Source organism: Choloepus didactylus, chromosome 4, assembly GCF_015220235.1.
Source record: "Choloepus didactylus isolate mChoDid1 chromosome 4, mChoDid1.pri, whole genome shotgun sequence".
NCBI classification, from domain to species: Eukaryota; Metazoa; Chordata; class Mammalia; order Pilosa; family Megalonychidae; genus Choloepus; species Choloepus didactylus.
This window is the reverse complement of record NC_051310.1, coordinates 13,417,463-13,478,410: the sequence shown is the minus strand read 5'-3', so window position 1 is coordinate 13,478,410 and position 60,948 is coordinate 13,417,463. Positions and strand designations below refer to the sequence as shown.

At 44.3% G+C, this 60,948-nt stretch overlaps 2 protein-coding genes and 1 pseudogene across 5 annotated transcripts; all 3 read right to left on the bottom strand.

The window, feature by feature from the left end:
• Positions 1 to 2,228: 2,228 nt before the first annotated feature.
• On the bottom strand, positions 2,229 to 27,264 carry SERPINA9 (serpin family A member 9). Of its 2 annotated transcripts, XM_037831970.1 has the most exons (6): positions 27,046 to 27,264; positions 26,798 to 26,800; positions 26,634 to 26,742; positions 5,799 to 6,072; positions 3,791 to 3,938; positions 2,229 to 2,432 (listed from the first exon to the last, which is right to left on the bottom strand). In XM_037831970.1, the coding sequence occupies exons 1-6, from the start codon at positions 27,262 to 27,264 to the stop codon at positions 2,229 to 2,231; spliced, it is 957 nt and encodes a 318-aa protein (XP_037687898.1). The 2 variants fall into 2 exon arrangements, with proteins under 2 accessions (XP_037687898.1, XP_037687897.1); XM_037831969.1 differs by having other exon boundaries at positions 26,634 to 27,264.
• LOC119530861 lies at positions 17,155 to 18,392 on the bottom strand (annotated as a pseudogene).
• Positions 27,265 to 38,087: 10,823 nt separating the features above from the next.
• SERPINA12 (serpin family A member 12) lies at positions 38,088 to 56,224 on the bottom strand. Of its 3 annotated transcripts, none has more exons than XM_037835248.1 (5): positions 55,996 to 56,224; positions 50,132 to 50,798; positions 47,754 to 48,024; positions 41,215 to 41,362; positions 38,088 to 38,560 (listed from the first exon to the last, which is right to left on the bottom strand). In XM_037835248.1, exons 2-5 carry the CDS (start codon positions 50,763 to 50,765, stop codon positions 38,327 to 38,329), a joined length of 1,287 nt encoding a protein of 428 aa, XP_037691176.1. In that variant the 5' UTR covers positions 50,766 to 50,798; positions 55,996 to 56,224; the 3' UTR covers positions 38,088 to 38,326. The 3 variants fall into 3 exon arrangements, with proteins under 3 accessions (XP_037691176.1, XP_037691174.1, XP_037691175.1); XM_037835246.1 differs by having other exon boundaries at positions 50,132 to 50,785; XM_037835247.1 differs by having other exon boundaries at positions 50,132 to 50,782.
• Positions 56,225 to 60,948: the final 4,724 nt, after the last annotated feature.

The following is a 60,948-nucleotide window of genomic DNA, read 5'->3' as shown; positions in this document are numbered from 1 at the left end:
CTAGAAACATTGTGCCGGCACCGCTGTCCTTGCTTGAACAGGGTATGGAACAGTGTCCTGGACTTGGGATTCTGAATCTGATTTTTTGTTTTTTGTTTAGATGCTTTTTGTAGGTTTTTTCACCTTGCTGTGATTAGGAGATGGATAAACTTGCCTTTAGAATTTTGTTACTTCTGCCTTGAACTAAACGTTCAGGCACTGTGAAGGGCAGACATCTGCAAGGACATATTGCCAGCCCTCACCACGTGTGCACCCTGTTGCATGGCTGTTCCTGTGCCCGCTGGCTAATAGAAGTCGGAAAGGGCACCTGCATCCCCGAGGCTCACCTTCATTGTCGCATGCCACCTGGGAGTGAGGTTATGGGGGAGCAGGCTGATAGCCCTCCCTCTCACCTGGCTACTGGAGGCTCCCGGTAGCTACGAGAAAGAACTAGTAATTGTGAACAACTGTCGTCTGTAGTTCTCACCTGCAATTTCCTTCCTGCAATTGTAGGATGTCTTGTCAACTCTTTGAACGCCAAGGTGCATGGAACCATGTCTGACCCAGTGTGTTCCTTTGAGGAAATGTGGATTTATTGCTCCATTGTGGTGTTTATGGAGCACCCGAGGGCAGAGCATCATGGATAAAGCAAAGCACAACACGGAACAGGCAGTGTAACAAAGAGGCAAAGTTGGAGACCCCAGTGTCTGGGCTTTGGTCCTGGTTCTCATTCTGTCCGGGTGTTCCTGTGGTCTGTGTTACTTGTTTTCCCTGTTTGAGTGTTTGCTTTCCTATTTGCAAGGGCAGAGGGCATATTAGGTTCTCCTGAAGCTTCTGCCAGCTCTAATTCCTTTCTGTTTTGTTTTTTTCTATGTCAAAGAGTTTGTGAAGGCTGACATGAGATCCTCAGTACATCTGGAGTATTGTGGGGTTCCGGTGCCCCCTGGAAAGGTGTGGGCTGGGAGGAGGGTCTCCACTGGAGGCTGCAAGGGATGTGCTGGGTGATGAAAGCTGAAGTGGGAAGGGGCCAGAATGTCAGGTCTGGCAGGGTGGGGGAGGGAGAACATGGGGAGGCACGGACTTGAGGGCATGGGCTACCTTTGCCCTGGTGCCCCCGAGGCCCTTGTGCAGCATGTGGCTCTCAAGATTCAGAGTAAGGAGCACAAACGAGCAGGAAAGAGGCTGAGCCTCCAGAGGGGTGTGTGTGTGGGCAATGTCAGAGTCAGGAAGGCAGGAGCCCTGCAAGAGCCCAGATGGCAAACCTTCCCAAGGCACCCAGAGAGACCTTTCTAACCCATGAGTGTGGCCTGTCATTTTCCTGCTTGAGAAACTCACCTGGCTTTCTAGTGCTCCCCAGAACATCCAGACTCCTTTCCATGGCCAGCAAGGCCCCGTGTGATCTGACCCCTGTGATGCCCCTCACCTTGCTTCTCCCATCTTCTCTGTAACTCATGAGGTCCCAGCCACACGGGTCCGCCTCCACCTCTCCAATACCTTATCCCGGCTCACAGCCTCTGCACTCACAGCGAGAACCCCTGGCCCTTCCTTGAGCTCTCTCATCCTTTCCACTTCTGTCAAAGCACTCATCCTAGTTTGTAATAACCATGCTCATTGATAGGCTTGGTTTTGTTCCTGCTCTGGTTGTTGTGGTGTCCATCTGTCTGTCTCCCCATCCAGAATGTAAACATTCCCCAACAGACTAGCGACCACACCTGTCTTGTTCACTCTGGCATCCCTGGTCCCTAGCACACATTAGGTGTTCAGTAAGTGCTGTTGAATGAATGATTGAGTGATTTCATGCAGACTTCAACATGTCTGTAATGACAATTAGCAGATAAACCATTTCCAAATTAGGACCCTGGAGGCATGTGGTGGCATTAATGCCTGCTTCTTATATGAGCCACTGAATTCTCATTTTAGATTTATTAACTTTATTACTGTGATTTTTCAGTAAAGATGCCAGACCTATGTGTTACCATCCTCAGGAGCTCCAAGAAATGGAAACATACCAACCCAATGATATTCCATGAAGCTATTTGCCTGGGAGAATTTGTGGGGAAAAGCACCGGCTGGGGCCCAGCATCAGGTTGTGTCCCATGGGCTTTGGATTGTGGGTGGGGTCTCTGTTGACTGTGATGGTCGCACACAGGTGGAGCCATGTCCTCATGCCACACCAAAAGCATCGTGCAACGTGGTTTGCTATTTCCTGTGCATCATCAACATGCAATTGGCCAACAGGTTATTTCTTCCTATGATTTAGTGGGGTTTGCAACTTTCCCTACGAAGAGAATGTTCTGGGTGACTTTGTCCACAATCAGCAGCACGAAGGGCTCATGGAAGCGGATGACGGTGTGAGCAGGGCCCTCCTTCGCCCGGAGCTCAAGCTTGGTTTCGGTGGCGGCTGCGGCCTCTGAGCCCAGCTCGCCGACCTCCAGCACAGCCTTGCGGGTGGCCTGCCACGGGAACAACGCGCATCAGCGGCCCCCTCAGAGGCACCTTCACTTAACTGAGTTTGGATGTTCTGCCCGGGAATGTGACACCCCACTGAGAGGCTTTAGGATTATCATACCTGTTGCCTGGCTTCGGATTTGCACAATAAATTGCTGTGGTTACCGGCCAATTGGCCTTTAAGCATGGAGTTGAACGGCTGCAAGTACAGACTAGATAGACCTGCAGTTAATCCCAACTCTGCCACTTATTGTCGGAAAAGTTACTTAGATGCCATGGACTTCAGTTTCCAAATCAGTAAAAGGATGATGATAATAGTGTATATCCCACAGGTTAATTAGTGAATAAAAGGAGACTTGCAGCAATGGAAATTGCTACTATTGTGGCACAGAAGACATGGTTTAGCTATCACAATTAGATTCCCTCTTTGTCTTCTAGATTCTGTACCCCTAAGCTTCGGGGAGGGGGTGTATAAACTCCCTGAGAGTGCAACCATTATTGTTTGTAGGTGCACACAAGCATTTCTCTTGGGAAAAGATGCATTTCATCCATCCTTTTCCAGTGGGCCCTCTCTGCATCCCTTCCCTGGAGACTGATGTGATGGTTCCTTTCAGTGGCCCCAGGACCACTTCTGACCATTACAATCTGCTGTTGAAAAGGTAGAAGCGCAATGTGGACAAGGGCCAGGCAGGTAACCCCAATGAGAGGAAGAGTCCTCTGTAAGAACTTGGGGAGTAAGAGGTGGGCATGGAGGGGAAAGTGGCTAGTGTATTCTGGCTATAAGGGGTGTACACTGCCCAGCCCTAGCCAGCCACTGCTGTGTAGGCGTTTGGGCACAATGTTGCCAAGTGGGAATTGGGCTCTTTGATTTTTTTCCAGAATATCAGTAATCTGGATTTTTAGGTCCAATATTCTAATTTTTAAAAGTTGGCTCTTTGTGTTTGTTTTAAATTGTATAGAGTACAACACATCTACTGTACACAAATGGTGCACGGCTGCCACATTATGACCTCTGCTGGAGGACCTGACCTTCAGGGAGGAAGGAAGTGAGGTCAAGTGCTTGATGTGCCCTGCTCATTTGTATGCAATGAGGGCTGCCTGATAAGGAGAGGCTGATATTCAAAAAACTGTAGTTGGCCTTGGGGACATGTGTTTGGAGAGGGATAAAAGGTAGATGTAAGATGGCCATACAGTCACAGGTCTAGCAGTCATGAGATTCAGCTGTAATCTGGCACAGAAAAGACACTTCATCTCTCTGGGCCTCTGTTTTCCTTATCAATGACATGAGCGTGCTCAATTAGCCAATCTCTACAAACCCGTCTAACTTGGGCCTTCTAGCAAACAGTCTCATCGACTGACTCACTTTGGAAACCTTCAGGAATTGTGCCTTTGTAATTCCAGAAAAATCTGCATTGTTGTCAAAGGCATCCTGGATGCCCATCTCTGGGAGGATGGCTTCCAGGTCATAAGAGGCAGAGATGGAAAATTTTGGAATGAACACCTCTACCCACCTGTGGAGAAGGGAAAAGGAAAAAGTGAAGTCACAAACCGGTGGCGTGTCCAACTTTGCCTCCAGATGGCCTTCCAGGTGACACTGTTCTCCTCCCAGGCAGGGCAGATTATTGCTGAAGAGGTCAGTTCATCCCAGTGAACAACCCGGATTGTTTTGGAAGTTACGCTCTCAGCTGAGAAAGTCAGGTGCTGAAGCAATACAAGATGATGAATAGGCCCCCAAATGAAATAGGGTTCGGAGCCAAGAGGGCAGCCCAGAGAGGGAGCCTACGGTGGAGGTCAATGGAGACATGGGCAGAGATGGAGACTCACTGGCCACACCCAGTCCAGAGTTCCTCCTGTCAGCTCTTTCTGAGACAAGCTCTGCTAAGACCCTAGAGCAGCAAAGTCCAATGGAACTGTCTGCATTGTTGAAAATACTCTATATCTGTGCTCTCCAACATGGTAGCCAATGTGGCTACTGTGCGTTGGAAATGTGGTTAGTGTGAATAAGTAAACAAATTTTTAATTTTATTGAATTTTCACTTATTTAAATTTAAATAACCACCTATGGCTTGCACGGCACAGTCCTAGATATGACACAAATTTCTTGCCTTCCTGGAACAGCCCACATTTACTGAGCATTTTCCATGTGTCAGACATTGTCCCCAACATATTCATTAGCATCATCCCCATTTTAAAGACAGTAAAGCTTAGTTCTCATGCTTTCCCAAGGTCATGTACTTAGCGAGTCACAGCAATGAAAGCACAAACATATTAGATGGATGCTTTCAGTCTTCATCTGGCCCCATGTCTTGTGATTTCTAACATCGTTGACAGCTCTCTCCTCCCCGTTCCTGGGTCCAGCCCTGGCCTGGCTCCCCATCTTCTCCTGACCCCCTCTGCTCCTCTAGGCTCCCAAGCTGCTTCCTCTTCCTCCACGCAGCCTGGCTGCAGTTTGAGAAGAGAAGAAGCCTTTGCAACACCTGCAGCATCCCTTGATCCCCTGCCTTTGCATTTTCCATCACTGTTTCCTTTACTGAAAGTGCCTTTCTCCAGCCTCTATGTGTTCATATTTTACTCAAGTATGTAAGTCATAGTTGTGGCTCAAATGCCATCCCCCTAAAGCCTGCCTCCAAGCCTAACTGAGAGTGATCTCTCTGCTCAGAAGAAACTCAGCACTTTGCCTGTCCTCCTCTGGGACAGTATTCCCTGATCCTGTCTGCTCTCTTTTTCCAGACTATGAGCTCCTGGTTGTGATGCCAATGACGCCAAAAAATATTGCTAAGAAATCAAACATTTGGCTTTGATGACCCTTTTTATCTTATGGTTAAGATTCTTTTGAAAAAAATCATAATAATTATAGAACAAATAAAATATTACTATTATTTAACATTTACTGAGCACTTGCTATCTCCCAGGCATTCTTCTAAGTACTTTAAAAATAGTAACTTGTTTTATCTTTTCAACAACCTGTGTGTTCAGCATTATTTTCATCCCCATTTTATAGGTGAGTGTCTTTGCTTTTTTTTTTGTTTGTTTTTATGCAGTGAGTCCATGGGATTCAGTTTAAGACTGGCTGCCAGAGCTAGTGCTTCTAGCACATGAATATAGAGTGAAATAGTAGCTACATGAATTTGGGAAATTCTCCTTCCCTCTCAGAGCCTCAATTTCTTCATATGGTAAATGAAGTGGAGGTGGCAACACTCCCCAGATGATTGTGAAGATCAAGTGAGAACATGTATATGCATTGCCAAGATCACAGTTGATGCACAATTCACTGGAGTGATTATTCAACATCTGTTACCATGACCTTTCCCCTTTCCCTGGATGTACACTGTCATCTGTCTCAGACCCAGCAAATCAGAGCAGATGCCCACCTCTTCTGGAGCGAGCAGCTCCACTTCCTCAGTGTCCTGGCTGACAGGGCCTCTTCCAGCTGCCTCATCTTTCCATGGCCAGGTAGGATAAAGAAGGCCAGGGCATTTCCACTGTAGTCCATCTGCAGCACAGAGCAGTTCAGCTCTGAATCCAGCCCAAAAGCAAGCTGCTCCATTTGGTGCATCATGGGGACCTGTACAGTGACACTCTTGTCCACCAGGAATGAAGAGCTTTTATTTGTCTCTGCTGGGTCAAAGGGCTTCTCCCACTTGGCTAGCACAAAAGGGAAGACAGGTATTTATATTAAAATGCAATTAATGAGGTGATATCAGCAAAAATGGTGAAGTAAGGACCTTTGAAATTTCTGTACTACATGCAAGCAATGAGAAAAAATGGCAAAAATGGCCAGAATCAACTTTTCATAACTCTGGAAATTAAATAAAGGCTTGTAGAAATCTGGGAAGTGTTTATTTTAAAAATTGGCTGAATCTTGGTAAGAACAGCAAGTTTTCGTGGCATTTTAACTTTACCTAGTCCATACCCCATTCTCCAGCTCTGTGGCAATCTGTGAGATGGATAACAGATAGGACAAATCATAGACTAAATTAAAAGCTTAAAATGAAAACCTGAGGAATGAGATATTCATAGGTGCTTTGAAAATGCCCAACATATTCCTGGGACACTAGAAGGCCATGTGCATGTGTAAGGCTGTGCACATGCTTGACAAACATGTGAGAAGGCTCTAAGCTTTGACCACTGTCTGACACTGAGGCTTGGCACACACAGCAAATAAAGGCTAAAGCAGCATTCTAAACTGCTTAGCTAAAGGCTTGCTCCATCATGCACACAGATACCTTCAGCAAATTGGGAGATGTATTGCTCCAATCATTTAAGATCTCACAGCCCAAACAAAGCTGACTAGTTTAGCTGCCCTAGTAGAGATTCAGTAGCCACAAACAACGAAGTACAGACTTTAAAGAATTAGTTCAGAGAAGTCACTAAACAACAACACCTACAGCAATATCAAGAGCAACAACCCCTCAGAGAGGTAGAAGAATATAATTTCCAGAGTTGCAATAATAGTAGGAGACTTCAACACACCATTCTTTTCAATAGAACAACTAAAGAGAGGATCAATAAGGACATAGAGAATCTAAATAATATGATAAATGAACTAGATCTAACATATATGTATAGAGCATTGCACCCCCAAACAGCAGCATATACACTGTCTTCAAGGGCTTTTGGAACATTCTCAAGATAGACCACATGCTGGGGCACAAAACAGGTCTTAATAAATTTAAAAAGTCTGAATTTATACAAAGCACTTTCTCTGATCCTAGTGAAAGAAGCTGTAAATCAATAACCGGAGAACCAGAAACTACACAAATATATGGAAGTTAAACAACATGCTCTTAAACAATCAATGGGTCAAAAGAGAAATCAATAAATATCTGAAGATAAATGAAAATGAGAACACAATATATCAAAACCTACGGGATTCAGTGAAGGCAGTGTTGAGATGGAAACTTATAGCCCTGAGTGCCTATATTAAAAAGGAAGAAAGAGCTAAAACCAAAGATCTAACTGAGCAACTGGAGAAACTAGAGAAAGAACAGCAAACTAATCCCAAAGTAAGCAGAAGGAAAGAAATATCAAAGATTAGAGTGGAAATAAATGAAATGGAGAACAAAGGAACAATAGAGATAATCACTGGAACTGAAAGTTCGTTCTTTGAGAAGCTCAATAAAATTGACAAACCCTTAGCTAGGCTGACAAAGACAAAAAGAGAGAAGATGCAAATAAAATCAGAAGCAAGAAGGGGGTCAATACCACAGAGGAAATAAAAAAGTTCATAAGGGTATACTATGAACAACTGTATGCCAAAAAACTAGACAACTTAGATGAAATGGACAATTCCCTAGAAACACACAAACAAACCACACTGACTCAAGAAGAAATAGAAGACCTCAAAAAACAAATCACAAGTAAAGAGAATGAATCAGTCATCAAAATATTCCCACAAAGAAAAGTCCAGGTCCAGATGGCCTCACAGGAGAATTTTACCAAGCATTCCAAGAAGAATTAATACCAATCCTGTTCAAACTCTTCCAAAAAGTCAAGGAAGAGGGAACACTACCTAACTCATTCTATGAAGTCAACATCACCCTAATACCAAAGCCTGCTGAAGATACTATGAGAAAAGAAAACTATAGACCAATCTCTCAAATGACCATAGACAACAAAAATCCTGCACAAAATACTTGCAAATTGAATCCAACAGCACATTAAAAGAATTACACACCATGACCAAGTGGTTTTATTCCAGGTATGACAGGGTGGTTTAACACAAAAAAATCAATTAATGTAATACACCACATGAACAAATCAAAAGAGAAAAACCACATGATCTTCCTGATTGATGCAGAAAAGGTTTTTGACAGAATCCAGCATCCTCTCTTGATAAAAACACTTCAAAAGGCAGGAATCAAAGGAACTTTCTCAACATGATAAAGGTCATATATGAAAAAACCACAGCTAACATCGTACTCAATGATGAGAGATTGAAAGCTTTCCCTTTTAGATTGGGAACAAGACAAGGATGCCCACTGTCACCACTGCTGTTCAACATTGTGCCAGAATTTCTAGCTAAAGAAATTAGGCAAGAAAAAGGAATTAAAGGCATCCAAATAGGAAAAGAAGAAGTAAAGAAGTAAAACTTTTGCTATTTACAGATAACACGGTCCTATATTTAGAAAATCCAGAGAAATTATGACAAAGCTTCTTGAGCTAATTGGAAGTTCAGCAAAGTGGTGGGATACAAGATCAACATGCAAAAATAGTAGGGTTTCTACACACTCGTAATATGCTACCTGAGGAGGTAATCAAGAAAAAAATTCCATTTACAATAGCAACTAAAATAATTAAATACCAATGAATAAACATAATGAAGGATGTAAAGGATTTGTACACAGACAACTACAAAACACTGCTAAAAGAAATCAAAGAAGACCTAAATAAATGGAAAGACATCCCATGTTCATGAATTGGAAGACTAAATGTCACTAAGATGACAATTCTACCCAAATTCATTGACAGATTTAATGCAATACCAATCAAATTTCCAACAGCCTACTTTGCCAAAATAGAAAAGCTGATTATCAAATTTATTTGGAAGGGTAAGGGGCCTCGAATAGCCAAAAACATGTTGCAAAGGAAGAATGAAGTGGGAAGACTCATGCTTTCTGACTTAAAGCATATTATAAAGCCACAGTGGTCAAAATAGCATGGTACTGGCATAATAATAGACATATCAATCAATGGAATCAAATTGAGAGTTCAGAAATAGACCCTCAGATCTATGGTCAATTGATTTTTGATAAGGCTCACAAATCCACTCAACAAAATAATCTCTTCAACAAATGCTGTTGGGAAAACCGGATATCCACATCCAATAGAATGAAAAAGAACTCCTATCTCACACCCTACACAAAAATTAATTCAAAATGGATCAGACTTATATATAAGAACCATTCCATAAAATGCCTAGAAGAAAATATAGGAAAACATGTTCAATATCTAGTGATAGGAGGCAGTTTTCTATCACCCAATTTATGAAAGAAAAAAAATAGATAAATGGGACCTCCTAAAAAGTGAATACGTCTGCACTTCAAAGGACTTTGTCAAAAGGGTGAAAAAGCAGTTAGCTCGTTGAGAGAAAATATTTGGAAACCACTTATCTGATAATGGTTTAATAATCAAATACATAAAGAAACAACTCAACAATAAAAAGACAAACAGCCCAATTAAAAAGCGGGCAAAAGACATGAATAAACATTTTTCCAAAGAAGAAATTCAAATGACTAAAAAGCACATGAAAAGATGCTCAGCTTCACTAGCTATTAGGGAAATGCAAATCAAAACCAAAATGTGATGTCATTTCACACCTACTAGAATGGCCGCTATTAAACAAACATAAAACCACAAGTGTTAGAGAGGATGTGGAGAAATAGGCACACTTATTCACTGCTGGTGGGACTATAAAATGGTACAGCTGCTGTGGAAGACAGTCTGGTGTTTCCTCAGAAAGCTAAGTATAGTGTTGCCTTTTGATCCAGTAATTCCACTACTTGGTATATACCCAAAAGATCTGAAAGCAGGTATGTAAAGAGACATTTGCTCACCAGTGTTCATAGTGACACTATTCACAATTGCCAAAAGATGGAAATGACCCAAGTGTCCATCAATAGATGGATGGATAAACAAAATGTGTATATACATACAATGGAATATTATTCAGCAGTAAGGAGTGAAGTTCTGAAGCACATGGCAACATGGATGAACCTTGAAAACATTATGTTGAGTGAAATAAGTCCACAAAAGGACAAATATTGTATGATCTCACTGATATGAACTAATTATAATATAAAAACTCATAGACATAAAATATAGAATATAGGTTACCAGGGGATAGAATGAGGCTGGAGAATGAGGAGTGGTTGGTTAATATTTGCAGAATGTTTAACTAGGTTGAACTTAAACATTTGGAAACAGATAGAGGTGACAGTAGCACATTATTGTGAGTACAATAGTGTCAAATTGTGAGTAAATGTGGTTGAAAGGGATAGTTTAGAGTCATGTGTGTCACTACAAGGAAAGCAAAAGGTGAAAACATGGGAATGTATAATACAGTGAATCTTCTGGTGGGCAATAACTGTGATTAACAGTAAAACATTTAAAAGTTATGAACTAGAACAAACATTGGCACTATTACAAAGAGTTAATAATACAGGGGTATTTGGGAGAAAATATACCATTGCAAACTATGAACTACAATTAACAGTAATGTCTTAATAATCTCTCAAGAGTAACAAATGTACATCAATACTAGGGATCAACAATAGGGAGGATAAGGGATATGGAATACTTTTGGTTTTCTTTTATATTTTCATTTCTTCTCCTTTTTCTTCTTCTTCTTACTATTGGAGTAATGAAAATGTTCTAAAATTGATTGTGGTGAGTATCGCACAACTATGTGATCATACTGGGAGCCATTCATTGTATACTTCGGATGTATTGTATGGTGTGTGAATATATCTCAATAAAATTGCATAGAAATGTTAGGGAAAAGCCAAGCAAATACAAAAACAGTAGCAAAAAGTTGAAAGGGGAGGCATTAGCACCAATTCCATAGCAATAAAGATAATTAAAAGAGGATACTAGAAATAACAGTATGCCAACAAATTGAAGACCTAATTGAAATGAATGAATTCCACTATGAACTACCTACACAGATGCAAGAAGAAATAGAAGATCTCAACAAATCAATAACAAGTAAAGATACAGAATCAGTTATCAAAAAACTTCCAACAAAGAAAATTCCAGGACCAGATGGATTCACTCATGAATTTTACCAAATATTCCAGGAACTAATCCCAAACCTGCTCAATTATTCCAAAAAATTGAAGAGGAGTGAACAATTCTTAACTCATTTTATGATGCCAACTTCACCCTAATACCAAAGCCAGATAAAGATACTACAAGAAAAAAAAAATTACAGACCAATATCCCTCATGAATATAGATACAAAAATCTTAAATAAAATACTAGCAAATCAAATGCAACAGCATATTAAAACACTTATACACCATGATCAAGTTGAGATTTAAACCCAGTATGCAAGGGTGGTTCAACATAAGAAAATCTGATAATGTAATACACCATATTAATAGAATGAAGGGGGAATAAAACCACATGATCTTAAACTGATTCATAAAAGGCATTTTACAAAATTCAGCACCCTTCTTTAGAAAAATTTAGAAAACTAGAAATAGAAGGAAATTTCTTAAACATGATACGGGCATATATGAAAACCTCACAGCTAACATCATACTCAATGGGGAAAGACTGAAAGCTTTCCCTCTAATTTCAGGAGCAAGAAAAGAATGCCCACTATCACCAACATTATAAAACATTGTACTGGAAGTTCTAGCCAGAGCAAGTAGGCAAGAAAAAGAAATAAAAGGCATCCAAATTGGAAAGGAAGAAGAAAAACTTTCTCTCTTTGCAGATGACATGATCCTGTATATAGAAAATCCTGAAAAATCCACAACAATGCTACTAGAGCTAATAAATTCAGACCAACATGGAAAAATCTGCAGTGTTTCTATATATGAGTAATGAACAGTGTGAAGAGGAATTAAAGAAAAAATTCCATTTACAATAGTAACTAAAAGAATCAAATATTTAGGAAGAAATTTAAGCAAGGTTGTAAAGGATTTATACAGGGAAAACTACAAACATTGCTAAAAGAAATCAAATAGTTAAGGACATTCTATGCTCATGGATTGGAATACTAAATGTCAAGACCTCAAATCTATCCAAAGCAATTTACAGATACAATGCAATCCCAATCAAAATTTCAACAGCCTTCTTTGCAGAAATGGAAAAGCCAATCAGTAAATCATACAGAAGTTTTAGGGGTCCCAAACAGCCAAAACTATTTCGAAAATGAATGAGGTTGGATAACTCACACTTCCCTAGTTTAATGCTTATTGCAAAGTGTACTGGTTTGTGTATATTATGTCTGCCAGAAAAAGCTATGTTCTTTGATGTAATCTTGTGTGGGCAGACATATCAGTGTTAATTAGATTGTAATTCTTTGAGTGTTTCCATGGAGATTCTCCCCGCCCAACTGTGGGTGATGACTCTGATTGGATAATTTCCATGGAGGTATTAACCCACCTATTCAGAGTGGGTCTAAATTAAATCACTGGAGCCATATAAATGAGCTGACGAACACAAGGAACTCAGTGCAGCTGAGAGTGACATTTTGAAGAGGAGCTACAGCCAAGAGAGACACTTTGAAGAATGCATGGAAGCTGAGAAAGGAGCTGAAGCTTACAGAGACATTTTGGAGATGGCCTTTGAAAGCAGACTTTTGCTCCGGAGAAACTAAAGAGGACAAATGCCCCAAGAGCAACAAAGAGTGACATTTTTGAGGGACTTCAGCCTAGAGAGGAAAATCCTGGGAGAAAGCCATTTTGAAACCCGAACTTTGGAGCAGATGCCAGCCATGTGCCTTCCCAGGTAACAGGTATTTTCTGGACATCATTGGCCACCCTCCAGTGAAGGTACCCAATTGTTGATGCCTTACCATGGACACTTTATGGCCTTAAGACTGTAACTGTGTAACCAAATAAACCCCCTTTTATAAAAGCCAATCCATTTCTGGTGTTTTGCATTCTGGCAGCATTGGCAAACTAGAACACAAGGCTACAGTAATAAAAACACAGTAGTACTGGGACAAGGACAGACCAAAGGTATCAAATGGAGAGTTCAGAAACAAACCCTCACATCCATTTACAGTTGATTTTGACAAAGGAACCAAATTCACTCAACTGGAATAGAATAGTCTCTTCAACAAATGGTACTGGGGAAACTGTATGTATGCAAAAGAATGAACATGGACCCTTACCTCACGTCACAGACAAAAATTCACTTAGAATGAATCAAGGACCTAAATATAAGAGCCTAAACTATGAAATTCCTAGAAGAAAATGTAGGGAAGCATCTCCAAGACCTTGTGCTAGGCAATCGTTTCTTAAAAAGCAACAACAACACAAGGAAAAATAGATAAATGGGACTTCATCAAAATTAAAAACTTTCGTGAGTCAAAGAAGTTCATCATGAAAGTAAATATACAACCTACAGAATGGGAGAAAATATTTGGAAACCACATATCTGATTAGGGTTTAATATCCAGAATATATAAAGAACTCCTCCAATTCAACACCAAAAAGAAACAACTCTGTTAAAAATGGGCAAAAGACTTGAATAGGCATTTCTCCAATGAAGATATATAAATGCCCAAAAAGCACATGAATAGATGCTGAACGTCATTAGCCATTAGGGAAATGGAAATCAAAATCACAATGAGAAGCCGTGTTGGAAAGGATGTGGAGAAATTGGAATGCTAGTGCATTGTTGGTAGGAATGTAAAATGTTGCAGCAGTTGTGGGAAACATTTTAGTGGTTCCTCAGAAATTTAAGTATAGAATTATTATATGATCCACTAATCCCACTTCTAAGTATATACCCCAAATAACTGAAAGCAGGACTCAAACAGATAGTTGCACACTGATGTTCATAGCAGCATTATTCCCAACTGCAGAAGATGGAAGCAATCCAAGTATCCATCAACATATACCATGGAATATTATTCAGCATGTTTTGATGCATGCTAAAACATTGAGGAATTTTGGACACACTGAGTGAAATATGCCAGGCACAAAAGCACAACTATTGCCTGAGCTCACTGATGTGAAATAATCAGAATAAGCAAATACCAAATACATAGAGTCAGAAACTAGGTCCCAGGTTACTAGGACCTGGGATGGGGGTAGGGAATAGTTTGTTAATGCTTTATTGGTATAAAGTGCCTCTGTTTAGGGTGATATAAAAGCTTTGGTGATGGACGGTAGTGATGGAAGCACAACACCGTGAATGTAATTAACATCATCCAATTATATATTTCAATATGATTAAAGAGGCAAATTTTAGGTTTTATATATCGCTAGAATAAAAATTTTAAAAAATATACTACTCTACAACATAAACAGTTAACCTTAATGTAAACTGTGGACTATATTTAATAGCATAATTATGATAATAATTATGATAATATTGTTTCATCAATTGTAGCAAAGGTTTTACACTAATGGGAAATGTTGATATATACTGTGTGCGTGAGGGGATATATGGGAACTCTTCTTTTTCTGCATGATTTTTCTTTAAACCTACAATTTCTCCAATAAAAATTTAAATAAAAATGCTAAAAAATGCAGAAACATTTTTTTTAAATTCCCAAAGAAACAAAAATTGAAAGAGGTTGTTGCTGGCAGTCCTATCATATGTGAAATAATTAAGGGATAGTAACTCAAATTCATATGAAGAAACAAGGAACACCAGTAAAGGAAACTACATAGTTAAATATGAAAGACAGTTTAAATTATTTTTGTTTATAACTTTTTCTTCTGATTTGAAACACATCTGTACTGTTAAAGTATTAATGATAAATACGTTTTCATGGGCACACAATGTATGAAGATGTAATTGGTGACAATAACATCATAAATGGGGAAAAGGGAATGGAGCTATTCAGAAGAAAAGTTTTTGTATGCTATTGAAATTAAGCTGGTGTAACCCAAACTAGATCAATATAAACTAAAACATTAATTGCAATTTTCATAGCAACCATGAAGCAAATCACTAAAACATATACTAAAAGAAACAACAATGGAAGTAATATACATAAAAAATAGGACAAAAGAAGATGATAAGGAATCAAGGAATAAAAAAAGACATAAGAGAACAAATAGCAAAATGGAAAACCTAAATTCTACCTTAGTAATTACAGGCAATAACGCACGTTATTGCACTTTGCTTTATTGCACTTTGTGGATATTGCATTTTTTACAAATTGGAGGTTTGTGGCTACCTCGTATTGGGCTCATTTATCAGTGCAATTTTTTCAACAACGTGCTCACTTTGTGTCTCTGTGTCGCATTTTGGTAATTCTTGCAATATTTCAAACTTTTTCATTATTATAATTATCATCCTTATTGTATCTCTGATGATGATGGTCAGAAGTGATCAACATTGAGGCAACACTCTCCACCAGCATGATGGCTAGCATTTTCTAGCATTAAGGTATTTTTTTCATTTTTATAAAAGTATGTTTTATTTTAAGACAAATCTGTAAAAGTAGAAATCACATACAAAAATACAGATTACTCTGACACCCTTGCAAAATAGCTTATGACTGGACTTGAGTTTGGAAGTAGTATACATTTGAGGGCATCTGGAAAGCACAATCCAACTGGATCTTATCACCAGCCCTTTGTCACTAATCTGCAAACAATAATTTTGAGTAGTATTTAGCACTTTGTAACTACTAATAAATTGAAACATAATCATTTCCTGTACAATACTACTCCAAAATATTTTCTGTAGATCTGAGCAGACAAGGATGCTTCATAGTATTGTTTCTAACATCTGAAAAATATGATTAAAATAAAAAGACCAGTTAATGTAATAGAAACGATGGGTTTTGGTTTTACTGTTTCATTTTGAACACACTGGGAGATCATTGATTTAAATAAGAAACTATTTTTAAAAAGTCTAATGTAACGTTTTTGCTGCTATGTACCAGTGTTTTTAAAAAGCACTGATGTGATCAGAAGGTTCAACACCTGAGTCTTAACTTTTATATAGAGCCAAGTAGTGCTTTCTGCTCAGAAACTACATGGACCATATCCTGCTTCTAGTGTGTATTTCTGATTGAAAGGAAGCTGCAGTTTCTCCTAGGGAACTTTAGGTCCAGTAACCTTATAAAATGGGTAGTTTCAAACAATTGTTGTGGAACATCAATAAAAAAGGCAATTTAAAATACTTGATTCCAGACTAATATAAAAATAACCTTAAAAACCTCAGCCATAAACTAATGCTTCAGTTCAGCGTTTTATCAAAACTAGGGACTGATTGGTTAATATCACCTTCCTAAAACAAAGTAAGCCATTTTAAAAGCTAAAGAACCCATGTTAGCATAATTTGATCATAAAAGTTAGAAAACCACAATTACATTGCCTCAACTAACTTAGAATTCTGGGAACACAGTACCTTATGCAAAGGAAAGGATACTGCAAATTAATCTGTCATTTGAGAAAACTGCCTCTTGAGACTTCAAATTCTGCATGAATTCTATGTCTGGGGTTTTGTTTGTTTGTTTTAAGGTTTTTAATATGAAATACACAGGGATATAGGTTGTCGTGGACCTAATTTCAAATCTAAAGTCAAACTGAAAATGCATATTTTCCTTTCTTTTTCCTCAAAACTGCCTCAAATGTTACTACACTACAAGTCTCTCTGTCCAGCTCATAATACAAATAGCTTATTGTTCTGCCAATCTATGCCTTATAAAGCAATACTGAAAAATTAAATAGAAAAAAGTTAAGTTAGCATACAGGTTATGAAAACTTTATCAGTCAAGATTTATAACTTGGCTCTAAATAGACTTAATAAGAACATACTTGGAAGAGGTGGTTCAAACTTTGCTCTTAAAAGGAGCCTTGAAATTACAGGCTCACTTTCCTAAAATTTCAAAAGGGCCTCTATCTTAAGTTCTTAAGGAAATGGAAATGGCAGTGTCAAAGCTTTATAGTCATTCCCCAAACAAACAACACTTCATAGTTTTCTCTCTCAGGTGGTCCTCTAATGTCCATACACTTGTAGAATGAAAGCAAAAGGAAACCTAGAAGGAAAAGAGTTGAGGGCTCCAGCAATTGGGCTTCATGCCTATTTTCTCTGATCCACACAAAAGAAAAGACACCATCCTGCAAAAATTATTTCATAAACAACTGGGCTGTGTAGTGTCGGTTGACATTTGATGCCCCATATCTCCTGATTCTTTTTGTTGTCAGTAGTTGGCCTGGCAATGGTGGTGAAATGAGAACAATTAGTCTGTAGATGAAGAAGGGCTTTCTTTAACAGTTGAAGGGTACCGTCTGGTACAATTCCAAAACCTTCTAGCATTTTCAGTGTGGGAATTTCTCCAAGTTCAAGTAAAGTTTCAGGCATGATGTAATAGCATCGACTGAGTGATAGGTGTTGGAGGTAGTTGAGCTGGTGAAATTCCTGAAAGCAGTCATTCTTTAGCATGACACTATCACTTAAGTCCAGGGGGACAAGATGGGGGCATCTTCTAACTAAGGTGGAGATATCTGATCTCTGTAGATTCTTTCCGTAGCTACTAAGATTCAGCTGGTGATGGTCTCTGATACATGTGCCATGGCAATTTGTACATGTTTTTCAGTGAAGTCATAACACGAAGAAAGGTTCAGCTCATCCCATCTGGAACAGCTGCTTAGCAGAGCCATCAGGGCAGATTCAGTGAATCCAGAACACCCACAGTGGTTTATTGTACTAAATTTGAGTTCTGCATGAGATTATTGACAATGGGATCCGATCGCTGTAGGCTTTCCAGGCTTAGATTCTGCAACTTGGAGCACTGAGATAGAACGCCATGGAGAGTAGTCAGATCTATTACAGACCTCGACAAGTCCATTTGCTGTACAGGAAAAGTGCTGAAATGCTCAACTAATAGTTGGTGGATAAATGATCCTGGGCAGCAGAAGGCAATTACTCCTGGAGACAGCAACCATCCAATCACATCAGGGTGCAGATTTTTACCTGTGAGGTCTAATGTCTGCCACAGAGATTCATCAAATGCTAGGCTATACCATCTCTTACACACACCAGAGATTTTTAGGAGTTCAGGGAGGCATAAACAGGAAAAGATCCCCAAGAGCAGCTCATCTGGAAGGGTGTCCCATGAAACACCTGGAAAGCTTTCTTTCTCGATTTAGCTTGGGCCTGCGGACGATCACAAAATCTTTGTCATTCCCTTTGCTCTTCTTGCTAGAATCCTATCCCCACATCAAGCAGGCAGAAAAGTTGCTACTCTGATTGGGAATCTCCTGGAGGTATTTCCTCTGCATGGCATCCAAAGATTTGGAAGTTTTAAATGCGTGCATTAATTGCAGAGCTGTGGGCTCCGGGATTCCCTCTTTGGCTCACGGCCGCCCCGGCCCCAGCAGCAAGACGCACGAACTCTAGCAACACTGCATCCCAGCCACGCGCTCAAGGCACTTCTGCCCGCTCTCCTCCGCTGTCATGCTGTACGGCCCCACTGCCTGCTGGGAATTGTAGTTCCCATGCTCTCCCTAAGGTATTTTTAAATTAAGGTATGTATATTAGCTTTTTAGACAAACTGGTATTGCACACTTATGTGTACAATATAGTGTACATATAACTTTTATATGCACTGGGAAACAAAAAAATTCACGTGGCTCACTTTATTGTGATATTTGCTTTATTGCAGTGGTCCTGAACTGAATTCATGGGATCTCTAAAGTATGCCTGTACATTAAATGTAAATGAATTAAAATCTCCAATCAAAAGACAGAGATTGGCAAAATGGATAAAAAAATCACTACCCAACTACATTATACCTCCAATAGATACATTTTAGATTCAAGATACAATTAGTGTCTTTGTCTAATCTGCTTTCACAAATACCACAAACTGTTTTGACATAGTGGGAATTTACTAACTCACAGTTTTGAAGCTAAAGAAGTCCAAATCAATATATCAGTAAAGCCTGCTTCTTCTCCAAAATCTATACTATTCTGGTGCTGGCTTCTAGCAATCCTCAGGGCTTTGGCTTGTATTTCTGCCTCCCATCACTAGTAATTTCCTCTCCTTTCTCACTTCTGTGACTTCTGGGTTTTCTTTATAAAACATCCAAACTGGATCAAGAACCACCCTGATTCAGTTGAGCCACACATTATATAAAAATAACATCTTCAAGAGGTCTCTTTACAAAGGTTTCACACCTATAGAGGCATGTAATAAGATTAAGAACATGTGATTGTTGGGGGTACATAATTCAACTACCACAAATAGGTTAAAATAAAATGGTGGGAGAAGATATGCCATTTAAAAAGTAACCAAATGAGAGCTGGTGTGGCTGTATTACTATTAGATAAAATAATCTTTAAGACAAAAATTATTAATAGATGCAATGAAAGACATTTCATAAGATAAAAGGGTCAATCCATCAAGATAGAATGTTTATGAATATATATGAACCCAAAACATGCCCAAAATCATGAAGCAAAAACTGAAAGAATTATAGGAAGAAATCAAGAATTTAACAGTAATAGTTGGTGACTTCAATACCCCACTTTTAATACTAGATAGAACAACTAGGCAGGAATCAACAAGAAAGTAAAAGATTTGAACAACACTATAAACTGATATCTAACAGACATGTATAGAATACTCTTCCCAACAATAGCAGAATACACATTCTTCTCAAGTTCACATGGAACATTCTCTAGAATAGACCATATTTTAGGCCATAAAACAAGTCTCAATAAGTTTAAAAGTATTGAAATCAGAGAACATGGGTTCTTTGGCCACAATTGAATGAAATTAGAAATCAATAGCAGAAGAAAATTTGGAAAATTCAAAAATGTGTGGAAATTAAACACACTCCTAAATAACAAGTGGGTCAAAGGAGATATCACAAAGAAAATTAGAAAATTCTTTGAAATGAATGAAAATGAAAACACAACATACAATAACTTATGTGGTGCAGATAAAGCATTGCTCAGATGAAAATTTATAGCTATAAATGCCTACATTAAAAAATAAGAAAGATCTCAAATCAGTAACCAAACTTTCCAACTTCAGAAACAAAAAAAAAAGAAAGGAAAGCTAGACCCAAGGTGAGAAGAAGAAAGAACATAATAAAGATTAGAGAGCAAATAAATGACATTGAGAATAGAAAATAATAGAGAAAATCAACAAAAAGTTGGTTATTTGAAAAGAGCAGTAAACTGACCAACCCTTATCTTGACTAACCAAGGAAAAATGGAGACCTAAATTACCAAAATCAGGGATGAAAGAAGGTTTGTTTCGATTGACTTGACAGAAATAAAAGGGATTATTAAGGAATGCAATGACCAATTAATTATTGCCAAAAATTAGATAACCTAGGTGAAATGGGCAAATTCACAAAAAGACACAAACTGCCAAAACTGACTGAAGAAGAAATGGAAAATCTGAAGAGACGTATGAAAAGTAAAGGACTTTAGTAAGAAGCAAACTTCCCACAAAGAAAGGCCTAGTCCCTGCTGACTTTACCGGTGAAATCTACCAATCATTTAAAGATGAATTAATATCTATCTGTCACAAACTTTTGCAAAACGAAGAGGAGAGAGCACGCCCCAGCTCACTCTGTGAGGCTAGTATTCCTCTGATTCCAGAACCAGAGACATCATAAGCAAATAAAACTACAGAACAATATTCCTTATGAAATATAGTTGCAAAACTCCTCAACAAAATGCTAGCATACTGAATCCATCAGCATATGAAAAAGATTATACACCATGACCTCCTCTATGTGAGGAATGCAAAGTTGTTTCAACATACAGAAATCAATCTATGTAACACACCATATTAATAGAATAAAGGACAAAAACTACATATCTCAATTGACACAGAAACAGCATTTGACAAAATCCAATATCCTTTCATGATGAAAACACTTAACAAACTGGCTGTAGAAAGGAACTTCCTCAACCTGATAAAGGCATGCATTGACAGATGCACAGTGAGCATTATACTTAACAGTGAAAGACTGAAAGCTTTTCTTCTAAGATCAGGAATAAGACACGGATGCTCACTCACAACTTCTATTCAGCATTGCCCTGGAAGTTCTAGCCAGAACAATTAGGCAAGAAAAAAACAAAACAAAACAAAACAAAAGAAAAGAAAAGAAAAGAAAAGAAACAAAGGGGGCATATATTTAGAAAGGAAGAAGTAAATCTATCTATTTGCAAAAGACATGATCTTATATGTAGAAAATGCTAAGAAATACACATATACACACACAAATTAATAGATGTAATAAACAAGTTCAGCAAGCTAAAAGGATACAAGATTCATACACAAAAATCAGTTGTATTTCTTTTCATGAGCAACGCCCATCCAAAGAGGAAATTAAGAAAAAATTTCATCTATAATAGCATTGAGAAGAATAAAATACTTAGGAATAAATTTTATAAAATAAGTGCAATATCTGTACACTGGAATCTACAAACATTATTGAAAGAAATTAAAGAAGACTTAACTAAATGGAAAGACCTCCCATGTTCATAGAGCAGAAAACCTAGTATTGTTAAGATGGTAAAATGCCCCAAATTGATCTACAGGTTCAATGCAATCCCTATCAAAATTCCCATTGGCTTTTTGCAGAAATGGGCAAGTTGATCCTAAAACTTATATGGGAATGAAAAGGAGACTAGCCAAATAAATCTTTGAAAAAGAACAATATTGGTGGACTCAAAACTTACTACAAAGCTATAGTAATCAAGACAGTGTGATATTGGCATAAGAGTAAACACATGACTCAGTGGAATAAAATTGGAATACTGATATATGTCACATCATGACAATGCAGAATTAAACCTATACGATTGATTTTTGACAAGGGTGCCAAGGGAATTCAAAGGGGAAAGAATAGCCTTTTTAACAAATGGTGCTGGGACAACTGCATATCAAAATGCAAAAGAATGCATTTGGAACCCTGTCTTATACCATACACAAGATTCAACTAAAAAAGGCTCAAATGTAAGAGTGAAAACCATCAAAACTCTTAGAACATATAGGTATAAATATTCATGACCTAAGATTGGGAAGCAATTTCTTAGATATGACACCTTAAAGCACAAGCAACCAAAGAAAAAATAGGTAAAGTGGACTTCATCAAAACTAAAAATTTTTGTGCTTCAAAATTCACAAGAAACTGAAAAGACAATACACAAAATGAGAGAAAATGTTTGCAAATCATATTTCTAAGAGTCTAGTATCCAGAATAAATAAAGAACTCTTTCAAATCAACAATATAAATATGTAGCCCAATTAAAATGGGAGCAAAGGATTTAAATAGACTTTTTTCCAAATAAGATACACAAATGGCCAGTAAGTACATAAAAAGACATTCAACATCATTAGTCATTAGGGAAATACTAATCAAAAATGCAGAGATACTGCATCACGACCACTAGGATGGCTTAATCAAAAAGAAGGACAAGAATAAGTGTTAGTAAGAATGTGGAGAAATTCAAACCCTGATACATTTCTGGCAAGAATGTAAAATGTGCATGCAGCCACTGTGGAAAACAGTTTTTCAGTTACTCAAAGTATTAAACTTATAGTTACCATCTGGCCCAGCAATTTCACTCCTAGGTATACCCGAGAGAATTGGGGGAAAAACAAAAAACAAAAAACAAAAAACTTGTACCCATATGTTCATAGCAACATTATTCATAGCAGACAAAATATGGAAATAACCCAAATGTCGATCAACTGTTGAATGTATAAACAAAATTCAGTATAGCCATACAACAGAATCTTATTCAGCCATAAAAAGTAATGAAGTACTGATACAAGCTACAACATGGGACGAATCTTAAAAACATTATGTTAAGTGAAAGAAGCCAGACACAAAAGGCCACAGAATATATGATTCCATTTATAATAAAGGTCTAGAATAGGCATATCTATAAAGACAGAAAATCTCCATAGGGAGTAAGAATGAGGAGTGACTGCTAATGGGTATGGGGCTTCTTTTGTGGGTGATGAAAATGTTCTGAAATTCATAGTGGTTTTGGTTGCACAACCTCATGAATATACTAAAACACCACAGAATCACATACTTTAAAATAGCAAATTTATAGCATATGAATTAAATGTCAATAAAAATAGAATTAAGTTAAATGTGACAACAAGTAGGAAGTGCAGGAAATGTAGTAGGGGCTCATGTCTCTGTCTTTTCTCCTCTCCCTTTCCAGTAGGGATGGATGGATGGATGGATGGATGGATGGATGGATGGATAAATGGGTGGAGAGCTAGATGGAGAGATGAATGGGTGGATGGAGGCTTGATGGATAGATGACTAGGTCAATGGATGCTTGGATGGATGAACTGGTAGGTAGATATATATATAATGGGTGGATGGATGGATTGATGATACAATAGCATCATTGTAATTCTGCATGGAGAGTCCAAGCACTTAATCTGCAAGCACAAAACCCCAGCAAGTTGACTTTATCATCTATCCATCCACTTACCACAGACACTGGCACATATCAGGCAGTAGATCAAAACATGGCAGACTTTTAAAGCAATACATTCAGGATCTCAGAACAAGTAAGAAGCAGAGGTGGACTACAAGCCTAGGACTACCCAACTTCAAAATTGTTGCTATTCTGCTGTGACATGGATAGCTAGGGGATGTAAATGACTGTTACACGGCCCACTCTGCACTTTCTCACCTATGTAAGTGGGCTTGTCCTTGGATTTCCCTTGTAAACTGGGCTGTCAGAGAGCTCTGTGTCCCTCCTGTAAACCTTTGATATGCATGGGGTGGTGTGGCAGCTGCAGTGGCAAGAAACAAGGTCCTTAGTATCATACTTAATGGTGAAAGATTTAAAGCTTTCCTCCTAAGATCAAAAACAAGACAAGGATGCCCACTTTCACCACTGCTATTCAATGTTGTACTATAGCTATAGTCAGAGAAATTAGGCAAGAAAAATAAATAAACTGTATCCAAATGGAAAAGGAAGAAGTAAAACTATCTCTATTTGCAGATGACATGATTTTATATATTGAAAATTCAAAGGAAGCTGCAAGAAAACTATTAGAGCTATTAAAATCAGCAGGGCATAAAATCAACACACAAAAATCAATTGTGTTCCCGTACACTAGCATTCAACAACCTAAAGAGGAAATTAAGAAAACAAACCCATTGACAAAGCATAGAAAAGAATAAAATGTCTAGGAATAAACTTAACTAAGGATATAAAAGACTTGTACTCTGAAAACTTAAATAATTAAAGAAAGCCTAAATAAAAGGCAAAACTTCCCATGTTCATAGACTTGAATACTTAACATGGTTAATATGTCAATATTATTCAAAGTGATATACAGATTCAATGCAATTCCTATCAACATTCTGTAGCCTTTTTTGCAGAAACAGAAAAATCAATCTTCAATTTCATATGGAACTGCATGGGGCCCTAAGGAGCCAAAATAAGTTTGAAAAAGAACAGTGTTGGAGGACACACACTTCCCTATTTCAAATTGTACTACAAAGCTACAGTGATAAAAACAGTGTGGTACTGACCATAAAGATAAACAAATAGACCAAGGGAACAGAACTGAAAATACAGAATTAGATCCACACAACTATGGCTAATTGATTTTTGAAAAGGGTGCTAAGTACCTGAAGTGGGGAAAGAATACTCTCCTCAGCAAATGACACTCAGAAAACTGCGAAAGAATGAAGTTAGACCCCTATGTCACAATCAAAATGGATCAAGGACTTTAAAAAGAGCTAAAACATAAAACTCTTAGAGGATAACATAGGGGCAAATCTTCATGACTTGGAATCTGGCAACGGATACTAAGATAAGGCACCAAAAATGCAAGCAACAAAGGAAACAATTTGACTTCATCAAAATTAAAAACTTTTGTGCATCAAACAAAATTATCAAGAAAATGAAAAGACAACCTACTGAATGAGCAAAAAATAGTTGCAAACCATATATTGGATAAGATATTTACATAATGGATAAGAATATAAAGGAATTTTACAATGCAACAACAAAACACAAACAACTTAACTGAAAAATTGGTAAGGGACTTGAATAAACATTTCTCCAGAGAAGATATACAGATGGTAAAGAAGCATATGAAAAGATGTTCAACATCATTAGCTATTAGAGAAATGCTAATCAAGACCACAATGAGATAACACTTCATACCCACAAGAATGGCAATTATTAAAAACATGGAAAGTAACAAGTATTAGAAAGGATGCGGAGAAATTCAAACTCTAGTGCATTGTTGGCGGGAATGTAAAGTGGTGCAGCCACTGTGGACAACAGCTTGGCAGTTTCTCAAAAAGTTAAATATAGAATTACCATATGGCCAGGCAATTCCACTTCTAGGTATATACCCAAAGAAAGTGAAAATGAGGTCACAAAGAGATACTTGTACACCAAGGTTTATAACAGCATTATTCGCAATAACCGAAAGGTGGAAACAACCCAAGTAATGAACACTGGACAATGAATGGATAAACAAAATGCGGTGTATACACAATGGAATATTATTCATCCATAAGAAAGAATGAAGTTATGAGATATGCTGCAATATGGAAGAATCTTGTAAATATTACACTCAGTGAAATAAGGAAGGCCCACAAGAACAACTACTGTATGCTAGCACTATAAAAGATGACTAGAAAAAGCAAATTCACAGAATAAAAAGTAGATTAGAGGTTACCATGTAATGGGGGGTGAGGAGTGCGGGTGGAGTATTTAGTAAAAATTTAAAAAAATTAGTAAAAAATAGAAAAAAATTAAAAACATCAAAAATCTTAGCTCTTTCATGAGGAAGTTTTATCTTAAATAACCAAGGACATAATGAAGCATAGAAAATTAATCTGGTAAAACACAGAATCTTTTCTACCTAGTCAGAAATTCACAGAACAATCCTTCAAATTGCAGATGGAAAAAAAAAAGATGTAAAGGAAAATCTGCTGCAGACATTTAAAAAAAAAGCTGAACTTGAAATATAGTGGAGGAACTACATTCATGACTAGCATAAATAGCGGTATGGGTGAAAGCAGCTGCAGTGCTCATGGACAGATAGGTTGCTGAGCTACTGAACTCAGCAACTGATACGCTTATGGGGGGTGGGCAGTTGTAGGGGGAGGGATGGGAGGGTGGCAATAATTCTGTCTTTGTTCTTCATAGAGAATTGCCTTGTGATGCAGGCTTGGGAGATAATTTAATTTAGGCTATTTCTATATGGAGCTGACATTTCATGGTCATGATTCATTCTTTGGGGTTTGCAAGTCTGGAAAAAGAAGGAAAGAAGAGAGAAGGGAAGGCAGGGAGGGAGGGAGGAAGGAAGGAAGGAGACTAGGGGCTACTTTCTCCCATGGTAATTTCCAGATTTTTCCCATCAGCTGCTCATGGAGCACAATGTCAGCCCCTCAGGACAGAACCAGGCTATCCAAGTAGAGCTGAGAGAGCCCCCATCGACACTGATCAAGGGAAGCTTGGACAGGGAATGTGAGACATCAAAAGAGGGAGAGAGCTTTAGTTAAAATCGAAACCAACCTCTCGGCGCCTTACCTTTAAAGAAAATGTGGTTCACCAGGACCATGGCCGTCAGCGGATCCAGGTGTCGGACCAAGTCCACGACCTTCCCCTTGGTCACCTTCTCCACGTAGGCGCTGACTCTCTTCCGGGCAGCCGAGGGGCTGGAGAGATCCGCAGGGAAGACTCTGGAGGCGTACAGCCTCTGGACGCTGTCCAGGAACTCGGCCAGCAGCCGCAGTTCCTTTCGGATGAAGAGGGCGCTCCCCACCTTCAAGTCCAGGTCCCCGCGGGGGGCGCTCAGGGAGTGGACCAGCTGCTGGAAGGCTCCGTGGACGGCGGACTCGGGGGTCCCCGCGAGGGCGAGCCCCAGGCCCTGGAGGAGCTGCGCCTTGGTGGCTGAGCGGGCCCCGAGGGAGAGCATGGCTAGGGCGGAGGAGATGCTCACAGGGGAGAAGACGACGTTCTGACCTGGGGTCTTCAAAACCAGCCTCCGGAACAGGCGGAAGGCGAAGTCGGTGTTGCTGGAGGAAACCTGGGAGCTGGGGGTGGCCTTTGTGGGGGAAGGGCAGATAGTTCCTCTGTTAGGGGTACTCGGCAGGGATGCACAGTAAATTGGAGCACAGAGGCCAACAACTAAGACAACTAGATACAAAGACGATGCCATTTCAGAAAAAGCCTGCAAGAGAGGGGAGAACCATGGAGAGGAGTAAGCTGAGAGTCCAGTCTCTGACTCAGAGACCCTTCAACAGTCGGTGCCATCAGCAACAAATGCGGACAAATAGGACAGTTGACAGACTTGGGGTATCTCAGTTGGTCCTCAACATAGCCTCATCATATAGGTATTATTGTTGTCCTTGTTTTATCCATGAGTATCTGGAGACCCCAGAGAGGTTGTGTAACTTACCCCAGGTCACACAGCTACACTGTGTTTGCCTGGGATTCAAATTCAGGTCTCAATTTCAAATCCCATGCTCTTTGCCATTTCTGCCTCCCAGGGCTATTATTAAGAAGCAAGAAAGAGAAACCAGATTGCAAAGTCCCATCTCAGCAGCCAGATGGGACTGCTGGCCCCTCGGGGATACTGCCAAACATCTTTGTCCTTTTTGTCTGGTTCTGATTGTTTTCTTGCCGCAGCAGCTCGTTCCCAGCCACAGGCTTTACTGGTGTGTCCATGTTCCTCAAAAAGTGCCTCAGAAAGTGGAAACCCAGAGCTCAAGGCTGTCCTGGGATGTGGTCCTCCAGGTGCCCCAAGCACTGGCGGCTAAGCTCCTAACGGGCTGCTAGCCCCGGCCACAGCCACCCGCTCCCTCCTCAGGCTCACCCAGAAAGGCTTTTGTCACCAAGGGGATTTTCAGACCAAATGACCAGAGAGCAGTGGGAAACGCCCGTGGTTTTGAAGTCGGAAAGGCGTGGGCTTTCCATCCAACCCTGACGTTCACGATGGGCAAGCTTTAAACCTCTCTGGGCTTCAGTTTTGTTGTTGGTGTTTTTTCCTCAACTGTAAAATGGGGATAATTATCTGTACTTTATAAAGTTGCTCAGGAGATTGAGGACCATGAGGCACACAGATCGTGTGGTCTAGGACCTAGTACACAGTAGGTCCTTGTATTAGGGTTCTCTGGGGAAACAGAACCAACAGGAGATATCTGTAAATATGAGATTTTATAAAAGTGTCTCATGCAACTGTGGGGATGCACGAGTCCAAATCCCATAGGGAAGGTAGCGAACTGGCAACTCTGATGAAGGTGTTCAGCAAACTCCCCAGGCGATGCTGGTGAACTGAAGAAGTGAAGGTTCTCCCTCTTCTCCCTAAAAAGTCTTCAGCTGATTGGATTAAATCCAGCTGATTGCATTCTCTCATTGTGGAGGACAAACCCTTTGTTGATGTAATCAGTCACAGATGCAGTCAATTGACTGATGATTTAATAAACCAGCCTTCTGGTTTATTAACCAGCTACAAATGTCCTTGCAGTAATGGTTAGGCCAGTGCTTGCTTGACCATAAAACTGGGCACCATCACCTGGCCAAGCTGACACATGAACCTAACCATCACAGTGCTCAATAAATTACTTCAATTGTAATTATTATTACTATTACTGTTATTATTATTCTTATCATTTAATTCAATGAGAATTCAATTTGGGTCAGTTCCCTCAAGTGATGTTTGGAGATCTCCCCACCTCTGCTGACAGTGCCCCTAACCGTCCAGTTCCTGAACTGCTTCACATCATCAGGAAAACATCAGTGGCTTCAACGTACATTTATGTACGAGCCCCGACCTGATGGGTTGCCACTGAGCTACAATAGTAAATGGCATCTGATTCCCACCCTGTGGGAGCGTACTGTGTAGTAGGAAGATGAATGAATCTAATACAAGGTGGGGTAGGATCCGTGCTGAGGCAGAAGGAAAAGGAAAGTGGGGTGAGTCGTCCAGTGGATCGAGTCTGTTTGAAGGCTTCTTTTCAACACACCCTTCCCAGTTTTATAATCTCTTTTCTACAGTCTGGCTGCCCCGTCACTCAATTACCTCTTTCACAAGCCCAGTGTCCTGATGACCACCTTGTCCTTCATCAAGTTCCATTTTCCAGTCATTTATACTATGTTGTGAATGATTGCCACCCACTCTTTTCCCAGGCATACCTGCATTAAGTTTTACTTCTGCTAGAAGTGTTTTTCCCACCAGTTTCACCCATTTTCCCCCTAATTAATTCCCATTGATTAGTTCCTAGCTCGTGTTACTTCCTCAAGGATGCTTCCTCTGACCACCAAGATCAGGAAAATTCCTCCCATCAAATGTTTTTAAAATACCATTAACCTCTTAGTAGAATCTTTATTGTCACAATTTCACATTTGTGTGGCTAAAAATTTCAAGAATCAGGGACTTCGTCTATCTTTTTTTCCCCTGTATATCCACTGTTTGGTCAATACTAAGGTTTCAGCGAGTGTTTATTGGATGAATGAATAAATGAATGAATGAAAATAAAATTAAATGAACAGTTTACATCTGGATGTGATATTGACCAGAAATGAACAAAAGGAATTCTTTTGGGATAATGGAAAGTTTGGTATTTTAATCAAGGTGAGAATTACACAGGTGTGTGCATATGTAAAAATTTATTGAGTTGACTTATACACTGGCCAAGACAAAGTAACTGAAACTGGACTTGTCCTTCTGCTGTAAACAGTTGGAAAACTGGACAAAATTTATGAACCATCTCAGAAATTGGACAACAGGCAGAGAAAGGAAACAAATGTGGTAAGCCTGATGACTATCCCAATTTTCTGCCTAAAAGCACCTTAAGATCACAGAGAGGGAAAGCCAAGGAGAGCATGGTGGGCTTGCTGAGTTGAGGAGATGGAGATCAGGGTTTGGGAAGACCACGGCAGCTATGATTTGTGGCAATCTTCAGAAATATGCATGGAGTTCCTCTTAAGCCTTTGGCTAAATGCTAAGGTCTGCATGCATAGTGTGACATTCCACAGGGTCTTAAAAAAAAACAAACAAAAAAACTACTAGGAAAAATTCTAAGCAGAACAATTTCCAGAACTCACACAGGGTGGGGAGATGTTCAAGTTCTGACCAGAGTGGTGAAACCTTACTAAACCCCTGGGACATTCATCATAGACCCCAGAAAGGACACATCTGCATTAAGGCTAAACTATCTCTGGTTTGCACTGTAGACCCACCCTAACAAAGTTTATAAACATGCCTCAATAGAATCAAGAAGATCTTCAAGTAACTTAATTTCCTGCCAGTGCAGTGTAAAGGATGACAACAAAATACAGAAAACAATAAAAATTTGTTGATCCAGCATCAATAAAAAATTACAGACACTAAAAAATAAGAAATGTGACCCATGTCCAGAAGAAAACTCAGGCAAAAGAACCAGACACAGATGTGACTGAGATGATGGAATTAGCAGAGAGGGCCTTAAAAGCCACTATTTTAAGTAATCTCAAGAATGTAAAGAAAAGCATTGATATAATGTGAGAAAACTCAAAACTAAAAAAAAATAATAATAATAAAATTGAGCTTCTAGAGATGCAAAATTCAATATCTGTACTGAAAAATTCACTGGCTAGGCTTAAGGGCAAATTAAACCCTACAGATAAAGCAAAAACACAAACGATGAACTTAAAACATAACAATAGGAACTATCCAAAGAGAGCAAGCTGGAAAATAAAACCAACCAAGGCTCAGTGACCTGTGGACATCAAGTGGTCTAACATATGTATAATTGAAACCCAAGGGGTGTGAGGATTCTAGGGGAGTGCTGAGAACAGAAGAGAAGTTTTGAGGAAATAATGGCCAAAAAGACTTATGCATTTAATGTAAATTATATCTGAATTTAAAAGACCAAAATGAAATGAAATGAATGCAGCTGTGTCATTTCTTTCCTTGCCCTGTATGACCTCCCTACTCTCCCAGCCTCGCAAGCTCCCTCCCATCCTGCCAGTTCCAGCTCAAAAGCACCTACTCCCAAGTATTTTCCATGGATCCCACAGGAAGTCTGTCCCTTTTGTTGCAAACACCTGGAGCAAACCACAGCAGTTTACATCATGTGTGTCTGTCTCCCTGATAAAACAGTCCACACCTTGTATTGTCTCCTCTGGGGACAGGGCCTGTGGTCAGTGAATGATGAGGTGAGAGGGAGAAGAAGAATTGAGATGGAGAAGGAAGACGGAGGGCAGTGGAAGGAACGGTGGGAAACCCTTAGGGGCAGGCCCCCTTGGCTCACCCACATCCCAGTGCTTTGTAAAATCTGCAGTTGGTGAAACATGGGGAGGAAGCCTGAAGGAGTGTGGGGTTTCCCAACCTTGGTTAATTGTCAGAAGAATCAAGGTGCTCATTAAAAGACTAATTCCCAGACTCCACCCAGAACTACTGAAGCCGACTTTCCAGGGAAAGACGAGAAGAGAGTTGGGTTGTCCCTCCCTTCATGCTCCTGCCCTTGCCCCAGAGAGAAGCTCTCCAAGACTACCTCCAGCTCTGAGCTCCTCAATCCCTGGGTGTCAGACTCCCAGAAAGCAAAGGCCTGTTTCTCCTCGAATTCATAAATCAATGAAATGGGCAGTGACAAAGCAAGGGCTGATCCCCATGGGCCTATCCATGGTCCCAGGAAGAAGGAGGCTTGTCCCAAGTCCACTCTCCTCCATGAAGCGTTTCCTGCTGTGTAGGGTCTGTCTTTCCCTGCTGTAGGGTCTGTCTTTCCCTGCTATAGTGTCTCTCACCTACCACAAACATCATTGTATTTATGTCCCATTTCTGGTTTCTGGAGATCTTCCTAGCACTCTTACAATCTGACTACATCTTTATACTTTTCTCTTTTAATATTTATTTTTGAATTTTACCTGTTATTGCTGTTAATGATGGAGCTGAGTGGCTGCCTCACAGCTGGACTTGCGGCGCTATCTTAGCCTGAAGCCACTCTTCGAATTGTCAAGAAGCCTCTCCGGAGAGTCTAAACAATCCCCACTGTGGACATGCATACCTGTTTCATGCAGGAAGAGCTTCCCAGAGCTCCCTGCAACCTCTTTTCTGCAACTTCACTCATTCCTTAGCCTGCCTGGTGTGCCCACCTGGCTCCCCTGGAAACCGAGTCAAGCCGAGAGTGAAGGTGGGGAAGGGGAGGTAGTCGTGGGTAGGTCCCAGGCCCTGAGGAGTTTTGTTTGGTGGTCCGCTGGTTTCAGCTTGGTTTTTAGCAAAGGATCATTATTTCAGCATCACAGGACACACAGCCTTCCCACCCCAGAAGGGCTCCTCAGCCCGGAGGCCCCTTCCCCCTGCCTGGGGCTCCAGGAATCTGTTATTTCTTCACCAACATCACACCAAAGGAAGCAACAACTGAAAGGTCACCTTCTACCTGCACCAGAAGGACAAGCAGCTTTCACCTAAGCCCACCTGGAGAATTCCCTCCCCACCCTGGATGCCTTTTTAAAAAAATGGTAAAATGGACCACCTTTTTTTTTTCTTTCTTAACACTTAGAGGACTATTGTTGAACTTTACCTAATTCACAAACAGATGTAGAATATAGTATTTATATATAAGTGATAATATGAGTAAGTAACATTAGTTTAAAAAAAAAGAAAGTTTTATTCTCTATATTTCTTTACCTTTTACGGAATAATAGAAGAATTAACATTTTTTTTAAAAAAAGGTGCTAAGTAGGCTCACCTGCATAATGTCATTTAATCCCTCCCCAAATACCCTGCAAGATGGATGCTATGATCCCCACTTCCTATAGGGGAAAAACTAAGGTGTGGAGCAGTTAAGTGGCTTGTCTAATGTCACAAAACAAGCACAAGGCAGGGCTGGGATTTGAACCTCCACTTGGCTCCCGCCCCTCCCACCAGCCTCCGGCTGCTTGCAGCCCCCGCCACAGCCCTTAGCAGGAAAGGCCACTAAATGCAACCTGATATCCTGGATTAGATCCTGAAACAAAAAAAAAGATATTAGTGACACACTTGGTGAAAAACCAAACAGTCTGTTAAGTTAATAGTAATGTACCAACATCAGTTCCCTAGTCAGGACAAATGTGCTGTGGTTATGTGAGATTTTAACATTAGGGGACTGGGTCCAGGACACGCGGGAACGCTCAGTAGTCTCTTTGCAAGCCTTTCGTAAATCCAAAATTATTCCAAAATTAAAAAAAAAAATTTATTAAATAAAAAAAGAGAGAGAGAAAAAGGAAGAAAAAGAGAGAGGAGAGAAGGAGAGGAAAAGAGAGATGGAAACAGAGCTAGAGAGAAAGAAGGAGAAAAGGGAGGGAGAGAGGGACAAAGTCCAGGCAGGTGTATAATCCAGGCCTGTGACTCCAGGGACCTGGGGGACGTCCCCTGTGAGCTCGCAGACCTCACACAGGCGGTTTCTGCCCACGCCATGGAATCACACGGTGACAATGTCCCTCTGTTTTTCCTTCTCTTTCCATCATCCTCATCTCCTCAAGGAGAAAGTCACACTCAGCTTGGTGCCAGCGCGTCTTTCCCGTCGCTGTGTCCTCTCTAACTTTCCTTTTTAACCAAGGTAGAGCCGCCTCAGCTCTGAGCCACCGGCAGGCAACAGCTTTGGAGGAATTTAATCACCGAATTGTATTATTGTGTGTATTTTTACAGTTACTCTCTGTGGCAAGTGATACTGGTTTGTCTATGCATGACTGGGATATTAATTTTTCTGTTTAAATAAATTTGTGTTCTTTTAAATGTGAATTGATTTAAAGAACAATATTGAGGAACTAATAGTACAAAAGAGGTAAGGATTCGGCCATGATTGTGAAGGTGGTTTGCGAATGAGTGAAATCTGGGAATCGCGTGCTAACAGAATGCAAACTTCCCAGAGAGAAAGAAGGACCTCTCTGCCTTGCTCTCACCCTCACGTTGCAAGACTTGAGCACCCATGTGGACGCCCTCCTGGCTGAGGCCTGAACAGGACACAGAGACATGGAGGAAGCCGGCCACGGGACCCTAAGCCAGGCTGGAGCAGGGCCCCCATCTGTCCTGTTCACCCCAACTTCCCCACAGGCCTGGCTCACTGCCTGGAACATAGTAGAAAGGCAATAAATATTTGTTAAATACGTGATTGCATAAAAGAATGAATATCTGGGTTGCACTTGGGATCCAGCTCTATCGTTTTCCATACGAGTGTCAATGTATTGTCCGAGATGGAAGGGCCGTCTGAGATCACCCAGGGCAACCCCCTCCCTGCACCAACAGGAAACCAAGGCCCAGCAGAGGAAGGTATTTGCCCAAGACACACAGTCAGCATCTGGCAAAACCAGAACCGGGAACTGGGACTTCCTGCCGGTGTTTATCTGTGCCAGCACATCAGCATGTCTCCTCTAGGTGCCCACGTGAATGACCTCAGCCTGGGCAGGGTGCTGCAGGCTCTGCTGGGTGGACACACGTCCAGGCTCCTGCATCCAGCCTGTGCTCTAAGAGGCTAAGAAGCCGTCTGCTCAGATGCCATAGGGAAGGTCGGGCTGGATCATCCCGAAGGTGCCTTTCTAGCCTGGGATTCTGACCTGGGGCACTTAGCTTTCTTGTTTGGGGGTCACCCCTCTCCCAGTCATCAAGTGACCCTATACATGGGCATTTCCTGGGACATAAAGGTCCAGGAGGATGACTGGGCCACAAAGAAGGTGGGGAGTTGAACCATAAAAATCTCTTCTCCCAGCAATGGGTGTCACCTTCTTAATGAGGCCAAACCTTGACCACATCCCCCCACACCACCACTGGCACCCTACCACCAGTGTGCCCATCATCCTTACCCACCCAACTTAATGTTCTTATTTATTTATTACACCAGCCCCTCTCTGCTTGCATAACCTCCACAAGGGCAGGGATCTTTGTGTGTTTTGTTCACATGTATCTTAAGGCCCCAGAATGTTCTTGCACAAAGTGTGCAGTCAGTAAACACCTGTTGGATGGATGGATGGATGGATGGATAAATGTAAACCAAAATATTCAGGGGACTTGCTTGTACTCCTATCTCTGTGGCATTCTAGCTATGGGGCCTTAGGGAAGTAGTGTGGTCCTCCTGAGCCTCAGTTTCCTCATTAGTAGAGTGGAACGGCCACACCACCTTGAAGGGCTGGGGGTAAGGGGTTGGTGAAAACATCCTGTGCAGTGCCAGGCTCATGTCAGGCACGTAATACATGTGGGTTACATCAAGTCAAAATCCATGCATTCATTCATTCACGTGGCCAGTCAGTCCACAAACACGTGGCCCGAGAAGGCTATTAGAGGGAGTAGGAGTTAACCTTTCCTGGAAGGATGAGTCCCACTCTTAGAGGAAGAGGTGGGAGTGGGAGAGAATGGGAAGGAGACCATCTCGGCAGGTGGAGTGGCATGAGCAAATGCCTGGAAGTGGGAATGCAGACGACGTGTTCCACACATACTTGCCGAGGAGGCCCACCAGACTAAGGCAAGGGGCCTTTCTTCCCAGAGGAGAGGGGAGCCAGGGGGCTGGCCGTGGCTGGAATGAGAATGACTGCTGTGGCAGTCTTTCTGTTCAGCAAGTGCATGCTGAGAACATTCCCTGTGACATGCACTGTCCTGGGCACTGGGGACCCAGGTGCACCTGGCCTGCAGTCACAGGGACACATGCAGCACCTGCAATAGCTCAGTTAAAGACCAGCATTCCCCCTGGGGCCCACGAGGCTCCAACCTACCTCTCTGGCCTCCCTACCCACCCCCTCCTGCCTTATATTTTGCTCTGGCAGCACTAAGCTCATATCAGCTCCTCATCCCTGCCACCCCCACCCCAACCAACCTCAGGGCCTTTGCACCTGCTGTTCTCTTTGCTTGGTAGAGTCTCCCTCTGCTCCCATCCCAACCTCTTCTCTATTTTTTTTTCAAACTAGAATTTATTTCTGTAGTGAAGAATGAAAATATGGTAGTGAAAGTACGAAATCATACAGAAAAATATTTAAGATGTGCAACAGTCATTTTCAGAGGAAAGTTAGTTAAAAGGAAGATGAATAAAGCACCAGACCATATGCTCAATTTGTATTTGAAAGACCAACCAGTATTTTATATACTGCTAACTACATGGGGAAAAACACACCTTCATGTAGTTTTAACATTCAGTCCAAACCCAGGTGGGCTCCCCAACATTCAGAGGAAGGAAGTCCCCAGACTGGGTCAGACTCTCAGAGCACCCCGTGTCATCCTCACCATTCTCAATGAAGTTGTGCCCATCCATTTATGTGCATTCCATTTCCCCACTAGACAGTAACTCCCTGAAGGCAGGGGCCCGGCCTGTTTGTATCAGTACACAGGCCAGGCACGGATGCCCTGTAAATCTTTGAACTATTGATTGCAGCCTGTATGGCGGTTGAGGGGTGCGGGAGTGGCAGAGGAATTCAGACCCCATTAGCCATCTCAACACAAGGAGTGAAGTGCTTTTTGGAGGACTGCTCAGAAGATGCTGGAAAGATAGGGAACAACTGAAAAGAAGGTCATGCAGGACTTGGCATTAAAGGATGAGTAGGAGCTCGGTAGGCAGTAGGGGAGAATTCCGATCAGAGGGTACCCCATAGACAAAAGCCTGGAGTACAGCTTTGTGGAAGGCAGCTGGCCATCTCACAGGTGGAGTGAAGGGTGATGGATGATGGTGACTCTGTTGAATGCCTACTATGTGCCAGGCACAGAGTCTACGCAAGTTCCTGTACATCTCAGAACCCCTCGGTTCCAAGATAGATATTATTACTGTCTTAATGAACGAGGAGTAAGTTGACATGCCCCAGACACCCAGCTGTTAAGTGGCTTACCTGACTGTGCCATGTCCCCCAGTGTTATACGTTGCAGACCTGAGATGACTACTAAGGGTTTCCGGAGCCCTCTGGTATCTTCCCATGCACCTCCTTTCAGGCTGTGCAGGGGAAATGTTGATCTCCAGCCTTTTGCCCGCATCTGTGCCCCTGGACTTAGGAGCTGACTCAGGCCCATCTGCCCCTCCCTGTCAGAGAGTTGCCCCTCTAGCCCTGGACTTCCTGCTGTCGGCACTTGCAGCGGTAAACCAGCACCATCACTCCCCAGTCTCCCTTCCCCAGGCCCTGGGCACCCCCAGGCAGAGGCTGGGTCTCTAAGCCCCTGCAGGTGCCCAGCACAGAGAAGGCGCTTCCTGAATACACCTGCACCGAAGCGGACCGTGCTCCCTGATCAGGTGCTCCCGGCTTTCTTACTGGGGGAGGGAAGAGCTGGGGACACCAGCTCACTGTGAACCCCACCCCTCCTGCCCCAAACCAGAAGACACAGTGTGGCGCGTGCTGCCTCTGGCTCAGCATGAGGCCAAGGGAAGTCACTGCACCTCTCTGAGCCTGTGTCTGGTCTCACCGACCGCAGGGCAGCTGTGACCTGAACTGCTAGGCGCACACAGTGAGTGACGGTTGGTGCCAGCGCAGGCTTCTTCCTGTCAAGCCCGTCAGGGTTCCCTCCTCTCAAACACATGCAGGAGGCGAGGGACCTGCCTGCCGGCAATGAGAATCCCCAAGCTCAGAGCCCGAGGGGCCCCTGTGAGCACTTGGTGCCCCCTAGTGGTCATGGACAGACCCTGCAGGGCCGTGTTTCCTGAGCACCGTTCACCAGTCAGCCGACCTGGCTAGCGGATTCAAACTGCCGGCCCCGACTTTGACAACAAGATGGGGGAGCCCCAGGATCCCCTCTTTATGCCTGAAACAGTGACTCTGGAGTCAGCCAAACCCGGCTTTGAATCCTAGCCGCTGCTCCAGGCTGTATTCGGCCAATGCTGCCCAAGGGGCTGGAGCAGTCCCCCACCTGATTCGCTGTCCACCAGGGTGCCTGGCTGAGCCCATGGCTCCCACCTGGACTCTTTGGGGAGGACAACTGTGACCAAAGACTCAAGGTCAAGAGCTCACCAAAGCTTTGTGCTTGCTGCCTCACAAGCCCAGAGACACTCTCTTGGTCCCAAACCCCAGGCACTTGCCTCGGCTCACAGCTTCCCCAAATTATCCACCAATAGCCAGTAGTTTGGGGTGGTGAATTTATTGGAAAAACCCTCTGTCTGCCAAGAGGAAGAGGAAAACACCGTCAAGTGGGTGAGGGGTGGGGCACATAATGATGACATTCAAATGGGCAGGGAGAGATTAAAGCCCAAGAGCCAACAATGCCACTTGTGTGGATCAAGTCCCTGGTAGAGAATGATGACGTGGGGTTAGAGAGAAGATCCCCAAGGCCTCAATCCCAGGGAGATGAAACGTTTTCAGCCTCAGGCCATAGCTGGGGTCTGCAGCAAGCTGGAATTTCCCCCATTAGTTTCAGTAGGGTCGTTAATCCTTCCCAAGAAGATCATGGAAACTGTGGTCTCCTCATAAATTATAACGAAAAAGACACTGTTTATCTTGACATTTGTCGGTGTCTCCATGGGCATGGTCTCCATCCCAGAGCTCGCAGCAGCCTCTGAGCCCCTCTCATCTATTTTCAGTCCAGCCTTATGGATCGCCTGGGGGGAAATGGGGAGGAGAGAGGAGGGCATCAGTGCTTGCTAAGACCCTCAGAGGCTGACAAGAGGCCCAGAGAGGGAGAGGCCTTAGCCAAAGGCACCCAGCACAGAAGCCACTGGGCTGGTGTCAATCACCCACCTGGGGCTCCAGGCTTTTCTGCTACCCCCTAGGAGGGTCCCACCCAGGATCTGCAAGCAGATGTAGTGTGATGGAAAGTACAACACAGGTGGGGCACCAGTTACAGGGGGAGATGGAGTGGGGTTCGCTATCTTCTCTGCGAATTACAGGGGAGAGTCGACTGCAATCAATGGCACCTGAGCTAGATGGACGGGCAGCTGTGGCATCCCCAACCCGAGGCTCCTCTCATCGGTCTGGTGGCTGGTCAAGAGGAAGCCAGATTCTGGGTTCGCTGTTGGAGACGACTTGTACCCCAGACCCTCCCCAGTAGCCTCAACATCTGGGCCCAGGCCATTGAGACCGGGACATTTATGTACCTCTGTGAAATACATTTCATTCTCTTGGGCACAATTCTAACAATTTTACTTACAGAAAACAGGGTGATATCCCATGTTGATCTTTAGAATCGTAGCTATCAGCACACCTTACTGCAGAAAAAAAGTGAGCCTCCAGAAAAGGGGTGGCTGGCATTGGGTGTTTATGAGGAGTTCGTGGGAGGAAAACTTAAAAGTGAAAATATTCTATTCACTCTCCTCCTGCACATTGGAAAATATATCATTAATCCATTTTAGCTGTGAAAGGGGGCTTGTCCAGTAAAGTCGGAGAACTGCAGCTGTGGCTTGCTTTATTTTCTCTCATTTTACAGAGGAAGGAAGGATCCTGGGGAGGGACACATGTGCCCCAGGATCTGTTCTGTCTGGGCCTTGAGTTTCTACTCTGTGTAAGAATGAGGGCTCCACATCCCCAGCCTGCAGGAAGCCTGAGAGCCTGATGGGGAGCCTGGAATTCTTCAGAGTGGTCTCCCACAGAGCTGCTGGGGCAGTTTTATTACACTTCAAATTCCATGGGGTTTTGCACAACAAGAAAGCCTGGCCAAGGAAGGAAGACGAGGGTGCGGGGGGTGGTGACGAGGACATGGATGCCAAGGCACAGGAAGAGACTGCTTTACAACAGCACATCAGAGTTTGTAAAATATTTCCACATCCATTTCCTTACCTGGTGCTCACAGGAGCCCTGAGATGGATAGTCAAATACCCCCATTTTCTGGATTAAAAATATGGGCTCAGAGAGGTGAAGTGGTCCATGGTCCCCAGCCAGGAAGGCTGAGCCAGGTGATGTCCTAGCCCAGCTGGGGGGTGCAGTTAGGTAACCCTATGCTTAGAGGGCCAGAGGGCAGCGACTTCTAGAAGGTCCTGATCCTGATCACCCCTGTCCCATATGATGCCGCACTTCAGCCCTTTAGCAGTCACAGGGATGGGATCCAGGAGGGCAACCCAGGGCTCAGCATCCTGCTCCAGGCACTGTCCTGGCAACCCCACAGGGTGTTCAACCTTCTAGCACCCTGTGGAGGCCAAGGGATCTGGATCTGAGTCCCAGATTTACCACTTAAATACCAGTACACCCCCTCCCCGAGTCTCCCACCCATCACTCAGCAGGAGGTGCTTGGGATGATTCAATGAACGATAATTACCCAATGGCTGACACTGTGCCAAATGAATAGTAATTTCTAGCCTTGGAAGAGCTCATCCCACACACATCCTTTGGAAATCCCCCCAGGCCATGTCCTCCTGACTCTGAGCTCTCCCCACAAGGCAGGTGCAGGGACCCTCCTGGGGCTTCTATGGAGCTGCCTTTGCTATAGAGAAATAGCTGTGTGTGTCTTCCCCAAGGGCAAGCACCCTTTCTCCTTGTCCCTGGGAAAGGGTCTGTCTCACACAAGGTACCTAATCCTAGCTGGTTGAACGATGAATGAACCCCCTTGCATTGGAAATACTTCTCAGAGCATCTGTCGCCTCTGGCATTTGGGTTCTCGCCCATTCACCCATTGACACACATTCAACACACTTGTCCTATGTACCTGCTAGGTGCCACTCTCAGAGCACCCCTTGCTCAAACACCTTTCATGGCTCCCCTGTATCCACTGATTCAGAATATTCTGCACAGCTCAGCACCTGGGACCCCTCACAGATTGGCTGAGCCTTTCCCTGCTCCTACTTGGCATCAGCCAGCCCCCACCACCCACCACTGATCTGGTTGCCTGCCGCCCAGCCCTTGGCCATGCTGTTCTGTTGCTGGAAGACCCTCCCAATTCCCATCTCTGCCTGTTGAAATCTCTCCTTACTTCAAGGCATGGTAGGGTACCCTTTTAACCCAAAAGTAAGTTTGCCAGATAAAATGTGGGATGTCCATTAAATTTGAATTTCAGATAAACAAGGAATTTTTTTTTTTTTTTTTTTTTTTAGTGTAAGTACATCCTATGCAGTTTGGGGGATATACTTACACTAAAAAATATTATTCCCTATTTATCTGAAATTCAAATTCAATTGGGCCTTCTGTATTTCATCTGCTAAACTGGACAACCCTGACCATAAGATCCTCTCTGTTTGCTCCAGACAGGCAGATGCTCCCCCTCCCTGTAGACCACCGTGATGGCTCCTCAGCTGAAGGGGCCAGTGTCCAGGCTAGGCAGGCTTACCTCGCCCACTTTCAGATTGCGGTCAGGGGAAATCCTGGTGAGATCTCCATAGTCCTCAAAGACTTTGGTCATCCCCATTTGGGACAGTGTCTTCTTCAGGTCGTAGGTACCGGCAATGGACAACTTGGGCAGGGACACATCTACAACCCTGGGGAGTTGAAAGCGACAAAGGTGAGTGGTAGAATCCTTCCGGTTTCCAGGGCAGGCCCCAAGGATGGAGGGTCAAGGCGACCTTTGTCCTCCCATCCCCAAGGGTCTCAGATCTTCCCTCTCTATCCACAGAATGGAGCCTGGGACCCTAGGACCTTGGTTTCAAGAAACCTTATGTTCCCCCAACTATCACACCCAGGGCCCCCTTCCACAGGAGACCTTCTCAAGTCCACACCATCCCAGGGCCCCTCAGCTTTAGCCGCCGAGGAGCTCCTTTGTAGCCTCAGCCACACACAAGCCCCGAGAGCCGATGCTGGCACCAGCAGGCCGGGCACTAGAGGCAGCAGCACCCCCAGATCTGGAGCGTGCAGAACTGAGTCCAAATTCCCTTCACCTGCCTCTCATGAGTCCTGTGAGTTGGAGCAAAATTATTTCACCTCTTTAAGCCACTGGTCCGAAAAGGATGATGATAATCATTGCTAAAGCAAATGCATGTAGGATGCACATCAGAAAGTCAGAGATCAGCGAATCAGTCAGCAAATAGAGAAAATCTGCACATCTTCTTGCACATGCTGCATGGGTGGGACCCTGCCCGGAGCCTGGGACACCCACAGGTCCTGAGTGTCCTGCTGCTTGTTCACCAGTTCCTCTCTCTCCTGCATCAACCATGAGTGGTATCTGCTTGACCAGTCTCAGAAGAAGACCACATGTGGTATTAACCCCAACCTAGAAGCAAAACTTTAACTTGTCCCTCGGCCCTGAGTCACCACCCCTCCAACTTCCAGCCCACTTTTTTCTCTATTTTACAGCAAAAGCTGTCTTTACCAGCCATCTCCCCTTCCTCCCATTGCCATTGGCCTCAGCTTTGCTCGATCCAGCAGGGAAAAACTCAGTGGTCAGCTCTTGACGGGGATCCCTTTCTCCATCTTGAAGCTTCCCATGCAGGTCCACTCCCTCGAGACCCCCCCATCCTTCACCGGCCACTCCTTATCTTGCCTCCTGCCAGTTCCTCCTCATCTCCAGGCTGGCATTGCTGTGGTCTCCAGGACCACCTGGTCCTCTTGTCTTTTCTAGTTTTACTCCCTCCCTCAGGGATTCTGTTCACTCAGATATACACCATCTCTACCCCAGAGGAACAGGGGACAGTAAATAAGGCAACTGCTTTAAGATGTTTGGCTACAAAGGGGAACAAAGAAATGTAGGGGGAAGTGTGGGTCAAGAGATTGTTTCTTGATGGGAGAAAAAAAAGCATCTTTGTATCTGATAGAAATGATTCAGTAGAGAGCAGAACGTCTACAGAAGTAGGAAAGAAAGCAAGAATGCCTCCGGGGAGGTCCCTGGGCACCAAGAGCAGACGATGCAGTGCACAAGTGGGGAGTGTTGCGGGACTTGAACCCCCATAAGACCTGTTCAAATCCCAACTCCTGGTCCTGTGCATGTGAACTTATTTGTAAATAGGATCCTTGAAGATGTTACAGTTACTATGAGGCCCAACCAGACTAGGCTGTGTCCTAATCCAATATGACTGGTGTCCTGTAAGCAGAAGGAATTTGGAAATGAGACAGAGAAAGAGATGGCCACGCAATGGAGGTGGGGATTGACTCAGGTCACAAGCCAAAGAACATCACCGATTGCCGGCCACTGCCAGAGCCTACAGACTTCAGAGGGAGGCCTGCTGACAACTCGCTTCAGACTTCTTAGCCCCTGCAACTGCGAGATGAGTGATTTCTGTTGTTTAAGCCAACTGGCCTGTGGTACTTGGTTACAGCAGCCCTGGGAAACAAAGACAGGGCGAGTGGCTTTGGTTCACACGGATCACGTGGGTCCGATGCCGGAAGGGGATACACAGAGCAGTGGATGTGTCCTCAGAGAAGCAGGAAGCATGCTGAGCAGTAGGGCGGGGTCAGAGGAAGCTGCTATGAAGGGGGGAGAGTGGTGGGCCATCATGGTCCCTTGGGGTCGAGCTATGAGTTCATGGGGAGACCCCTGAGAGGCTGTGTGCTTTCCGCCCGCTGTGTGTAGCTGCCTGGGGGCAGGGGACTAATAGTTAGAAAGCTGGAGATGTCTCTACACGGTTGGTAAATAGGCATCTCAAGCTCAACGCGTCCAAAACCAAGCTCCCCTGTCAGCTGGCTCCCAGGCCAGCCTCACTCCTGCCAGCCCCTGGCCAAGTCAGGTCCCTTCGCCCCAGCACAGGTTCACCCCTGTCCATGCCACTGATCACCTGCTGGGATCTCAGGGGGCTTTGCTTTGAGCTCAGGCAAGTAAGGAAGCATATCTGCATCTCAGCCAGCCTAGCACAGGGGTCTGCAAACTTTCTGTGAAGGATCAGATGGCAAATAATTTAGGCTTTCTGGGCCCCATGGTCTCAACAGCTGTCACAACTCAGCTCAATTCTGCTGCTGTCTGTAGCACAAAACAGCCGCAGGCGACATGTAAACAGATGGGCATGTTTGTGTTTCAATAAAACTTTATAAATAAGTTGGATCTGAAACGTGAATTTCATGTAACGTTCATGTGTCACAAGATACCATTCCTCTTTTGATTTTTTTTTCCTAACCATTTAAAACTGTGAAAACTTTTCTTAGCTGGCAGGCCATACAAAAACAGGCAGCTGGTCCAATTTGACCCACAGGCAACTTCCAGCCTAAAGAAGTGGTTTGCAAACATTTTTGGCAAGAGAATATTCTCCCAAATGTCATCTTAGACAGAGTCCCCCAAATATGTGAATGTGTGATGCAGTCCCTAATATGTTACCAGATCCTAGAAATTTTTTAACAGAAAAACTGGTATTTCAAAGCCACCAGCAGTTTGCAACTCTGCAGGATGGAGCTTTCAATTTGCCTGAGGGAAAACTGAGTTTTCTCTGGGGAAATCCCTGCAGCAGACCTCTAATTAAGCAAACACAAAGCCAAGTGTCTGCCTGTGCGTGAGGCTTTGCACAGCTTACGCTCCAGGTGAACTCCAGTGTCTTTTCCGTAAGTGCCTATAGACTTGGCTGCTGCTCTTGGGGAAGAGGTTGTTTCTCTGCAGCCTCTCCTAGGTCTTCCGATCTGGTGAAGTTGGCAGAGAGAACACACAGGAAGACCCCACCCCATCCCCCCTCACCTGAGAGGACCCAGGAAGTGCTCTGGGCTAAGTTCCCTCCTCTGCACATCCAGACACTTGGCCCCAGTCTGAGCTCAGAATGCAGAAACGGCGGCCTGCCCTGCTCTAATGAAATGGAATTTTGCTCCTGGGAACCACGGCAAGCCCACTGCCCTAGAGAGTGTCTGGAATTTCCTGTAAGGGAGGCGGTCACTTCCACGGTCAGTCATCCTGAGGCAGGAGGTGGCCGGTGGTGCGAGGAGCAGGTCTGTCTATGATCTTCCTGGGGGCGTGGGCTGGCCTCAGGCCTGCAGACGGGGGGAGCAGGGCTACTGAAGAGTCTGGGGGGCGGGGGTGTCCACCGAGGCAGACCAGGAACGGGACGAGGGGGTGGCACCCAGGAAGAGGTCCCGAGAGCAGCCAGATTCCAGAAGAAGCCTCTTCTCTGTGCTGTGGGCTGTGCTGGGCTCCGTGAGGGACTTGTTTCCATTATCCCCCAAACACCGTGATGACACCTGCAAAGCCACATGTGCCTATCATCTTATCAGCAACTGAATTACCTTATAAAACTAGTTTTTATTCCTATTACATTCTTGACATATATATAGTAGAACAGTCCAATCTTAAATGAACTGTAACTCGGAAATATGCTGACCCTCGATGTAGCCAGAAGGCAAACACTTAAAACAGAAAAAAGTCTCTCTGAAACATAGTCTGTAACTTTTGATGTTTGCTAACTATAGAAGCAAATGCCTGTAACTACTGAAAGGCCCAAGACTGCCACCCAGATGCCTGGATGTTTCAATCATAATGCCTTATTAAATAGATAGATAGACTTTATTTGTAAATGTGAGTTTCCTGAAAAATATAACACTTCTTAAAAACTTGTAACTGGCTCCGCCGGCCAACTCAGCAAACACTTGTCTTAGTGTCTGTTGACGTTTGAAACAAATACTTACAACAAATATTTGTACAAATACTTGTAACCCAGACACCTGAATGTTTGGATAGTGACATCTTATGTTGAAATTCATGGCTGACTCTCCCAAGACTTCCTGTCTCAATTTATAACTGGACAACAAGACCCTCTGATCTTAGTTTACAGCCCCGAAGCCAGGTATCCCTGCACGTAACCCCCTAATAATTATTAAACTGACATGTGTCAGCCCAGAATTAACCACAGTGCTCTTTACCCTAAGCCTGCCTGTCTTTGTTTGAATACTCTAAAACCATCTACGTTTCTGCAGTTTGGGGAAACAGGTCTTTGGTGTGAACCACCTGCTCTCTTTGGACTGCACACCACAATTAAGGCTCTTTCTCTCTTTGAAATCCCAGTGGCTCAGAATTGGTTATTGAGCACATTGGGCGGCAAATCTAAGTCCGTGCAGTTATCAGTGTTGCCTGCGCTGGAAGGCACAAGGGGTCCATCCCACACTCGGGACCAAAGGGAAGCCAGGGAGATGGCACGAGGTCCCCAGGAGCACCTGTGAGCTCCGCACAGGGGCTGCAGAGCTGAGCTCGGTAAGGGGGTCACCAGGAACTTGGAGCCCTGGGAGAGCACCAGAAATAACCCAGGGAGAGGGTGGGGGACACACTGAGGATACTGAGCTCCAGCAAGACACCTGGTAGGGATTCAAGCCACTAGAATACGAAAACAAAAGGAAATGTGATTTTATGGAGCCAAAGACTCCTGAAGCTGGGACTTCCAGACGCAGTGGGGGTGGCAGGCCCGGAGTCCCTCCCACGTTCCACCTTCCCACCACGGCCACACTTCTCCACCCACTAGAGAGACCCCAAGGCACCTCTGTGAACTGGAAAACTCCATAAAGTGCAGGCTGAAACCCACCTGTGCCTCTGGGGGCTCCATGTGAAGCCCATACCCCCTAACCCCAAGGGATGAGCCGCCGTCTTGGATTTCCCCTGAGAGGGGGTCAGGTGTGCAGGAAGCCTGGCTTCCCAAAAGCCTGCAAGTGCCCGGACCCTGCCTCCTCGCCCAGTGGGAAGGAGAAGGAGGCAGGAGCTGGCACGTGCCCTGCGGGGGGTAATCCTGGGCCGAGGCACCTTGAATCCTTGGGGAGGCCTGTGGGGTCGGCAAGGCTGTGACCAGCTCATCAATGAGAAAACCCATCTTGGCTAGGGATGGAACCCAGAACCCTCTGCTTCCAGGGGCCAGACTCCATCATCAGTTGCAGGAAGGGTGGGGGGTGCTGGGCAGAGCAAGCTCCTCCAGTCCTTTCCACAGCCGGAAGGCACAGCCCCCACACACACCAGGTTACTTTACCTGTCACGTTCAGAGCCAGAAGACCCCTTCTGGGAGCTTCCAGCTAACTCTACAAATAGGATTTGTTCTGTGATTCCTCCAGGAAGACCCAGCATCAGTTCAGTTACTGGGCGGGGAGCCCAGCTCAGCCTAGTCTCTGCCCTCCCCAAACCCTCCCTGGCACCTGGCAGCACACCCAGCATTGGACAGGTTCTTGGTGAAGGTATTTAGGATGGAGATGGAGGGAGGGGGCAGGTGGAATAGATAATGGGAAGAGCCTGTGTGGGGAGGTCCTGTGGACCCCCTCTCTGCCCAAGTGGACCCTGCCCTTTCTGCCATGAGCCCCCATGCTCCACCTGCGGTAGACCCCCAGCTCGGCCCAGCAGCTTTCAATCTGACGCCCATGCTGACACCAAGTCCCCAGGACTTAACTTTCACAGCAGCCTTCAGTGCCCCCACCCCCCGCCCCAAATCCACCCATAGGCAGATATCCAAGAGGTATTCTATAGTCATTATGTTAAATCTGTCCTAATTTTATGTTTTAGAAGAAAAATATTTACTTGCTCTGTACTTCAATTATTAGTAGTAGAAATTCTTTGGGACCCACCTCCCTGATTTTGTTGTGATATTGCAGTTGAAAACACCATTCTATTCACAACTCTCTTTGGAACCCCAAGTGTCTGTCCTCGCAGTTTCCTTTTGCCTTGGAGCCCATTGCTACTCTCCCTTCCGTACAGACTGCTATTTGGCCTTGAAGACTTAGAGCAAAGGCCACCTCCTCCAGGAAGCCCTCCCAGACCACCACCCTCCAGTCAAGGTTTTTGCCCAATTCACTGGGCTCCACCAGTTTTTATACATCTCCCTGTTTTCCTATGATTTGTTTGCCTGTCCACTTCCCCACAATATGTAAGTTCATTCTAGAGCCTAGGGTAGGACTCAGTCACAGGGTAACAGTTTGACAAATCTGTGATGGAAGAAGTAAGGAGATTGGGAAGGAAGGGCAGAAGAAGGAAGATGCCGGATGTACGAGGCATCACTTTACCTCCACTTGGCTAGTCTCCTCCATCTGACCACCGTGTCCATCTGCATGGCCTGCTCCACCTGCTTCAGCTTGCCCTTGTCGGGGAGGATGAAGAGGGCTGTCAGGTTCCCGTGGTAGGGCATTTCCAGGACAGTGCAGGAGAGCTGGTCGTCGTGGCCCATTTTGTACATGCCCCCGTGGAACATCATGGGCACCTTCACGGACTTGTTTTGGCTTAGCATGAAATCGCCCTCTTTGGTTAATTTTGGATCAAACTCCCGTAGCCACCTGGCTTAGGATGGAAACAAGACAGAGTGACCATGAGTGGCATGAGGGAAAAGAGGGACTGGGTCCCGCTGTGCACACGCATCAGGGAAAGGGATTGGCAACTCTGGGAGTTGGAGGCAGGTCCCAGGAGACCCTGCCTGCACGCCAGGCCCTGAAGACTTGTGGGAGACATGCTGCGGCAGGCTCGGGACTGATAATCAGTTCTCAAAGAAGCCAGGACTTGGGCTGCAAGCTGAGCGGGGAGCCGCAGGCTGCCCTAAACTCGGGTGTTCCCCCGGGGCTGAGAAGCACATGGCTCCTGGGCGGGGTGTGCAGCTGAGAGCAGTAAACGTCCAAATCTAGTGTTTGGGCTTCTTTACTTCAAGGTGAAGATGCCTTGACCCCATCTTTCCCTGAGGATGCTCTTTGCTGCAAGAAATGGGTAGAAGAGACCTGACTTTCATCAAGTTGTCACCGTCCTTCTGGGCATGTAGGCGCTCCGGGGGATCCCAGATTCCCCTTTACCCCCTCTGATTTGGGCAGACTGAGGGGTCAGGCTGCCATTATCACTCCTGTGTCACTCTAGAGCTGTCTGCCTCCCTGTGGATTTGGGGACACCTGAACTTGCAGGCTCAGGACTCTACACTGACTTCTCAGCGTGATCTTGCTTGGCCTGAGGCATGTTGGCCCAGGATTCCCACCTGTGTAGGCCAACTTTTGTGTGTGGTTGTGTGAGTGTGTGGTAGCCAAGATTGTGTTGTGTGTATGTGGTATGCATGTGAGTGTGTGGTTGTCCAAGTGTGTGTTATGTGTGTGTGGTTTGTGTGTGAGTGTGGTGTGTGTGGTGTTCAAGTGTGTGTGGTGTGTGTGGTACATGTACGAGTGTGTGGTATATGAGTGTGTGGTGTCCAAGATTGTGTTGTGTGTGTATGGTATGCATGTGAGTGTGTGGTTGTGTGTGCGGTGTCAAAGTGTGCATTATGTGTGTGTGGTATGTGTATATGGGTGGTGTGTGTTTGTACTATTCAAGTATGTGTTGTGTGTGTGTGGTACGTGTATGAGTGGTGTGTGTGTCATGTGCAAGTGTATGTTGTGTGTGTGGTCTGTGTATATGTGTGGTGTGTGGATACTGTTCAAGTGTGTGTTGTGTGTGTGTGGTATGTTTATGAGTGTGTTGTGTGTGGTGTTCAAGTGTGTGTGGTGTGTGGTGTCTAAGTGTGTGTTGTGTGTGTGTGGTATGTGTATGTGTGTGGTGTGTGTGTGTAGTGTTCAAGTGTGTGTGGTGTGTGTGTGTGTGTTCGGTGTCCAAGTGTGCATTGTGTGTGTGTGGTATGTGTATGAGTGTGTTGTGTGTGTGGTGTGTGTGTTCTGTGTCCAAGTGTGCATTGTGTGTGTGTGGTATGTGTATATGTGTGATGTGTGTGTGTGGTATGTGTACAAGTGTGTGTTGTGTGTGTGTTGTGTGTGAGGTATTCAAGTGTGTGTGGTGTGTGTGATATGTGTGAGGGTGTGTGGCACGTTCAAGTGTGTGTGTGGCGTGTGTGTGTGTGATGCTGTGGAGGGCGAAGCTTGGATTTGGGACACACTTACATCTTATTTTCCATCTCTCAAACTCAGGTTTGGGGAATCTACCAAGTCTGCTGAGAAGACCAAGTCTCCCGACTAAATCATCGTCACCACATCATCACCATCTCCATCACCATCCCAGGGAGCTACTTGGCATGGTGGAAAGCGCACAGCCCTAGAGCCAAGAGAAGTGGGCTCTGGTCCTGACTCGGCTGTATAACTCTGAGTAAGCCACCTCATCTCTCTCTGAGTCTCACCTTTCTCATCTAAGAAGGATAAGAATATCACCCCAACCTCTGCAACCCATGGTGTGTTAGGATAATCGGTAACAATGAAAATGCACACATGGAGAATAATTTAGACTTCACAAAGATCATTTCGTGTTGAGTCTTAATACCCGCCCTGTGAGCTATGTATCATGATACTCAATTTACAGATAGGAAAAGTGGGGCTGAGAGATTGATTGCATATGAGCTCAAGGTCACAGAGCAGGCAAGTGGCCAAGGCAGGTTTTTGATCCAAGTCTGTTGGTCATCCTCCCCATGACCACATGCCCCAAGCCTTACCTCGTAGGAAAATATAATTTAAAAGAAGCATCACAGTGCCGGGACTTATATTCCTGACCAGGTTGTTAACTTTCCCCTGGGTTTTCCGACTGACGTAGTCATTGATCTGCTTCTCAGCATTTGCCAAGTTCTGGAAATTGGTGGGGACAGCATCTGCATTGTACAGGCTCTTGAGATCTGTTAGAAACTTCTGCCGTGGCCGCAGCCTCTGGTCGATGAACATGGCATTTCCAAGAGTCAGCTGTTGGTCCCGGAAACTCTGTTTCAGCTTGCGGATGAGGTAATGGAAGCCTGCGTGCACATCCTTCTCCAACAGCTTCTTGATGTTGAGAGCCTGTCTGATCTCATCAAGGGTGGAGTCCTGGGCCCCCAGACACAGCATGGAGAAGATCGTGGAGACACTCAAGGGGGAGAAGATGATGTTCTTGCCGGGGCTGCTGGAGGCCAACTTCTTGAACAGCTTGAGGCCAAATTCTGTGTTCAGTTTTGCAAGTTCCTGGGCCACCTGCCTTCCTTTCCATGCTTGGGCTTGTCTCACAGCCACGTGATGCTTTGGAGAGAGGCTGGGCTGCAGAAGACCTTTCACGGTTGGGAGGCTGAGCAGAAGCAGGCCCAGGCCCAGCGTGGGGTTCATTTTCTTTGGGGATTATCCTGCTGAGAAGTAGACCTGATGTTAGCAGAAAAAAGAGGCTCGTTGCCCCAATCTTATCGACAAGGAGGACCAGATGGAAGAAGTGATACAATGACCTGCCTGTGCTGTGCGTGGACGTTCATAAGTGCTTTGATGTGCATTATGCATTTCATGCTTAAAATCACTCCAGGAACTACAAATGATTCTCTCCATTTCACAAATGAGAGGCTTGACTGTAGAAGACAGCACTTGTTTTTCTACCCCCCTTAAAGGATCCTGACTAATTTGCAGAAATTAAGGCATTTTTCTAAGATCACATGGATTCTGGAGAACCCAGGTCTCCAGTAAACCTCCTTCCCTATTCCTTTTCAAGGGAAGAGAAATGAGCAATGTCATGGAGAAGAGAAACCAAATCTGCCATGGACTTTGGCTCCTTTCACCCACCTCCCAGCTCTGACATCTCCCAACAGGACTGAGATTTGGGGGGAACAAGAATTTCATCTTCTGATTTTCCTTAATCTCTAGCCACAATACTGCACAAAGCTGCTAAGTATGCCAAATGCTCTTGATTTCTCTGGTTAGTCAGTGGTTTTATACCAAATAATATGCAAAATGAAGGCAGATTTCATTTTTGGTCCTCTGGTATTCACTTGCTGTGTTTTCTATTTGTCTATCATTCACATCTTTACGTGTTTGTAATCTATGGGAAACAGTGAATTCCCCAAGAGCAAAGGCTGTTCTTTGTTGTCTCAGATCAGGTTCCCTAGAAGCAGAGCCTGAGATGGGGCTGCAGGTGCGTGTTATGTGTTAAGGGGGTGCTCTGAGGAGGAAGCTGCAGGGAAGTGAAGGAGGCAGGACAGGAAAGGGGAGGGAGCCTGGCAGGGATGCCATCTCAGCTAAAATCTAGCCTTGGTGTGACCCACAGGGGCAGGCTCTGGGCATAAACCACTTGGCACAGTTGACCCTTTGAGGCAAGGGGCTGGCCCTTTGGACCAAATCAGTCAGTCATTGGCTGCGGTCTTCTCCGAGGGGGCAGGGCGTGGGGATAATATCCTGGGCCAGTTAGCTCCTGTCAGTCAAGGGCAACTTCCTGGAGGGGGCAGCAGCTGTAAGCTATTAGCAGCCAACCTCCCCAGCGGCCCGAGTGGGTGGCTGGGGTGAGGCGGGGCACTGACAGCATTCGCTGCAGCTGAATCACCAGTGCCAAGCACAGAACAGAGTCCTGCCGGCTCACAGAGTGATGAACGAACCCCAGCACAGGGCCTGCACCTAGTAGCACCCCAAGTCCCCTCGGTCTTTGCACCTCAAATCCCTCTTTGCCAGATATGTGGCAACAGCCTTCACTACAACAGTCGTAGGTCTTGACTTCACGAGGTTTGTGTGTGGTCCAGTGTTTGAGCATGAAATATTAGATGCTACCTGTTTTCCTCTAACCTTCCTGACAGAACTCCATTTTTGCCCCATGGGCCTCAGAGACAGGGATCCCATCCCCAGCTTCAAGGGAGGTCCTGCTGGGGGAAGGGTCATCTCAAGTCCCAAGGTCATGATTGGTCCAGGAACCAGATCCAATCAGCGCAGCCTGAGTGCCTGCCCTGAGCAGCACGTGGCCTCTGTGGCCCAATGAGGGTCCTCAGCTGTGATGACGGGTGCTGCCCTCTTCCTCTCGAAGGCAGGAAGATACGGAAGCCAGGGTGACCACAGCCATTCTGCCCCCTGAGGAACGTGACTCTAGGACAAAGCCAGAACACATAAAGGGGTGCAGACCAGAAATCTGCGGGGAAACTGGAGCCAGAGCCACTGATTGGACTGACTCTGCAGATCACCCTCCCTCTAGATGCCCAGTGATGTTAGAGTGGGTTACAGTGTCAGCTACTTGCAGCCCAAAGCATCCTAGCAGCACTGCCAGGTAGACAGGAGGCTGGGCCCTGGTCTCATGTCTCCAGGCTGTGTGACACTGCAGAAAGCACCTTCCCACTCTGCGTCCAAGCGATCTCTGAGGACCATCCTCTCCCAATGACTCATACTTTAAGTAAACATTTAAAAAATTGGTGATGAACCCTAGAGACTCTCTGGAAATAGATTGTAGAAGAGAAGATAAGCAAATCCCTGGAGGTGTTTCAGAAAAACGAAAGAAAATAGGAAATGGAATGGATTCACTCTCACACATTAGTGGGATGGACTGTTTACGAAGACAGCTTGGAATAGAAATAGAAGCTTCTTTTATTTGGAGTAGATCACTGCATATGTGTGAGCCATTTCCCACTGTTTAGTGAGAAGTTGAGACACGTCGCCTGAGCTCAGAGAACATTCTCAGCAGAGGATTCACTCGGCAACTGAGCTGAGATGCAAGGCCAGTGAGCAGCCTGCCTGGGAGCTCTGGGTCTGAGTCGGGGACAGGGAGGGTGCAGCACCCAGAGCAGGGAAGGGAATCTGTTGCAGGTCCCATCCCAGCAACATTTTCTGGCACACATGGGCTCACTTGCCCGATTTTGCAGTGATGCTCCGTCAATGTCCCTAAAAGCTTTTTTTCTACCTTGCCAAATTTCAGGGAAGAGAACTGATTATGGTATTGGAAGTCTGGATATTAGTCTTCTCCCACCTGTTTGGTAGGTGGCACTGAGCAACTCCCAACCTTTCGGAGTCACTGTGCCTTCGTCATTGAACAGGGGTTGAAAATTCGGGCTCCTCCCTACTAGACGCTGTGGATCAGGGGTTGCCCACCCACCCCCCCCTTGGGACACGGTCCACACCCTGGCCCAGTCGGAGCTTCCTCCCACCCCTGCAGGCCTGCATCACAGGGACCCCAAGGTACCCACCTCCCCAGACACCCCTGAGGGCTGACACCCCTCCCAACAGCCCACAACAATCCATTTCTTAGCCTTTCCATCTGTCTGTCCTCACAGGCCCTAAAAGAACCCAAACCTGTCAGATGGGTACCAGTCTCAGGTGCCTGAGCAGGCTAATTTTCTTTTATTCCATTAATTAAAATAGCTGAGGGACTGACTGTTTTGTTTCCCAATATATTAATAGGTTGTTCTGAGTTGAGCAATTCTTTATTGGTTTTCGGTTTGACTGTGTGTGTGTGTGTGTGTGTGTGTGTGTGTGTGTGTGTGTGTGTTTGGTTGTCACTAGAATAAGTTTAAGTGAAATACAGAAGAAAAAGAAGATGGATCCTGAACCCCATGGAGAACACATGAGGCAAGCAAAGCTATAGTCAATATTTCAATTCTCTTCTGAATATCCTGACTCCACATTCTCTGTTAATGGGATAAAATAGCATCACGCTCTTTTGAAAAGATCCCAAAGCATCTCACTTGCGCAGAAGTCATTCATCCTGAACCCAGATCCAAACGATGGGAGAAACCCTCTGGACAACCTAAAGAGGAACCTGAAAGTCTAAATGGGGGCAGGGCTCCTCCAGGGGGCTCTCGGGCCATCAGTGCACCCCACTTTCCCTTCCCACACTGTACTGACAGGCTTAGCAATTGGAATCAGCAAATCTGAAGGGACTAAGGGGTGGGCACAGAGAGGAGTGACAGCAGAGTTAACAAAATTAGTATTTGTCATTTTACCAAGTACTTTCACATTTATCACCAGAAGTTTGGGGAATGATACACCAACAAACAGAACACACACAGAGTAAAAAAGAATTATTAAGTGCATAGTGGTTTGGAGCCACTTACTTTAAAAGGAGCTCCCCTACCCTGCCCCCAGATAACCTCTCTCCTTATACACATGATTCTATCTTCCTTCCTTGTGATGATCCTGACTGACAAGGGAAAACTCATGTGCTGTCTACTCTCAAGCCAATGACACCAAAAAGTTTAGGAGGCTCTGGAGAAGTTCCCATCCCCAGTGGCTTGAGCCCTAGTGGGGTGAGCTTCAGCCAACCAGAGTGTTCCCTGATAAACGAGGGTCCACTTCCTGGACACACGAAGCATCTCCCCACCCTGAAGAAACCCAGACCCTCTGAGACACCAGCTTTCTTCACATTCTTTCAGGAGTTCCCCAGGAAGCACAAAGATCTTGGACAAACTCATTGCCAATTCCTTGGGTTGAGAGATCCTTCCTAAAGATGTACTTGGGCATCACAAACAAAGAGCATCCCCAAAGCCCTAGGCTGGGAAAAGTGTCCCAGACATGCTATGTGGCACTTCTATTTTAAAGGATTGCTATTGTTTTATGTTAGAAGTTAAGTTATTATTTTTAAATCAAGTTTAGAACTTAGTGGTGCTAAGGCATGCCCTCCTTCCCCTGTTGGAAATGCAAGAAGCCCCCCAAAAGAAACCTGATAATCATTGTAATACACTTTATCTTTCTTCCTGGGGAACAAAGGGTGGAGCACAAGTTCACCATCTCATCTCCTAATTTGCCCTTCATTCTTTTAAAAAATAGTTTTAAGCCTTCGCTGTGTGCCAGGGCTCTAGAACACTGCATGAATAAGGAGCGGCCCCTATTGATGCTGAAGACTGACCTTCAGCCTCCTTTGGAATATAAGCATGGAGCTTTCACTCCTGAAAAGCAATACCATATTGATTCAGTACCTGCAACCAGCCTCTGCACACTTCTCCAAACCCTCTAGAACTTTCTAACTCTTTGCCTGACTTGTCCTTTCTCTCCTTCAGTGTCTTCATTCTAGAATGTGGGAATATTTCCTTTGAAAATATTTTTAGCAACCATCAACTTCAGGACCACTTGTGCTATAAAGAGGAAACCAAGGCCTGAAGAACATGTCAAAGTTGCAACATGAATTTGTGACAGATCAGACTGGAAATATAATCCATTGAGGCAATTCTTCCAAATATGCATTAAAAGAGCTGTTTGGTCTCACTTCCTCCTTCAAACAATGAGTTAGCAGACACAGCCTCTGTCATCAGGAAAAGCCACGGATACACAAAGAGCTCCCATACGAAGCTGACTGCAGTTGGAGCCATAGGGCAGGGTGGACTTGAGCTTGGGAATGGTCTAAGACCACCTCCATTCCCACACCCACCAAGGTTTTCCCTCTAGAAAGGCATTGGGAGGTAGACTTCCATGAAAATGAACCAGGGCCTCCAGAGAAGATGCCTGGTGTAGTCTTCAAGGGGATTTAACAGATTTTGGAACTTTTCCAGAATTTTCTTTTGTTATGCCCACCTGGGACAGAACTCTATCCTCCCCCAATATGAAGCAACCTTGGAGTAGAAGAGACAAGAGATCCCTGACCTTTTCAAAGGGGAGATTGCATACTCACAGCACATTCAGAAGAAATCCACGGAGCCAGCCAAATGGACCTGCTTTTCTTGCTTTATTATTTATACTTCCATAGCCACTTGGAAAATGCAGAATGAAGGCCTATAAAAGCAGCTTGCCCAAGTGGGCAGGTGACAGAAGCCTCGGGAGCAACGGCCACACCACCTCCCTGGGGCTTCTCCACGCCACCCAAGGCGGTCGCACGAGGTTCTCGGGAACACACCTGCTGGGCTGTGGCTTTCCTAATGAAATCCATTCATGTCTTTTGCAACCACTATGTTTCCCAATAGCTGTCTGGGTCTGGAGTCTGAAATATTCTACAGGTCAATCAGCCTGTGTCCTGACCTGGAATATTCAACCCAAACATCATTGTGGTCATCATTGGCAAAAGGCATATAACTGAGTTACATAAGGTTATTCCCCTTTAATTCCCTTTTCTTTCTTTGGCTATTTTTTAAGTGCTCCGCATTGTCAGTTCTATGACCTTAGCCCGCATGGAGTCCTTATGGAAAGAAGACCGAGCAGAAATGAATAGACAGTTACACGGCTTCAGTTAGGGGTAACAGGAATCAAGATCACTTCCAAGTTTATGAGGATTCTAGGGATCGTGATTGTTTTCCTGTTGCATCTTATTGTGATGAGACCGGTGAGTTTGTTTTGTTGTTGTTCCCTTGCTTTTCTGTATTCCCCAAATTGTCCTTAAGGACCAGGCACTCCTTCCAAATTATTTTTTTAATGATTTAAAATAAAATTCCATTCTCATCTTCAATTTTATCACTTTAAGAAAGAAGGGTTGACAGTGTCCAAGAATCTTTCGAACTCACTGACCTTGGACAAAGGAGCAATAAGCCCATGTATCAATTTACAATTCTGCTTTCTCTGGGGAACTCCAAGGAGCAGAAAAATAATTCAGATATCCTTTCTCCATTTAGTGATGTTTCATAATAGTTGTTTTGGGCCATAGTCCCACCAGGCCTCAGAAGGATTAGGTATGGTGGTTTTCCTTCCTTCAGAATTCTAGATTTAGGGAAGGCATTTCATCTCATCTCCAAAAGCATAGAGAGCAGGTGACCCAGGGAAGCCTTCTAGAAAAGAGGTGACCCTGGCTTGTTCCCACTTCTGGTTCAGCCATGTATTGATTCACTCACGGTCCAGGGCAGCAAGGCCGCGGGGACATGAACTCTAGGAGCACTGAGCCGGCCACTCTCCCACACCCAGGGAGGCAGGCCTGTCTGTCGGGAGGTGATTAAGTCAGAAACTCCGCACGAGCTGACCAGATATGAAGCCCCACGGTACAGCTCTGCTCACGCCTCCAAGAGAGGAAGCAACGAGGCGAGGGTGGGCTGGCAGCGTCGTGGTGGCGTCTCGCCCAGGCAGAGGACTCAGAGGTGGAGGGTGAGAGCTGTCCAGGCAGACACTGACCCAGAATCTACATTTGCAGCCCTGCTTGGGGAGGAAAGAGCCCTGCCTGCTAATGACAGGGTGAGGCCCTCTGATGCTGGGCCACACCTGCCTGCCCTGCACCAGCCTCGCTTGAGGAAAAACTCCCATGGCCCACGGCGGGCAAGCAGGGAGAGGCCTAGGAGGGACAGCAGTGGGGCAGGGTGGAGGGAGGGGGTAAAGTGAGGACGCCTGAGCTCAGTGAGTGGGCCATGGACTGGGGACTAGGCCCCAGATGGTCTATAGGCCAGGACAGGTGCTAATCTCGGGGAGGAGCTATCCCCTTCTCCTCCCACCCCTGCCCAGGAGGAAGTGCTCATGAGGTATTGCGTCAACCAAGGTAGCCACGCAGGGGGTGGGAATGGGTGGGAAAAACCAGCTCCCTCCTAGCACCCATCCCGGGGCCAGGCACTAGACTTGAGGCTGCCCCTGGCCACCTGTAAATGGGAAGGCTCAGGGCCCATGAGGTTGGGCCTAGTGTCTAGGATGGGGGAGTGAAGGTGATGGTGCAGCCTGGAGACACTGCACCGACTTGATGGACTGGAGATCCTGGCTCGAGGCTGGGGAGTGGTCTGAACATTTTTACAGCAGTGCCTTGTAAAAGGGGAGCAAGGAGTCTCCAATCTCACCTTCGATCCTTGTGTCTCTCAGATGCTGGGCCTGTGAGGGATCCAGGAACATGTTAATGACCATGTCACACTCTGACTCCAAGAGCCCTGGTCTGGTGGGACACAGGAGAGGACAGAGATACACGCCAAGCTTGGTAATGGCTGACGCAGCTCTGGAAGGAGACTCCTAATCTCACCTGGTTGAGTTTGAGAAAATGTCACAGATGGGGCACTCTTGAGATGGGTTCTGAAAGATGAGTAGGAGTTCTCCAGGTGAAACCTGAAGGAAATAATAGTATAAGCAAAGATCCTGCAGCATGGAAAAAGGTGCTGAACAATCTAATGCCTCTAGAAAATGTAAGTGTGATTTGGGGCTTCTGGTTCCTTATCTGGAAAATGGGAATAACCTACCTTTAAAGCAGTCAGCCCTGGGAGCACATAAGAATCATCTGGGACCTTTAAAATACCCCTTTCCTGGACATTCTTCCAGAGATTATGATTGGTTGGTCTGGGATAAAGCCTGGGTGAGGGTGTTTTTAAGAACCACTCCACCGGGTTATAATGAGCATCCATGGGTAAAAACCTCCACTCTGCAGCAGATAATTCTCGCCTGATGATTGTGGAAGATACTGTCTGGGAAATCATTTGAAACTTTGAGATTCTTTATGCCATCAGATAGCAAGCACTGCTTTAAAGCTACAGTAATTATGACAGTGTGATATTGGCCCAGAGATAAATAGATTTGAATAGACTCTTCACAAAAGAGGAAATCCAAATGGCCAATAAGTTCTGAGATGGTGTCCAATGTCACAATCATTAAGACTATGCCAGATAAAACTACAACAAGATGCTACTACACACCCATCAGACTAGATAAATTACAAGGTCTGAGAACACCGGGATATGGAGCAACTGACTCTCGTACACACCCGGTGGGTGTGGAAACTGGCACAGACACTCCGGAAAACTGCTTGGCAGGAGCCATGAAAGCTAAGCCTGTGCCCGTACCCTTGGAGCCATTTGTTGTACTCCAGGGTATGGACCCAACAGACGTCAGTGCTTGTGGGTTACAAAAGACATATACTGAAATGTTTGCAGCAGCTTTACGTGATAGCTTCAAAGTGGAGACAACACAAATGCTAACAGTAGAATGAAAAAAAGAGAGAGATCGATTCCTGGCCACCATCGCAGATCATAATTTCCATTTTCGTGGTGTCCCCCTGATTCTCTGTTTCTCACAGGATGTCCAGCAATGCCCATGATGGGCAGGCATGGGAGCCAATGGCCAAGAGCCTAAGACTCTACAGAGCCCAAATCACACTGGAGCAAATTAAACTGTACCTCAGTGCAGTAAGGCAAAATTTGAGTTAATGAAATCATAACTCTATACATAAAATTTAAGCTCTAGTTGGAATAGCATAAATAGTGAAATCATTTTTTTTAAAGAAAGTTAACATTTCTAAATCAATATTCAACAAGATTCTAGGTACAAAAGGTTTTAATAACAAATGGTGAAAGTCTTTCCATTCAGAAATCTAACAAAATATGAAAAAGAAAGAGAGAAATATAAACATAGGTCATAAAAAATTTAGGAAACAGCCTAAAACATATGTATACAGGAATATGTTTCAAAATCTTGGGACAAAGGTGACATTCTACAATTCTATGTCATTAGGAAACAAGCAGATCATTTCAAAAATAAAATAAAATTTGAAAAAAATAAAAATTAAGAAGTATTGGAGGGAATTATTATAATGTAAGGGTGGGAAAAAACTTTCGAAACATGATGTAAAGGCCAGAAACCATAAAAATAAGACAATCCTATTTTTGTTATATAATATATTAAAACTCTACAGCGTTCGGTGACGAAGATGGCAGACTGGTGAGCTGTATGTTTTAGTTACTCCTCCAGGAAAGTAGGTAGAAAGCCAGGAACTGCGTGGACTGGACACCACAGAGCAATCTGACTTTGGGCATACTTCATACAACACTCATGAAAACGTGGAACTGCTGAGATCAGCGAAATCTGTAATTTTTGCGGCCAGGGGACCTGCGCCCCTCCCTGCCAGGCTCAGTCCCATGGGAGGAGGGGCTGTCAGCTCCGGGAAGGAGAAGGGAGAACTGCAGTGGCAGCCCTTATCGGAAACTCATCCTGCTGATCCAAACTCCAACCATAGATAGACAGAGACCAGACACCAGAGAATCTGAGAGCAGCCAGCCCAGCAGAGAGGAGACAGGCATAGAAAAAAAACAACACGAAAAACTCCAAAATAAAAGCGGAGGATTTTTGGAGTTCTGGTGAACATAGAAAGGGGAAGGGCAGAGCTCAGGCCCAAGCTCAGGCCCTGAGGCGCATATGCAAATCCCGAAGAAAAGCTGATCTCTCTGCCCTGTGGACCTTTCCTTAATGGCCCTGGTTGCTTTGTCTCTTAGCATTTCAATAACCCATTAGATCTCTGAGGAGGGCCCCCTTTTTTTTTTTTTTTTTTTTAATCCTTTTTTCTTTTTCTAAAACAATTACTCTAAGAAGCCCAATACAGAAAGCTTCAAAGACGCAATTTGGGCAGGTCAAGTCAAGAGCAGAACTAGGAGAGCTCTGAGACAAAACGCAATAATCCAGTGGCTGAGAAAATTCACTAAACACCACAACTTCCCAAGAAAAGGGGGGTGTCCGCTCACAGCCATCATCCTGGTGGACAGGAAACACTCCTGCCCATCGCCAGCCCCATAGCCAAGAACTGCCCCAGACAACCCAGTGTGACGGAAGTGCTTCAAATAACAGGCACACACCACAAAACTGGGCGTGGACATTAGCCTTCCCTGCAACCTCAGCTGATTGTCCCAGAGTTGGGAAGGTAGAGCAGTGTGAATTAACAAAGCCCCATTCAGCCATCATTTCAGCAGAC

Bases quoted from the DNA above. Each gene is read 5' to 3' on its own strand.
- SERPINA9 (XM_037831969.1), bottom strand. From the start codon at position 27,264: ATGGCATCGTCTTTGTATCTAGTTGTCTTAGTTGTTGGCCTCTGTGCT. The intron at 6,073-26,633 runs GTAAGGCGCCGA...CTTTTGTGCTAG, and splicing joins GAACCACATTTTCTTTAAAG to CCAAGTGGGAGAAGCCCTTT. The intron at 3,939-5,798 runs GTGGGCATCTGC...CCTTCTCCACAG, and splicing joins AGCTGCTCGCTCCAGAAGAG to GTGGGTAGAGGTGTTCATTC.
- SERPINA12 (XM_037835248.1), bottom strand. From the start codon at position 50,765: ATGAACCCCACGCTGGGCCTGGGCCTGCTTCTGCTCAGCCTCCCAACC. The intron at 41,363-47,753 runs GTAAAGTGATGC...TCAACTCCCCAG, and splicing joins AGGAGACTAGCCAAGTGGAG to GGTTGTAGATGTGTCCCTGC. The intron at 38,561-41,214 runs GTAAGCCTGCCT...ATTTCCCCCCAG, and splicing joins GCAATCTGAAAGTGGGCGAG to GCGATCCATAAGGCTGGACT.